General features: G+C 37.4%; 2 protein-coding genes and 2 long non-coding RNA genes across 34 annotated transcripts; 3 read left to right on the top strand and 1 right to left on the bottom strand.

The window, feature by feature from the left end:
• Positions 1-20,158: 20,158 nt before the first annotated feature.
• LOC113287501 lies at positions 20,159-22,810 on the bottom strand. 8 transcript variants are annotated; one of them, XR_003330119.1, is made up of 9 exons: positions 22,691-22,810; positions 22,538-22,581; positions 22,311-22,430; positions 22,130-22,202; positions 21,756-21,839; positions 21,582-21,656; positions 21,354-21,422; positions 20,851-21,217; positions 20,159-20,400 (listed from the first exon to the last, which is right to left on the bottom strand). It is a non-coding gene; the product is annotated as an uncharacterized LOC113287501 (long non-coding RNA). The 8 variants fall into 8 exon arrangements; XR_003330118.1 differs by having other exon boundaries at positions 20,851-20,976; positions 21,087-21,217; positions 21,756-22,430; XR_003330114.1 differs by having other exon boundaries at positions 21,928-22,430.
• Positions 22,811-31,874: 9,064 nt separating this feature from the next.
• Positions 31,875-36,203, top strand: LOC113287500. 20 transcript variants are annotated; one of them, XR_003330109.1, is made up of 9 exons: positions 31,875-32,234; positions 32,316-32,402; positions 32,494-32,591; positions 32,867-33,138; positions 33,232-33,442; positions 33,546-33,615; positions 34,208-34,301; positions 35,161-35,226; positions 35,688-36,203. It is a non-coding gene; the product is annotated as an uncharacterized LOC113287500 (long non-coding RNA). The 20 variants fall into 20 exon arrangements; XR_003330098.1 differs by having other exon boundaries at positions 32,696-33,138; XR_003330095.1 differs by having other exon boundaries at positions 32,494-33,138.
• Positions 36,204-36,939: 736 nt separating this feature from the next.
• LOC113287497 (transcription factor GTE4-like) lies at positions 36,940-42,499 on the top strand. The gene is made up of 5 exons (XM_026536273.1): positions 36,940-39,451; positions 39,558-39,615; positions 39,707-39,814; positions 39,952-40,022; positions 42,021-42,499. Exons 1-4 carry the CDS (start codon positions 37,361-37,363, stop codon positions 40,005-40,007), a joined length of 2,313 nt encoding a protein of 770 aa, XP_026392058.1. The 5' UTR covers positions 36,940-37,360; the 3' UTR covers positions 40,008-40,022; positions 42,021-42,499.
• Positions 42,500-42,650: 151 nt separating this feature from the next.
• On the top strand, positions 42,651-47,195 carry LOC113287498 (uncharacterized protein HI_0077-like). Of its 5 annotated transcripts, none has more exons than XR_003330091.1 (9): positions 42,651-43,086; positions 43,256-43,497; positions 43,611-43,707; positions 43,865-44,048; positions 44,146-44,227; positions 44,333-44,381; positions 44,478-44,588; positions 46,329-46,472; positions 46,856-47,195. XR_003330091.1 is itself a non-coding variant. In XM_026536275.1 (8 exons), the coding sequence occupies exons 1-7, from the start codon at positions 42,679-42,681 to the stop codon at positions 44,538-44,540; spliced, it is 1,125 nt and encodes a 374-aa protein (XP_026392060.1). In that variant the 5' UTR covers positions 42,651-42,678; the 3' UTR covers positions 44,541-44,588; positions 46,329-46,723. The 5 variants fall into 5 exon arrangements, 3 of the variants coding, with proteins under 3 accessions (XP_026392060.1, XP_026392059.1, XP_026392061.1); XR_003330090.1 differs by having other exon boundaries at positions 46,237-46,472; XM_026536275.1 differs by lacking the exon at positions 46,856-47,195 and having other exon boundaries at positions 46,329-46,723.
• Positions 47,196-72,089: the final 24,894 nt, after the last annotated feature.

Below are 72,089 nucleotides of genomic sequence, written 5' to 3'. Positions count from 1 at the left end.
TCGTTGCTGACATTATAATAACAAAGAATTTTACTCCCCCTAAAGATAAGATAGGTAGATTTTATCAATCCGCACGTCTTTATTATTCCTTTGTAATGATATGTTACTCCCCCTTAGTTTATGATTTCACTCTTTCGTTTGATAAATGTTTAAGCACAATTGTCCTTTCCCTTAGTGATACCAATCAATATAAAATCAATGCCAGTATCACTTGTTTACTCCATATATTTCTCCTCTTTTTTGTCACAAAATGACAACGAAACGAAAAAATAAAGGACAAACCGAAAATAATCTTACAAATCTCAAAATAGACTTGCAACTTATAGAGTTAAACATGAGGATTCCACACACCATTTTTGATAACCAATATCAAAACCTTTGATATGTTATCAAGTAAACAATTGCCCGAAGAAATTTTCCCTAATAGTTTAGCAAACCAAAAATCAACTAAGTACCTTAGTTCCTTTGCTAAACCTATTGTACAAACACAATTGCTTGTTCGATAACACCAAAATAAAGATAACTCTATTTTTCTCATCAGGTTCTAATTATCCATATAACTTAGACCTTTAAATTTTAAACAAGATAAGTACTAGGTTAGTTAACTATCATTTCTTGTTAAGGCGTTCGATTAGACTTGAATAACCGAAACCTCCACTTTGATAAGTCTAACTAAGATCAAAATTAACTTAGTTTCTCTTATCCGGAATCGAATTGGACTAAACAATTCATCTCGTAAACCTTTTCTTTCGTTAAGCCATAAACAATTCATACAAACCAAAATAAATCAACTTGCATACTTATTCACCTCAACCGGAAGCAATTGAAACAACATAGATATTAAAGCACCGCAATTCCACCGAAATTTTGTAAGCCTAAACAATTGATACCACACAATAAAGCAAGATAACAATAGTTTTTATTAACCGGAAACAATTGAATCACACACACATCCATACACACATAATGGAATAAAACATCAATTGTACCGAAATTTTGTTAAGCAAAAGAAATAAATATATGAAATAACATCAGGCTTTTCTTAAACAGGAAAACAATTAACTATCAAGATTGTTACCTCAAATTTCGCATCCTCTTCTCCAATATGTTTGCATCTTCTTCCAGGGAGAATTGATATCGAAATATCATTATGTTGTCATCCTTATGCAACACAAAAGAATAACAACAACCAACCTTTACCAGAGAAAGGTTGAAAACCGGTTTTTAACTATTGCAAGAAAAGGTTGAAAACCCCCGAAACACATATGCTTTTATGCTAAACCAAAACCGATTCAACATATTGTGACTTTTTCACATATTGTTTCTATCAGAACCCCTCATGATCCTTTGATAAAGCCTACCAACTTGGGCTAGAACTTAATCCTACTAAATCAAAAAGTCACCCAAACCATAAGGGTTCACAACATTATGAGATCGAATATCAAGGTAATAAAACCGAAATCAAACATCCCATAAACATACATAGCAATAAGATAAAGCATTCAAGCACAGGCTATGTAAATCAAAAACTATCACAAGAAAAATTATAAATCAAATAATTTTATTCATAATAGACCTAATACAATCAATGAAAGAAATCAAAAATTGATGTCTATTTTCCTTTTGCAACTCAGTCCTTCATATCAGCGCCAAATGAAGGCGGATTACTACTTTCAGTCTTCAGCTTGTGAATTTATTCAAGTAGAAAACCTTGTTGCTTGACCAGAACTTCTTGCAGATGAGAAATTTTTGTGAAGGATTCTGCAAGAGCATGTAATTCTGTCTTTGATTGAACGCAAAAGTGTGTCAATGCTTCAATACACTGGTTTTTCCTCAGCGTATCCTCTCTTTCCTTCTTGCTAAGCCAATCCCTCTTTTTTATTTTACTCTTATTATTAAGAGAAGATCCAGACTTAATCTTAAGTTGATCTTTCTGATCTAGCATCTTGCCATAAGAAGATGTTGGATCCAGACTCATGGTTCGAACAAGGAATGGCCAAAGAAGGAGAATGATCTTTTTATAATTTTCATACTTCCGAAAATATAATATTCCTATAAATACGAATATATCAAATATTTTCAAATACTATATTTTATTCCCATAATCTACACATAATTGCCTTGATTTTCCTTCTTCCTCACTCAATTCGGCACACAAGGTGAGGAAAGAATTCTAATACCGACCAAGTGGTATTAGTATGAGATTTTCTCTCATTATGGGATTTCGAACAACCAGAGTGTCCTTGATCTAGTATTGTATGAGAAATTATCTTCTTGTTACCTCGAACTAGCGAAGTATCTTGAGATTGACTTGGGTTGCCTATGCAACTTTTAGCAATTCTGTTTTTGAGACAATTTTTGCATCTTGTCTTATTTTTCCCTTTACCATTAGATGATTTAATAACATCGGAAGACATGTCCATCTTTAAAATGGGTAAATCATTAATGGAGGAGGAATAAATAAGATTGACAACTAATGCAATGTTAGATGTTTCCTCTTCTTCAGAATCGTATGAATCAGAGGTCTCATCCAGTGTTACAGCCAAAGCCTTGCTTCCAGTGTATTTCTTAAGATTGGGACAGTCTTTAGCAATATGACCAAACCTGTTTGCACCCAGAAATATTTCCGAGCACTAAACACGATGAGTTTGGTGATGATGAGGAAATCGGGGTTATATACATGAAACATGCATAAAGAAGAGAGACACGGGTTTTACGTGGTTCAGCATGATTTTCCTACATCCACTGGTGAATCCCCTTGGGGAGTGATATTTTTATTAATATCATAATTACAATCGTTTTTCCTCTCTTCATTCTTTCTTTTCTAAGCGTCACTATTTATAGAGCTGAATAATTAATTTTGAAATAAAATTAAATGGCATTAATCTCCCTGCATGCCTCCTGGAATCAATTCTGCATGAAACTGTTTGCATGCTTCCTTGAATAAATTCTGCATGATGGACTGAATGAATGACATGCATAATGGCTGGCAGTATGGATGGCTATTGGGTGGAAGCACATCTATCATCATGGGTAGAGACTGGCTGACAGCATGGCTAGAAACTGGATGGTCGTGCGGCAGAGTACTTGGCTGGGAATTGGTTAGCAGCACTGCTGGCAACAAAAGTGGAAACTGCATGGCAGCACCATTGGCAACATGGATGAAAACTGCATGGCAGCGCCATCGGTAACACGGCCTTGACATTGACTGATGGTTGACTTGGACCGTTGACCGGTTGTTGACTTTTACCATTAACCTTGACATTGACTTTGACCATTGACCGGTCATTGGATTTATGTAATACTGGGTAGGCTGGTGGGATGCTTCGGTTGACTGGTTAGCGGGCTTGGATGAGGGCCAAAAGATGATTCAAGTACCAATTTGGCCCATGATGTGGCATTTTTACTTATGGTACAAACATCGCCCCCTCTTAACCTCCAACTTGTTGGGGGTTAATAAAATTTCTTTTTCCTTAGTCAATGACAAAATTCGCCCCCAAGTGTGGATTATTGATGTTGAGGTGATTGGAAAACTTCCCTTGTTGTTTGCGGAAATCACAATCAATACGCCCCCAAGTGAGGCTATTGTAACTGGGAGATCGGTGGGCAACAGTTGAGCATGAGCCGCTGTTATATCCAAAAACTGGACTGAAGGCTGAACTATACTGCAACGAAAGCGTGATACTGGATCGAAGTGATGTTGAAAGTGAGCGGTAACTGTTGATGTAAAACTGGATCGTGGTAGTTGCGTAGAAATAGACTAGTAACTGTTGTTTGGAAAAGATGAGTTATATTTGACGTCACTCGGCTGGAATCTGTGTGAGCTGTTGGTATTAAGCTGCTGTCAATTACGGATTGAGTCGCGGTAGTTGCGAGCGAAAGGGTGTCACCCTTTAGTAGTTGAGATGGTAACAGACTTTGTGTGTTGTTGGACCTCCAATGGTCTTGGTTGTGATACCGGATGTGACATCGATCTTTATATGTCTTCAATAGTTATATGAATCAGGATAGCAGCAGCGATGTCGACTAGATCATAATAGTTGTTGCGGAACTGGATTGCAATGATTGCGGAAAACTGGACTGCTACGGCCACAAAAAACTGTCCTCTACAGTAATGAGCAAAACAGGGTAGTAACAACATTGAGCAGGGCTGGTCTGCAGCAGCTGTGATCAGCTTTCCTACAGGAGCTGCGAACAGAGATGGACTGCAGCAACTTCGATCAGCTGGACTATAGCAGTGACGAGCAAAGCTGCACTGCAGCAGCTGCGATCAGCTGAACTGCAGGCGCTGCGAACATAGCTGCACTGCAGCAGCTTCGATCAGTCGGACTGCAGCAGGAACGATAAAAGCTGCACTGCAGCAGCTGCGATCAGCTGGAATGCAGCAACGATGAGCAAAGTTACACTACAACAGCTTCGATCAGCTGGACTGCAGGAGCTGCGAACATATCTGGACTACAGCAGGTTCGATCAAATGGACTGCAGCAGCGACGAGCAAAACTGCACTGCAGCAGCTGCGATCAGCTGGACTGCAGGCGCTGCGAACTTAGTTGGACTACAGCTGCAACGAGCAAAGCTGCACTGCAGAAGCTGCGATCAGCTGGACTGCAGCAGCTTCGATCAGCTGAAATGCAGTTGCGAAGAGGAAAGTTACACTACAGCAGCTTCGATCAGCTGGACTACAGGAGCTGCGAACATAGATGGACTGCAGCAGCTTCGATCAGCTGGACTGCAGCGGCGACGAGCAAAGTTACACTACATCAGCTTCGATCAGCTGGACTGCATGATTTGCGAACATAGCTGGACTGCAGCAGCGACGAGCAAAACTGCACTGCAGCAGCTGCGATCAGCTGGACTGCAGGAGTGATCGTTGTCATATGCGTCAAAAACAATTTCACTTTCTCACTCAACTAAAATAAATGAAGTATGTGGTAAGAAAGAGTTTGTTCGCACAGAGAGGCTTTTGTTGTCATAAAATTTCAGTTTCTTAGTAACCAAGGGGGGATTTTTAGTTTTAGAAAAGCAATAAAATATGAAAGTAATCAATAAGAGGAAGATATTGGTCACGAGATAATATCATTCACAAACATGTATTTTCTTCAATGACTAGAATTGGTATTTTAATCTCTCATTTACTAAAAGTCCTAGGATATCTTGATCGCAAGTATATCCCGCTCATTCCTTGATTTCATCACAACCACATTAAAAGATGTATATGTGAATTCTTCCTAGAAAGCAACATAAGGTGTGAAAGCACAATTAAGTTTAACTCCCTAAAAGCACTAAGTTATATGGAATAAGACTAATCAAGGCAATCAAACGTGTAAAATCACTAATTCGATTTAACCAAGGCTACGATTCATTTGTGACTAATAGGATATATCACTACAAGCACTACCCACAATTATGTTACTTATAATCAGGAATTAACAACTTTTTCGTATTGAAAACCCTAATATAGCTCTAGAAATGAATGTAAATCGGATTGATTTCGGACTCAACCTAGCAAGTATTCAAATCATAAGACAATATAAACCATGAATCATAAACAATAAATTATTTAGACAAAACTAATGCAATGAATCGAATAACATGTTGAGAAATCAACTTTATCCCATAACCAATAATAGTTGTTTAGCTACTCATATTAATGGAGTTCATCATAATCAATAATAAAATGAAGAATATGAAAAACAAATTGAAAGAAAACCCTAATTTCCGCTCTCCAATACTCCAAGTAAAGAGATACGTCATATCCAAATGAAGTAAAAACTTTTCCTTTTTGTAGCTTTTCCTCTACTAGGTCAAGTCCACCAAAAGTCCGTCTCCAATTTGTCCACCAAGCCCAAATGTGAGAAACGGGTCAGGTAGAGTCAGGATTCTAATCAGCTAAGTCAGATCTGAGTCAGTGCTAACTCAGCTGACTTGGTCTAATTCTGTCCAAGGCCATTGCATAGACTATTGCAAGCCATAACCTCTGATGCGCCATTGTGGCCCTTCATTCTCGCATTTCAGTTCTGCTACCTGAACACTGCTGCAACCATTCTTCCTTCCCTGATGTAGCTTCAATCAAACAACAAACGAACTACATTACCAACCCATCTTGTAGCTTAACTCATCCCCTGCAAATATGACCAGCAGAACCACCTCTTCACTTCTTCTTGTTTGTCACAGTTCAGCTCAAAGCATCACAGATCTCATTTCATTCTCTGCAATACAACCCCTGGCAGCAACGTACTTAAGCCTCAACTCCACCTGCAATAGCATAACAGTAACACCAACAAACAAACTCACTACCAGTTCCATTAGCTCAGTACCCTGCTTCACAAGCCATAAGCTACAGCACCTCTTCCATTGCATCATCACATGTAGTTCCATTACCACCAGTACCTACTCCACCTGCAATCTTAGCTGCCAACAACCAAATATGTCTCCATAAGCTAATTCATTCCATACCAGAAATCCATTGCAGCACTTCCTCTCAGGCCAAAAACATAACTTGCAACAACAACACAATCCCATCTCTAACTGCAACTGCACCAGTACCAACTCCGCTTCATTCGACTACCATCACCAGCAAATTGTTTCAGCATCATTATATCTCTATCTTGCAGTTTCAATCATTCATTTTCCAATTCAATAACACCACCAATATGCATTAGCTCGCAGCCATTAGTACATTCTCCACTTGCAACTGCAAACACCCTCTTCTGCTCAGCGCCACTGCATTCCTGCGACTTCATCTGCAACACATCCTCAGACCAACACCTTGTTCTCAACTGCAGTACCATCATCTCAATTCTGTGTTCTTCATTTTCCAGTCCATTGCAGCATCACCATCCTACCTGTTGTAGTTTCAATCAAGTATCAAACCTGCAGCACTTTGGCTCTCCAGTCATCTCCTCTATGAGCTCAATAGCATCAACAGTAGATCCAACTTTACAATCTCGGCACTAAACCAATCCATTGTCGATTCAACTCACTGCACCTTCTTGCAACCTGCCATCACCTGCAACCACTACACTTTCTTCTTGTCTCAGTCAACCACCAACAACTCAAGCACAGTCTCAACTCACAGCCACTGCACTTGTACCTCATTTACCCTGCATCCATTATAATATCTTTGCTTGACTGTAGCTTGATTCAAACCCTAACATACATCTATCTCAGCTTCTAGCCTTCTCACCACCAACAAATTGTAGCCAATCCCATCTTAATCACCAGCAAGAACACCATCTGAGTCTTTTCAAACCATTTCTGTCATTCTCAGCTCAAGTCTCATACCACCATCAGTTTAGACACAATACCATAATCAACTGCCATTCTTCCCTGAACTCTCTTAGTATCATCTCCAACCAATCCAACACAGACCCATGAATCAGACAACATTAATTCTTCCATTTCAGCTCCACCACAAAATCACCTCAATCAATCTATGAAATTGAACCCAGCTTCAAACCCTAGTTCTCAATGGTATAAACAATGGCAGCTGTAATTCCTCTTCATCTTGTTCTTTACTGCAACAGATTTATCTCCTTCTTTTCTTCAAAAACCCCAAATAATACTTCAATCGACTAATTCTTCATCTGGTTGTTCAATTCAACCAACATCATTATTGTTTCTCCCAATTCCTTAAGTATCCATCTATCTGTTCTCTAAAACTCTCTTCATTCAATCACCAAACTCCACCTGAACAGTAACAGATCCTTGGTCTTCTCAGACAACATCATCTTCTCGTTCTTCCCTGTCCTTCTCAGATTCAGGAGTCAGCAAAACTCCATCGATATTCTTACAAGCTCCGCGTTCTTCTGATCTCTATTTCATCTCTAAATTTCTCGATTTCTCTGAGTTTTAGATGCCGCCATTGGTTTCAGGTAGAGAGGAATAAAAGCTAATGATAAGGGAATTAATTTCTAGGTTCTCTGATTTTTAGGTTTACTGTAGGAAAATGAAAGTGGATACATCCACCCAAGTAGAATAGATAAGGGCCAACCAAGGATGTCTTTTATTTGCTTCTCTAGACTAAGCTTCAATGGTTGGCTTGGATTGGCTCGGCTCCCAATAACAGTTGCACATGAAATGATGTTCGTGCCTTTTTCGCTCCAAATGAACACTTTCTCCTTCTTTTAATCCGAATGACTCCAAAGTACCTAAACACTCAAAAACAAACATAAGATACATATTTTACAGAAAAACTAGCAAAGAAAGCATAAACAATAGATATAAATCTAGGTGTTTTACAACACCTATCAAGGAGATGCGGGCTAAGATGCCCTGCAGTAGCTGCGGTCAGCTGGACGGCAGGGGATACGATCAGTTAAATTGAAGCAATTGTCGTGGTATTGTATTATAGCAGTTCGATCAACTGGACTATAAAAATTGCGAGTAAAACTGGACTGCATCAGTTGCGTCCTACTGAGTGCAGCAGTTGCGAGCAAAACTGGGCTGCATCAGTTGCGTCCAACTGAGTGCAGCAGTTGCTAGCGAAACTGGATTGCATCAGTTGCGTCCAACTAAGTGTAGCAGTTTCTTAGGAACTGGACTGAATGTAGCAGTCATTAACGCTTCTGTTTGCGATAATTTCATCAAGATATTAGGATGTATGCTCGCCCCCTCTTAATCCTGTAACTCGTTGTAGGATTAAGAAGTTCGGTTACCCTTTGTTTCGATTTCCAGCAGCTGAATTTCGCATAAAATTTATGTGCTACGTAACATATTTCGCGTCATGCTGCTCAATGCTCGCATAAGGGTGCACAGCCTTGCTGCATCTTGCTCGCGCATGGAATGAAGTTGAAGGTGTCTGCTATCTGGAATTCGCGTAGGGGGGCAATCCCACTATTCCAGATGCGCGCAGAATTGAAATGTGTGCATCTCCTTGTGAGAAAATGCTCGCCACATTGTAGGTGTCTCACTGAACAAAACTATGCATGATTATATGAAATGATGCAAAATATTTAATTGTAGTCGTACTTTTTGAGATGTGGTGTTGCAATTCTGTGTACATGTGATAGTTAGGATGTCCACAGGCTATGTTGTTGTTTCTCAGTGCTGATGATTGTCAAACAGTGTTTCCCAAAACGTTCCAGACAAAAACTCCTCCGAACTGTAAAATCAATTGAGTTGCTCGAGATGATCTTGCTGCTGACGAACTTTCGAGGGAAAAACAGTGTGTTATTCTTGTGAATGTGGGGCGACATGATGAAGAAGACGGTTTGGGTATCTCGGTTCTGTAACATCGGTCTTTTCTGGTGCAGTTGGCTCAGTGTCTCGACTTGGCTTGACTTAGCCACTAGATTTTTTGCCAAGCTAGATTGCACAAGTTGAATCAAGCTGGACTGCTGCAGTTATATTGGAACTGGATTGCAGTTGTTACTGTGGAACTGGACTACAACAGTTATGACAAAAACTGGAATGCAGCAGTTACGATCAACTAGACTGCAGCATTGCTTGGGATAACTGGACTACAGTCGTTCGATCAACTTGGTTGTAGCAGTTTTAACGAGCACCTAACATGTGCGTGTTGAGGATTACGAATCGAACCAGTACTCACGAACTTTGCAATTTGTGGATAGAAACTCGACGCAATAGCGTTCGCTAACATTGAATATGATATGTAGTTTTCACTTGGTGGTGACCGGTGACCGTGTGTGATGTCACCGCTCGAAACCTCCAAAAATAAATTTTTTCAAACTCATAAATTTTTACCTCCAGGTTGTAGGTAAGTGAAAGACGATTCCAACGAGCCAAAAACCACTCGATTCGGACTTAAAACGAAGAAGTTATTGTCGAAACAAGATTTTCAATTAGCGTGCGTGTAATGGCTGACGTGGCAGCCGTTGACTGACCAAATGCTGATGTGGCAGCCTTTGACTTGACCGAATGCTGACGTGGCAGTTGGTGACTGGACTAAACGCTGACGTGGCTATCGGTGATTGGACTCGTTTCTGACGTGGCTCATCATCGCTGACGTGGCAAGATGCATCGAAGTTTGATTACCGTAGAGCATCGAAGTTTGATGCACCACAGAGCATCGAAGGTTGATATACGCAGAGCATCGAAGTTTGATGGACCGTAAAGCATCAAAGTTTAATGTACCGCAGAGCATCGAAGTTTGATGTGCCGCAGAGCATCGAAGGTTGATATACGCAGAGCACCGAAGTTTGATGTACCACAGAGCATCGAAGGTTAATATACGCATAGCATCGAAGTTTGATGTAACTGGAAGCATCGAAATATCCAGAGTGCCGGACGGAATTGAGAACGGCCGCCGGCCATTTTTTTTTTTGTATGAGAACTTTTCGCAACGATTTTTTGAACTGTTGCCTTTGTTTTTGCAGTTTCTGCAACGGCTGGTGGTAGTGAAATCTTTGTTGTCTGCCTTTTGCAACAGTTTTGTATATTGTTGTCTTTTCTCATTGAACTTTTAGCAACAGTTCTCTGTTTTTCTTTTTTTTTCTTAGACTTTTAGCAACGGTTTTAGGGACTGTTGCTGTTTCTCATGGACTTTTCTGCAACGTTTTGCTACACTTTTGTAGCCCTTTCTAGAACTTTTTGAGATGCTTTTATGGAGGTCTTCTCTAGGGTTATCAAGCGCCTAGAGATGTAGGAAACTTGAGAACCCTGCGATCATGACAGTAGCGATTTTGACATACTACAAACTCGAACATGTGGACACTGCGTTATTTGGGAAGCAATTTTTTTTTTGAACTTTGGGCTCGAACAATTGGTGGATCGAACATCCTGGCAACAATCTTGGTGATTTTTTCTCCATCTTTTGTCACGGACAAAAAGTCATGTAACTTCAACAACCCTTGTAGTGGTACAGTTCGGGTGCTTTCCGAAGGTAATAGCTCCAGCAAATCTCGAACTACGAATCTGGACTACATCAGTTAAGATCAACTGGATTTCAATAACTGCGACTATCTGGTATGCAGCAGGTGCGATCATCTGGACTGCAGTAGTTGCGATCTACATCAGTTTTGATCAACTGGACTGCAGCATTGGTTTTTGACGACGTTCAAACTGCTTTCTCATGAACACGATCTTGAAGCTTTCTGTACTACTTTTCTCAATGGGAAAACACGATTCCTTTTCCCGTATTCCCCTTAGTCGGCGCCAATGTTTGCACCTAGAAATATTTCCGAGCACTAAACACGATGATTTTGGTGATGATGAGGAAATCGGGGTTATATACATGAAACAGGCATAAAGAAAAAAGACACAGGTTTTACGTGGTTCGGCATGATTTGCCTACATCCACCGGTGGATCCCCTAGGGGAGTGATATTTTTATCGATATCAGAATTACAATCGTTTTTCCTCTTTTCCTCCTTTCTTTTCTACCAGGGCGTCACTATTTATACAGCTGGATAATTAATTTCGAAATAAAATTAAATGGCATTAATCTCCCAGCATGCCTCTTGGAATCAATTCTGCATGAAACTGTTTGCATGCTCCCTTGAATAAATTCTGCATGAAACTGTTTGCATGCTCCCTTGAATAAATTCTGCATGAAACTGTTTGCATGCCTCCTGGAATCAATTCTGCATGAAACTGTTTGCATGCTTCCTTGGATAAATTCTGCATGATGGACTGACTGGCTGACATGCATAATGGCCGGAAGTATGGATGGCTGCTGGCTGGAAGCAAAGCTGTCAGCATGGGTAGACACTGGCTGGCAGCATGGCTAGAAGCTGGATGGCAGCATGGCTAGAAGTTGGATGGTAGTGCGGCAGAGTACTTGGCTGAGAATTGGTTAGCAGCACTGCTGGCAACAAGAGTGGAATCTGCATGGAAGCACCATTGGCAACATGGACGGCCTTGACATTGACTGATGGTTGACTGATGGATTTCAAATAGTGATTGTAGTAGTAGTAAAAAGGTTCTTTTCAGACTTGTGAAGAAAATAATTTTTTAGATTTAAATTAAAAATAAAAGATAAAACAAATTCAAAATTCAAAATTATGTAAATATTATGGAAAGACCAGGGTTTAGGATTTCACCATTCACCAAAATTCATGTGATTCAATAATAATTATTATCATGCAATTCTAGACATTATAATTCAAATCAAAAACAATTGTGATTCTAATCATTGCCTAAATCAGATTTTCAAAACATCCATTGTTAATCGCAAGCATGAAATATCAAAAACAATAAACCAAGCATATTTCATCAAGAGAAAACACAATTAATTAATAAAAAATCATTTATTCAATTTTCATTCGGTGCAATTAATCATAAAAGGATTGCATAAATAAATTTAAATGAATTTTACCACATAACTTTTGGAAGAATGGCTTCCTCCATCACCCCTGGGATTGGGTTTAGCTCCTCATCCCAAAAGCACACTCACAAGATAAATTCATGGCTAAAATAGGTGTTTTTATTGATGTATATAAGATGAAACAGGAATTAGCAACGCTGTAGAAGTGTTACAGCGTCACTGTTACAAAGGGGTAAGTGCTATTGAAGACTGTTGTAAACGATAAGCCTTTACTGCTGTAAAAGAACGACACTGGTATTGTTATTTAAGACTGCTAAAGAACGACTGACTATGTGAGTCTGTTCTTCGTGTTCTTGAAGCTCTTCAATGGCAGCAGCAGCAGCAGCACTGTCTTCTCTGTAATCGCTTCTCCTCGGCTCTCCTGGACTCTAAACTCTCTCCTAAGGTTTTCTCACCCTTCTATGATGAAAACACAGCTATTTATAGCTATCCAACTCCCTAGAAACTCGATCAAATCCGAGAATAATCTCATTATTCTTCTCGGGTAGTTTGGAGAAAAATCACTTTCCTGTTGATTCACGTGGTTCTGTTGGCTATTCTCTCGTATCCAAACTATTCTCTGACTTGGAATGAACTGAATTGGTATATATCCACGCAAGAATATCCCATAAATCTCTCTGACCAATCCCAAACCCTAAACAGAGAAGCTGTATCCTGTTGGGACTTTGATCAATTATTCCGACTTATCCAGCCCAATTGGATGGGTCTAGACGATTGCATTAGGCCTGTTATGTCTTCTAGAGTCCGTAGGTACCAAATACACCTGTTTAATCTCCTCAGAACTCGCTAAGAATTCAACTCCAAAACTGTTGTCGCTGCAGCCAATTCTTCCCGCCAATTTCTGTTTTGAATTTTGAAGATGACATCCCCCTATCCAGTTCCGGTGTCCCTTTAGTAATGCCCTGAAATGGGGTGCCCCTTATCCAAATTAGGGGTGCCTTTAGCAATTCTTATGGGATGTTTTCTGCACTTTTTCAGGGTTTCCTCCGGGGTATTTCCGGTACACTATCAACGACAATCCAAGGGCCACATTTTTAGCCAATTTTGTCGCAAAGCCTTATTTATCCAAAAACACCTACAAAAGCATAAAAGACCATAATAAGTACAAAATCGAGCACTAATAATATATACAAATGAGATATATTAGACACATAAATGTGTCTATCATTGACTTGGACCGTTGACCGGTTGTTGACTTTTACCATTGACCGGGCGTTGACTTTGACCATTGACCGGTCATTGAATTTATGTAATACTGGGCAGGTTGATGGGATGCTTCGGTTGACTGTTTAGAGGGCTTGGATGAGGGACAAAAGATGATTCAAGTACCAATTTGGCCCATTATATGGCATTTTTACCTATGGTGCAAACAAAACCCTTTACACTTAAAGCATTGCGGCTGATATTTATCTTCTTCTTCATGATCCTTTTTGACAGGAACTCGATCATGTGGACGAGAAGATCGATGGGTATCCTTTATGAATCTCTTATTTCCTTTCTTTAAGAGATCTCGAAATTGTCTGGTAATCAATGATAATGATTGTTCAATTTCATCATCAGAATTTTCTGCAATCTGTTCATCTGGATCATCCATTTGTCTATTCCTCTCCATTAGAGCTTTCAGAATTTTTGCAGCTTTAAAAGCAATTCCTTTGTTTTGAATAGATTGTGATTCATGATCAAAGATCTTTAACTTTCCAACAAGTGTGCTTCGTGAGAGAGTTGAGAGATCATTTGCTTCTATGATTGCATGCTTCTTAGAGTCGTATCTTGGTGGCAACGATCTGAGAATTTTGCACACTATATCTTTTTCAGAGATAGTCTTTTCAAGAGAGAAAGAGGCATTAATTATCTCAGAGAGTTTAAGATGAAACTCTTCAAAAGTGTCATTGTCATCCATCCGAAGGTTTTTCCAATCAGACGTAAGAGTTTGAAGTCTAGCTTCTTTCTCTGAAGTGTTTCCTTCGAATACGATCTGAAGATTATCCCAAGCTTCTTTCGAATTTTGACATGCTGATACATGATGTTATAGATCACGACTTACATCATGTATTATAGTATTCAAACCATCTGAATTCTGCTTTGCAAGCGCCTTTTCTTCGTTTGAAAAATATACTAAGCGTTTAAACTCAGTTTCTGAATTTTCTATCTTTGGACGAATATAACCATCAACGACTAATAGCCAAGTATCAAAGTCTCGTGATTGAAGAAAATATCTCATAGCAGATTTCCACCATAGATAGTTTGTTCCGTCAAATCTTGGCGGTACGTTAATTGAAGTTGATTTATGAGAACACGAGTTCATTCTTATAGGTTGGATCGCACCAAACACAAATTGTTAGATCTTTTCGTGTTTGCCTGCTCGTATACCAATTGAAAAGGTGACGGTACCCAAATATACCTCAAGTTAAAACTTTTCCTACCTATAAGTCCTTTCTCCGAAAGTTATTGTCTATGGACTGAGTCGAGACAATACAACTAATCGGTTCACACTTTGTGTGATCATTTATGGATACGAGATCGAGACAATACAACAACGAAGTATGTTTACTTGATAAGGGGTTCGGACTTAACCAAACACAATAGGATTACTATCAAGTAAAATAGGAATTAACGTTTGTGCAAGTTACTTTAAATTATAATAACAACAATTATAATTACGGAAAATAAAAGTAAATGACACAACAAGATTTTGTTAACGAGGAAACCGCAAATGCAGAAAAACCCCGAGACCTTGTCCAGAATTGAATACTCTCGGGATTAAGCCGTTATACAAAATCAAACCAACTTTGTATAGTTGAGACCAAGCAACTAAACCTATAGTTCACCTAGTTCCGTCTGTATTCCCACGCCTCCAACTTATGAATAACTCACGTACTTGGAACAATTCCTTTGGTTCGTATTCCAAAAAGTAAAGGAACAACAAATCTGTTTGGTAGCAACTATTTTCAACCAAGTGATGTGAGTTCGACAAAGGCTCTTCTGTTTTATCTCAATAAACTCCTTCGTCAGGTTCTTAGATCTATCTTATTCTTAACTACCAATGGTAATTGTTAAAATTTTGCAATTAATACTTTTAATCACAAAGAATTGTATTAATGTCGATCTACACAACTAATCAATCTAATCTACCACAAGGATAAATCGATTATAGTTGGATCCTCTATACCGAAAAAAGTATTGTGCACAGCAAAGATTATGAACCCCAAATCAGAAATCTTCAATATCTTCTTTGTCCTCAAATCTTCTTACATCTTCAATAAACGCCTGCACACAACTACTTGAATCTCTTGTTATCAATCACACACATAACAGAGTCTGTTAACAATGGATTATCACAAGACGTATGTAGATCTACAAACAGTCTAAAGATCCATGTCGAAACTTCGATATAGTTTGAGTGAATCTTATATCAGAAGAGAAGATTTTCAAGCATAAACAAACTAGGTGCAATCAAAGTTCAACCACCGTTAGTCAATCAACTCAATCGAAAGCACAAGATAAACTGCAATTATCTAGTTTCCCACCGACAGTACTAATAGAGCTTCTCAATCCCGAAGAAGACATAAATTGGGCGGCCGTAAGAGATTTCGCCTAATTAGGTTACTCTCCTCTTCGAATATGCGGCTTCACCAGTAACAACACAACCGAGGAAGTTTGCTGTCACGAAGGATTAGTTTGCTAAAAATGCAAACTTCAAGCATTATAGACAAGGAAGTTTGAACACCAAGGAATTTCCAAAACCGAAAATATTCTCAAGATATGCAATATATTCCAAATTCGGTTTCCGTAATTCTTGGAAATGCTCTGTCCAAAATAATGACCGAAAATTTCTTTGAAAAATCTTCAACTAGTAAATGCACATTACTAATTCTAATTTTCCTAAAATAAAATTAAAAACCTTAAATAAAAGATTTTTAACTTATTTATGTTTCTATCCTGAGATTTTCTTCCTTTAGCTATTAAGGAATAACTTTGAACAATTAAAGATAAGCGTTACTGCACATGTTCAAAGTATGTCGACATCCTTACTCTGTAAGTCCTCTTTCATACTTACAATCTTGAAACTGATTTGCCACACTTCTAAACAAATTTAGAATTGGTTCATCTGACTTTCAAGAACTATGTGATTGATCAAGAACACTCAATCACCGTTCATGGGTTTAACGGTTCTACCAAAACAAGTTTCGGTTCTACCTCCATGTGAGTATTATGCATAGTCACACTAGATTTCCAAAATTCGGTTGACTAGGTACTAGGATCGGTTCCCCATATATATATAATATCTAACTTGAATGTGTTGCACATGTCCATAGGATCGGTTCCCCTTTCTGCTAAAAACGTGTTGCACCTCATACAAGGATCGATTCCCCTTTGTGATATGTTGCACATCTTAGTAGGATCGGTTCCACTTTATCCAGAGTCGGTCTTACACAAAATCACAAACTCGATCATACCATCTCAGGTGATTACTTAAGATCGGTCTCACTAATAAAAGTCATACCAATACAAAAGTCAGGCCTTTGTGAATAGTTTTACCAAGAACACAAACAAGTCATGAGCGGTTATACTAATCACACATATTGGTTGTTCACAAGATATGCAATGAATAACAATACCAATAACGCCTGGCGATTTCCTTTTCGATTCACAAAACAAGTTCATGAATTTACTTCCTTAAAACACGTGTAAAACATTGTTTCCTAGGGTGAAATCTTCACTTCATACCCACACATACTCACAATAACATTTAAACGATTATGTCGATGTCTTATCTATAAAGTTTAATGGTTAAGCAATAAACCTCGTATTGAATTCCTTAATACTATGTCTATCTAGAGTGTTCATGCTTCGCAGTTTTGTTTTCAATATGCACGACTTGAAGGATACGTTAGGGAATGAAAAAGTTCAAGTCAAATATCATTAACCTCAAGTGGAAGGATGATGGTGTCGTTGTAGCTTCTTACTTCTTCACTTCTTCAAGTCTTCGCAATACTTGTAATGTCTCATATCCTAATACTTTCAAGCTAACCTATACGAAGTTGACTCTAGTACGTAATCAAGCGACTCTTTAAATGATTTTTGATTCACTAAAATGTGACAACCAAACTTGACATACCAACGCTTGGTGGGTTCAACCGAGCTATGCTCTAACAACTTCATTAAGACTTGGAGTAGAAATACATTTGGTAATGTAAGGAAGGAGGAGTTACTGAGAAGATAAGGATTTTGAATATTGCTGAGGAAAGGGCTGCTCTTACACCGGCTCAAGTTGAAGAAAGATATGACTTGCTCAAGACTTTGAATGAGGTGAAAGTTACAAGAGCTAGTATGGATTATCAAAGAGAAAAAGTAAAGGGCTTTAGAGATGGAGATAAAAACACTCAATACTTCCAAAAAATTGCTAATGCCAAAAGGAGAAGAAACTGCATTACCAAGTTGGAGGTTGACGATGTGGATATTTTCAACCAGGATGTGATAAAAAATAAGATTCACTATTATTATACAGACTTGTTCACTGCTAGGTCTCCCGTGTTTCCCTCTTATAACAGTATGGAGTTTAGGAGGATTGATTCGACGCAACAAGTGTGGCTATAAAGAGTTTTTGATGAAGATGAGGTAGTACAGGTAATCAGAAAGTGTGGTGCTAACAAAGCCCCAGGTCCAGATGGGTACAATTTGGAGTTTTACAGAGCCCGTTGGAGTATTCCGAAGAATGATGTAATGGCTGCTATTAATGAGTTTCACAGCAAAGGCAATTTGGATTGGAGATTGAATATGTCTTTCTTAAAACTCATACCAAAAAAAATAAGACTCAGCCACTGTCAAGGATTTTAGACCTTTGAGTTTGATTAGCAGTTTGTACAAAATTCTGTCAAAATTGTTAGCTTAAAGACTCAAAGTGGTGATGTCGGGTCTGATTTCCAATGCTCAGGGTGCTTTCGTTAAAGATAAACAGATTGTTGATGGCATCTTGATTTCCAACGAATGCATTGACAGCATATTGAGACAAAAGAAGTCGGGAATTATGTGCAAGATAGATATGCAATAAGCCTTTGACAATGTAAGTTGGTTATCTCTGTTTTCTATTTTGAACAAAAATGGCTTTGGTGATAGGTGGATGAGGTGGTGCGTGACAGATGGTCAGTTTGCAATCTTGATAAATGGTGGAGAAACAAGTATGATCAAACCCTCAAAAGGTATATGACAAGGTGACCCTTTGTCATATTTCTTATTCCTTCTAGTAGTAGAAGTTCTTTCGATTCTTATTAATGAGGCAGTGTCTCATAATAGAATTAGTGGTTTTCAAGTGGTGGAGGAAGGAACTGTGGTGTCACATTTACAGTTTGCTGACGACACGATTATTTTCTTAGAGGCTTCTAGAGTTGAGGTAAGAAGATTGCTTGTTATTCTTTTAATGTTTGAAGTTCTCACCGGCCTTAAACTAAATTTAAAAAAAGCTTCATGATAAGCATTGGCGCGAATGAGATGGTGGAAGATTTGGTGATAGAATTGAGATGCAAGATTGAATTTATTCCAGTAACTTATTTAGGTATGCCTATTGGTGCTGGTATGAGGAGTGTTGTTATTTGGGAAATAACCATTCAAATGATGAAAAAGAAGCTTGCTCCATGGAAAAGAAAATATTTGAATAAGGCTGGGAGAGTGGTTTTGATCAGAAGTTCTCTTGAAAGTTTGGCAGTTTATTTTATGTCTTTACACTACCTCCCTGTTTCAGTTGAAAAGAGGTTGAACAACGCTATAATGAGGAAATTTTTATGGGGTGAAGATGAGGATACAAGTAAGATGAGATGGGTTTCATGGAAAGGTGTTTGTAAACTTAAAAAGAAAGGTGGTTTGGGGCATAAGGAGCTTAAGACTAGTTAATAAGTCGTTACTAGCTAAATAGCATGTGAGATTCTGGAAAGAAAAATCTGCTTTATGGAGGCGCATTGTATGTGAAAAAACAAAAGCCGGGGAGGGTTTTTTACTGCCTTTGCAAGTTAATGAATCTGTTGGTAGAAGCTTGTGGTTTGCTATCTTGAAGTGTAATGATGTCTTTTTTGATGTTATGTCTATTCAGGTGAAGAACGAAAGATCTATTAGGTTCTGGCACAACTGGTGGAATGAGAAGAAATCTTTCAAAGAGAAGTATCCAAGGCTTTATCGAATCAGTATGGCTTCAGTGGCGATGGTTATTCAAGAAGGCTTTCAATTCTCAAGGGTACTAAATCCGACAGAAAGGATAGATTTACTTGAAATTAAGCATGATATACGTAACGTGAATCTGGTGCAGGGGGAAGAAGATGTTCTGGATGAAGAGGGTACAACGAGGGCAATTCATAATAAACTGGCAGATTGTGAGCCAGATTGGGATGGCTATCTTATCTTGTCAAGCAAGCATGTTCCTCCAAAAGTTATGTTCATATTTTGGGTGTCTCTTCACAGATCTCTACTAACAAGGAGCATGCTGGAGCATAGAGGGGTTGATATCCCATCTAATTTGTGCTTGTTCTGTAAAGTTGTTTTGGAGACAATCGAACATCTCTTTATACATTGCAGCTGGGCTTCTCAGTTACGGGATTTTTTTTGTTTCTTCTCTGCGTGTGGGGTGGGTGACGCCTTGTGACTTCAAAAGCTTCATGCAGAGTTGGAGGATTGTATGATGTTCTAAAAGGAGGAAAATGGTGTGGTATTTAATTCCTTTCGCTATCTGTTGGGAGTTGTGGAATGAAAAAAAAACAGTAGAGTGCATGGTGGAAGACCAAAGTCGAAGGATGAGTTGGAACATGCGATTAAGCTCAATATTGTTTTGTGGAGCTCTTCTACGGACGTTTTCAAGTATTGCTCTATGAATCAAATCATTAATCAGTGGGAGGAAATTATGAATGTATAGTTAGCTGTTTTGATTTCAGTTTGTTGGTCTTTTGACCATTGTATATAATCTGTACATACTCTTTTTCTTTTAATATAACCTTCCACTTTCAAAAAAAAAAAAGTCAAGTTCCTTACCCTTGATTTTTGTCATAGACCAGAGTATTTAATCTTTAATGCTCGTTCAACATGATCTGGACTAGCGGTATAGGGAGGGAGAATTGGCTCAGTGTTGAATGTCTACACATGAAGCAACCAGAGTATAGTTAGTTAAATGGAGTATTGAGTACCGAAATACAGATCAAACTATCAGTCACCAGGAGTTGGACAAGCCTGTGCGAGCAAAGAGTGACCAGTTAGCTGCTTAATCTCAAGAGGCCATATAACTTGTTCAACCCCAGGGAGTATAAGTTAAAGAACATTCACAAATTACTATCAACATAAGGACTGTCTATTATTCAAGCCTACAACTGCTCAACTATTTTCACACAGTACATAAGATTGTCCACCTTAATAAAGGTTGTTACTAGCTACAGACCTTTTGTCCCTAAGAAAAGTAGCAACTTGACACCACATTACCTTGCGAATAACATCAAGCTCATAGAGTATAACTTTAGGCAGAATAGTTTCTTAGCCATGGACACAACACTTAAATAAAGCAATATTTAAGCAGTATGAACATAAAGCTACCTGTTTCTTTGAAGGACTGCGTCCCCATGAAAGTTGGAAATTTTAACATCAGCAAAGCCTCCTCTGCACAAGTCCCGAAGCCAGCATATGCAATTGAAACAACGAAATTAGAAGGCAAAGCCTCCTCTGCACAAGTCCCGAAGCCAGCATATGCAATTGAAACAACGAAATTAGAAGGACCACGAAGCTTCCAGTCAGAGGTTGCAGATGAACTAGGTAAGACTAAATATGTTTACTTATTATCGAACTGAACAAACCCACGGCGTTTTACGACAAGTATCTTCACATGAGATAACTCTCCAAATTGGCTAAAAACTTGTCTCGAGTTTTCGTCAGTGACATTAGAGTCCAAATCACCAACAAATATCTGGCATTGTCAAAAAAAGGTCAGTCTTATGTTAACAAAATGAAGTTTTTTAAACAAAATTAATGCTCTCATGCTTAGCAAGTCAACAACAATAAAGAGAAAGTGAAAAGGGAAGTTTCGGAAAGAAAAATTGTACCTGGCTAGAACCAACGTCAATTACTGTATTAGCTCTAGCACTTCTTGCAATTGAATTCAAGAAGGTCCCCTATATCACCATTTTTTACTTGTAAGAGAAGAAACATGGGGACAATAGCCAACTCAGAACACTTGGCACTACTGGCGTGGAATCGGTGATGACCTAAATCCTAGCATAATATTAAAAACTGAATGTGCAATTTGTTGAATGATTAAAAGAAAGACCTACTTCATGTTTTTTCTTCAAATTCATGCCTTGGCCAAGAATATTATTAACTGCAATAACATCCAAGTCATGTAACACCTGCAAGAACTTAACCAAGTAAATTTATAGCATACACAATGATCAACACACTCAAATTAGATTATATAAGCCAATTGCAATACAAGAATTTGGACATACCCTTTGTAAATCTGTTGGTTCTCTAGGAAAAACAAGAGATCTGAATGTCTAGACAAATTCCTTTAACGAACAAGGCCAATAGTCCTAGTAATGATACAACATATCAATAAATCATGCCACTACAGATAGAAACGTAAGGAACTAAATTTAACCATTATGAGAAAAACCCAACTAGAAAGGAACAATTTCCCTAAGCTGACCGACTCCAGATGGGATTTGAAGAAGATTAGCAATGGGTTCATGACGAAGACAATCAACCCATTGTTGAACAAAAGATTCCCATTGTTGAACCACAATTAGTATATCTTTAATTTAACACAGCCCATATGATTCACATTCGACGAATAAACTGTAGATGACATTAGCTAAATTACATTGAAACCAACAGAATGTTGACAGAAGATTAATGCTTCTCCACCATTTTCAATCAATGTAATCTTCAATCACCTACTTACTCCTCCAATCAAAACAAAAAACAAAACCCATATTCAGTTACAAGGTATGATTCAAAACTCTACTTTCAGATTCAAATATATCACAAAACTAAATCAGAACCTTGAGTTACATCTAATGCTGATTTCATTTCTCACAGGATGATAGGAGTAACCCTAACTTCAACACCAGAGTAACCATCTTTAGCAAGCTCTCTAGCAAAGAATACTCCTCAGCAACAAACTGTAAATCAAAATCGAAACAATTGATTTCAGCCTCAAAAAATCACCAAAAAATAAAAAAATAACAGAAATTAATGATACAAAAAGAGGGATTGAAGGAGAATTTACCTTCCATTTCTCCTGAAAAAACCAAATACATCATTCAACAACACCTACAAATCGCAACCAAATCAAGAACAAAACCCTAATTTAAATGAAACCCTAAAATCTGATTTAACAAATGATGAAACCCTAAAATCGAAAAAACTGATAATGACTTACACAGATCGAAACCTTAAACTCGATGAGCAGATGATTGAAAATCAGTTCTCCAAAGATCAGATGATTAGTCTGCATTTGAGAGGGAAGAAAAGAGGCGCAGGAGGAGAAAAGAAAGATAAATGAAAGTGAAAATGAAAAGTCGAGAGAAGAGGGAGAAAAGATTATCTAGGTTAGGGAAGGGGAGGAAATATCCTCTAGTTCAAGGATTCTTGGGTGGAAAAACAATAGCAAGCATGTGAATGGCACACCTAAAAACTTCATTTGTTACGACCTAAGTGTGACCAAGTGTGTGATTCACATGCTATAAAAATTTCGTAACGGTTGATCTATGTTATGAATTATTGAAACATTTGTAATGGCTCATAAGACGTTACGAATTTTAGTTACTAATCCCAGAATTTGGTGTAATGGATGCTCATAATTACCAAGTTAGTCCGATCCATTGTGCAAAGGTGCACAAGTTTGTGTCAAAATCCGGGTTCTAACTAGCATGGCAAATATGCAACAACAGCATGCGCCAAATAAAATTTGGGCATGGCCAGGATGCATGATGCGCCTAAAGATGCAAGTTAGGCTGAATTGTGGATGCAAGGAAAAGGGAAGGACAAAGTAGAGATGATGCATAAGAGTGGTATGAGGTCATTCTTGAAGAAATCTTCATGAAAGCTAAGCAACATGAAGCCTCAATTTGAAGGAGTATTCGACTAAGTGTCAATTATATTATGCTTCCTTATGGGAGTTGCGTAAGAATGTTGATAGTTAGAAAAATGCATGTGGCAAAGTGAATTGAAACATTGGAGACAGTAGGTTTTGTCTCATTCCTTGTTTGTTGCTTAAATTCAAAGGTGAAGTCACTATTGCAAGGCTTGTTGGGTCTTAGAAGTGTGCAATCAGTTGGTGCAGGTATTTTCTAAGTTGAAATATACTTTCGGTTTAAGGCGTGAGGACCTTGGTGTTAAAATAAAGTCTCTTTATGCAAGGTTGTAGTGAATGAGGGTGTTTGAGATGAAAGTTCTTGTCTCTTTCGTTCAAAATAAATCTAATTCACGTTGTAAGATACCACATAGCATATTAAGTCGAAATATGCAATAGGAAACGCTGAAATTGAAAGAAGCAAATAGACGAGTTTGCTGCTGACAGTTACGTTGTAATGCGACAACATATTGGCGGCGGTGACATGGAGTAACGCAACAAGAATGAAGAAGTATGCCCATCAAGTAAAACAAGTTAAAATTGAATCATAACTTGGAAGAACTTGATGTTTTTCCGTTACATTAAAGCGTAGCAGTTTGAAAGAACAGTGAGACCCATTGGTTCAAAGGCGCGTGAAGAGGATACCTGATGTGATTTCAAGTTGTTGTAGTAATAGGTTCGTTGAGACTTGTGAAAGCAATATATTTTAGACTTATAAAACTTAAAAAATAAAGAAAACTTATTGCAAAATTGATTTCAAGATATTAAAAATAACCAAGACATTGATTCCACTATTACACATGAATGAATGTGGTAAATAACCACAAACTCTAATTATCTTTTAAGTCCCTTATTTCTTAACTCACAAATAATCAGGCAAATTCTCAAATATTAATTGTATTCCCTAAGCATAGACTATCAATTGACTAAACAAAGTATAACCTATCAGATTGAATCACAACTAATTAAGAAAATTACGCAAACAATTTAAAACTCTGCATAAGCAGTGATTGAGTGAATTATAAATTATAAATTAGAGAAAATAAAATAGTTACCAATTATTTATGCGTAAATAGCTTATGGGAGAATTAACTCATCATCATGTTGGAAACACGCTCAAAAATCATTTTTATTGCTCAAAGGGTTTACGAATGATGAAAATGGGTGAAAATAATTAAAACCGGGTTTGTAACAATTATATTTGTTACAAACCGAACTGTTACAGGGAACGATAAAACCTAACTGTCGTTGTTACTGTAGCAAAACGACTGTCTTTGTGGGTATTTTGTTCTTCGTGTTCTTGGACAGCAACAGAAATGGTGACTCTCTGCAACTCCAATTTCTCGCCTTTGTGGTGTTCAAAACTCTCCCAAACTCTTCATACCTCCTCTCTGGTGCCCGAGCACCTATTTTATACTCAACAGGGTCATCCAATCTCTACATTAACTCCGGAAATCTCTTCATAACTCGCCAGTGAAAAAAATATTCTCGGGAATATTTTCTTCCCTATTTTACCTCCTCACGCGTTGATTCTCTGCCAGCACACTCTGAACAGGTCAATACACGTTCCAGAATGTTGATTGAGTCATCAGAACATGTTCAAACTCTCCAAAACCCGTGAGATATTCTTCCCGAGAAAGTGTTGCTCTATTTACTTCTACGCGAGAATCCAGCCAATTTTAATCGATCAAATCACTCATGATAGTTTTGTTGGGACATATCACAACTACCCAACAAATTTCAGCCCTTTAGTCTACCCAGAACTCCTTCAAACTTCGATCGAAAATCACACAGTTTTGTTCTTCATTTTCCCGCCAAAATGAAATTCAAAAGAATAAGATGGGTGTCAAGGATGAATTTGGGATATACATAGCCGTGGGTGTTGATGATGAATTTGGGCTACGCATAACCTTGGGTGCGCCTTAGCCAAATTTGGGTTCTGTATAGCAAATGTCCTTCAGGGTGCCTTTAGCAGTTTTTCAAGCCGAATTTTCCAAAAATGTTTATTTCCCAAAAATACCTACAAATACACAAAACACCATACAAAATCGAGTACCAACATAGAGAAAATTGAGGACAACTTAGACAAAAAAAATGTGTCTATCAATACCATGTCCAAGTGACGGTGGGATGTCCCGGGTAATCCTAAGTCATAACTATTCCAAACTCATGCATTTTAATTGTGGTGTTGCATTGGTTCTTTGGCATACAAATGAAGTAAGTATAAGAGGGCAAAGTTTGAAATTTGATTTGGAGGTCAAATCTAGTTTAAGTCTTGTTGTGTTGCTGAGTGCAACAAAAGATATAGGTTGTGGCGTATACCAGAGTGGTATGAAATCATAGTTTGCATACCTTAAGGCATGACATGTTTTGGCACGGGCACAACATGATTGAAGAATAAGGCCAAGTTTTGCATAAATCCTGCTATGTTGCATGGTGCAACTAAAGCCGAAAGGTGAAGACAAAAGACTACGACAATAATCTGTGTGATCAGTTGAGATGAATTATTTTTTGTGTACACTTAGGCACAAGTGATTCACGCGAAGTGCAAGTCTAGTTCAGGGAATTGGTTAGAGGAATTTCGGTGTGCATTTGGGTGTTGATATACAATTGGATTTGGAGTTGGAGCGTAGGATAACGCGGTAACAAAAACACAAGTCAGTAGGATCATGACAAGGCGCATAAGCTCAGTGCTCGGTAGCATACAATGCCAAAGAAAAAGTATATCGAGTATACTTGGTTACGTTCAATGCGGACGTTAAACAGAATGGGTGGGGAGGCTTGTTAGCGTCCTAGTCAGTGAAGCGCAACGATGGCGCTTCACTGCGGTCAGTGGCCTAACCGATGAAGATACAATATCCGACGATGTAGTGCCATGACGGCTGAGACAAGAAAATCTACTTGACATGTGTAACATTATGCGATAGTGTTGTATATCTTTTATTTAGAGTTATCCCATCTCAATGAATGGATTAATGATGCAATATAAGTCATGGGATGACTTATGTATTGGCCCAAGGCTTGGCCAATGCAAGTGCAACAGTTACTTGAAAAGGAAGAAGCCGTGGAATGTCTGTTAAAGAAGGGCTATCCTCGCATGCCAAAGGCGTTATTATAGTGAGTTGCTCGGTAATGTGATGCAAGTAAAGCTTATGTCTTGTAAGCCAAAGTCATCTAAACTATTGGAAGGAACTTTTGCATGTATTCATGATAGTTGGTAGCATCCAAGAGTGTATGAAGCATGGCCTATTCAAAAACAACGCAATGATGGGGCATAATGACGCAATGGCCTATTGGAGCGGTTATAAGTTGGTTATGAGCATCACAAGCATGCGAGATTAAGGAGTTGGCTTGAGATGGTTATAAAGTGGCTTTATAACCGAGTTTGGCAAATCCTAACCACCAAGCTCAAATATGACATAAATTTGCTTGATAACACAAAAGGCGATAGTTGAAAAGCATGTTGGCGGTTAGGGAAACTACCTATGGACATGTGGATGTTCATAGGTTGTGCGGACAGTTGCAGACAATTTTGGCCTGATCCTAGGATGTATAAATTGTTTATAGAGTTAGTCCATGCGATGGACTGTTTGATGTAATCTTCATTCGTGCAATAAAATGGGATATGTTGCGTTACGTCATTGCGTTCACTGTAATGCTAATCTTGTTGAGTTTTTTTAATTTCATTAATGCATGACAAACCTCTTATGGTCATGGGAGAATAAAGAAATAGAGAGAAAAGAAAATAGACTTCCATTCCGTAAGGCCTTCATAATGAAAACATATGCATGCTTTGGTGTAAGCATGCAAGACTGAATACTTATACGTGAAGCTGATTCATTGAACACAGAGTATTACGGGGCATTATCCCAAAAATAAAAATCTAACTCCTTTAAAATCCTAAGTCATATGAGGCCCCACGTCACGCGGTGACGGAAACTCTCCTCTACATTAAAAGTGAGCACCACCCACCTCACAAAATTGCTCTAAAAAATCTCTCTCCTCACCAGCATTCGGAGAAATTTTCTGTTTTAGCTTCAAACTAGGGTATCACCCAGGCCTTCGACCTGGGATCAACCTCTCGTGCGCCTTCGGCGCGGCGAACGTTAAGATTTGGCCGCGCTTTTGGCTTGATAAGTTCATAGCGACATATACTGATGTAGAGTTTTGGCATGGGCTCAACCTCTTATTGCATGCATACTCATGCATAAAACCATTTGAGAAATGAAATGTAATGTACGGTTGTATTGAAGGTATTGGATTGGCAACAGAAAATTATAAATACTCATGTGGCATGCGATAGTGCCAAAGGACACATAATAAGTCACGCTGGGTACTTTACAAAACCAAGAAAGTGTAAACGTTTGGTAACAATAAAGGTCAATTCCTTCGATACTTGTATGCTTAGTGCTTCACTTATTCTCAATTCAACCATTTCAGGAAGTTCCTAAGCTTCGGTATATGGGATGCCTGGTAAAAGTTTTTTTCCAGTGTGATAGTCAGCACTTAAACACCCAAAATATATTAATGCTTTATTTTGTTTGGAATACTGTCAATAGCATTCATCGCATCTTTTGTGCCACTTAGACTCTAGCATGATCAATACGAATTTCATGATAAGTGTTAACTTTTCGAGTTCGGCCTGCATATTTGTTTCAGTTTATTTATTTTTTCTTTTTTCTACACACTGAAAGCATTGTTTTAGCTTGCTGCTTTGAAGTTTATTAACAGTCTATGGGATACATATATGGACATAATTTAAAAAGTGCGCAATAAACCAAATAAGTCAATCACCAACGGATTCAAATACTATGGCATTACTTAATTTGTTCAACAATCTAATTTCCAAGTAGTAGTAACATTTTGGATGGTTGTTGCCAAAATAAAAATTAAAGGCAATGAAAAAGATTTAGCAACCATCACTATGGAACGGAGAAGGCTTTCGTGAATCACAAAAAGATCAATTAAAACTTTTAAGCAATGTTAATGCTTCTTTGAAAGTATTATCTATCATCAACCAAGTTACTAATTCATAGTACAACATACAGAACCTCCAATTTCGTCGAAAAAAAGATATTTAATGTAGTGCCCACTCATTTTGTATATCCATTGCAAAGCTGCAGAGCTGAAAAGGGGTAAAAAACAAAATAGAAAACTAACAACAAACACACAAAGGTGGATGTTGCATTATGTGAGAGTAAGAAGTACGAATGCGGGTTTCCCTTGTTCAAATTCTGATGTACAACTTGAGGATACCACAAAATGAATGTTTAATTTAAAACATAACTTGTTGCGAGTTTATAACGAAGAAATGAAAATCTAAATCAACGATAGAATTTTCTTCAATTCATACTCTCAGTCCTCTAACCTTGGTTCTAAAGATGCAGCGACAAATCAAACATTTTGGCACTTAGTAAATCGACTTGCTACAATTCAGATGATAGAAACAGATATTCAGATGATAGAAACATATATATATATGTATACGATAATGTCATCATTAAACTGAAAAACTTAAACTAAAGAAAAAAAAAGCTTCATTTGGAGACAGAAAAAATAAAAACTTGCCTCGAAGGCTTGCTACAGGTGTTCTAACGTTGTGAACATGCAATCCCCACTTTCACGGTTTCACGCTTCTCATTCTAACGAAATTATCCAGACGGAAAATGATACCAAATATTTACAACATTTTTCTCACCACATACAACTAAGTCTACTCTCTAGTTAACTGATTTAAACAAATGAACTTTCTTCAAGAATAACATAGTTGTTAGCAGTATATTACTATACATATATTTAGGATCCGAAACTGACATCAACTGCTTAGGATTATCTTCAGGAGTACAACTTCATTCCAAATTCTGTGAGCCTGCATAAGTTCCTTCGACAACACGATAGTAAACTAAAACTCTATGCCTGTTAGGATCATGGGTAATTCAGAATGCGTTCTGTACACCGTGGTTATGCAAGAGTACCCCCACAATCTTCGATTCAGTAGGTATTCAATAACCAAAATCCTGGAAAATCACGAAAAAACCAATTATAACAACTAACCATATAAACCAAAATCCTGGGAGATAAACGATGTCAAACTGGGGAACAAAGAAAAAGTCAGATTGATACATTACCCTTCTTTCTAAAAACACATTACAACCCAGATGTCTGACAGGGCTTGGGAAACCTCCCAACCTAATCCGCACCTGATATCGGCATTAGAGATCCGAAGTTTGTATCATTGCCGCTTCTATCATCATCGCTAGTGTCTGTAGATTTTTCAAAAAGTGAACAATATGAAAAGAGAAACAACTTGTTACGTGTTCTCACTTATAAATCAGCCAATTATAAAGGGTGTAGTCGCCAACCATTGTTTTTGTTTTCCTAGTCTTCCTAATTTGTTTATTTGTCTTACGGCAAGCAAGTAAAGCATTGAGTCTGAGAAAGAAATGAAGTAAAGAATGAGAGTTACTTTACGGAGTATTAAACACTTCATCCAACTCGAGTAGCCATGTCCTTACGTAGTTACTTGTTGATTCTTCTCTGCTAAATCACCACAAAATAGAATAAGATTGAACGGAAAGGGAAATAAAAAGGGGGAGTTATGGTAGGGTTTTTATACGTATAATTTTTTCCTAGAAAAACCCATAAATCCATCGACATATCTGGAAGACCACAACCGGAACTCTTTTTTCTTTCATTTTACTGAATCCAAATCCTAAACTATCTACAATAACACAGTATAACCGTAAGGAGAGACGAAGAAACATTACCTTAAAAAAACATATCGTTATTGTAGGGGAAGAGCCATCAAAGAGATCTGGAGATTTCTGAAAGAGTTTGTTTGAAGACCGTGATACTCATCTACTTTGTCGAGGGAATATATAGGTCAGTTTGGGTAGTTTTAAACTCAACTTGTATGAAAGACACCTAGGGAAAATAGGGAGAAAAAAGCGGAATTAGTGACACATATGAGAAATTTCAATCGCTCGTAGTTTCCAACTTTTTGGAATTTGTACTCGACCAAACGGAACGATCAAGATTTTTTTCAAAGATACAAACAACGGTAGATGTACTCAAAATCCGTCCTGACCACTAATTGTCTTCCCCAAAACTCATCTCGACCACTCTTTCTCTCCACAAAAAAGGCAATTGTGTCATAGTTAATTGATTTCTGGTCAATGACCAACAATCAAAAAGATTACTGAGGATGTTGCAGAAGAATTAACCAAACTTAAAGTCGAACCTCTGCAATGGGAATGGTCCAAATTCACGGGTGTATGGGCAATAAACATAAATGTTGTTAACGAAACTTAAAGTCGAAGTTTTTAAGCAAATTAAAATTTTCCATTTTTGGTAGCATTATATGTCGAACATTAGAAAATGACAGTCAGTGGTTTCAACAAATTAGACACCGAACTGATATAAGAAGAAACATATAACAAATTTGACAGTCAATGGTTTCAACAGATTAGACACCGTAATTGATATAAAAAAAATAGATAACAAATTTGACACCGGATATAGATTAAAAAAAAAAGATAATCGTTTCCATTAGGAACAGAAAACCATAGAGCAACTGAGGCTTCCAAGTAAATCACGTTATTTCCACTGTAGTCTACTTTGTGTCATGGCCTTTGTAGATGTAACTGTGTATCTACTTGACTGTCGTACATCATTTGCGCTGGCTGGCAGGCACATTCTTTAACACCATATGTGTTCGTTGCCGTCTTTGGTAGATTTAGTTATGAACATATTTTACAGCACCTAAATCCATATTCTCGTCTGCAAACACCAAAAAAAATTAAAAATGGTTAATCAAAATCTAAATTCAAGTTCAAGCAACAACAAATGATAGTTTTGTTACACACAGTAAAACCTAAAAATATAGAAGTTCAAATATACGAAAAACCATCGAATCAACAACAATTGTTAAAAAAAAAAAAAATCAGATCAACAACGACGTGAGAGAAAGATACTAAAAGAGTAACCAATCAAACCTTGTTCTTCACAGGTCTCTGATTTCTCTCGGATCACTGGTGGTGAAAGTTAATTATTGTTCACAAAGAGAAGAAGAACCAAAGTTTGAAGAAAAATTAAACAAACTTCAAACATAAGTAAAACTACTTACTGATGAAAACAAAAGAAAGTGATGTTCCAGAAACAGGGATGAAAAAGTGGGTGAAATCCTAATGAAGAAATGAAATTTGTTGTGAAGGAAAGCGATTTCCAAATTTTAAGGAAGTTAAAAATACAACATGGGGGATTAGTAAGACATATTAGTAAAACACGCACACAGGTTTTATTCAGGATTAGACACGTTTAAGAAAATCAGTTAAAAGGTAAAAATTTCAATGTTTCGGTGTTTTGAACTCCCTAGTTTAAAAATTGGACGGCCAGATCTGTGTCAAGAACAATTGACGTAGGATGGCCAAAAAGACCACTCCGCTATAGATCAGTGATTTTTCCCAAATATTCCGTGGACAAAGAAAAAAAAACTTTCCACAATTTTCGAATTTCTATCGAATATTCCGTGAACAACAAAAAGGGAAAAAAATCTTATTTCTGCGGAAACCTAATTCTCTTTCTCTCTTTAGCCTCGCTCGAGTGATTTCGAGCAGAAGAAAACCGATTTCTGCAATTTTTGTTTAGATTTTTGAATCTTCATAGTTTATTATGGTTCGATCGTTATGATGCAACGCTTCGATGAGTTCTAAATCTTCCTTCTCAGAAGATAATCTACAGAACCAAACACAAACCAGGTGTATGATATGATTTTTGTTTGAAGATAAAGAGACGTGAAGAACAAAGATGAGAGATGTGAAGGGGTGTATGATTTAGTTGAATTTTCAATTAGGTAAAGTAATTTTTTTGTTTTTTGTTTTTTGTTTTGGTCAATCAGCTGATTCTAGGGTTTTGACTGTAAATTGAATTTTAGGGGTTTTGATTGAAAGGGTTTTAGTTGAAATAACGAATTCAGCTTTCCCTTTTAGTTTGCATTCGTTCATCGGGTTCTGTAATCATGGTAAGTCGATATCAACCCGATTTTATGTTTTTGTTTCAATTTTTATATTACCGTCTGAGTTACATTAACAACCCACAAGTCTTACTGCCAGAAAAGCAAACCAGGTGTATGATATGATTTTTGTTTGAAGATAAAGAGACGTGAAGAACAAAGATGAGAGATGTGTGATTTAGTTGAATTTTCAATTAGGTAAAGTAATTTTTTTGTTTTTTGTTTTGATCAATCAGCTGGGGAAAACATGAAAAGTGGGTATTGTAAATTCAATAATTTTGATCTTGGGTTTTGTTATTCAGCACATCCGGTCTGCAAGTAGAGCAGTTTGGTCATCTGCATTATGCTAATAGAGAACCGATTGAACTGCCAGCACATATTTCTTTATACAGTCAGATTCAATGAAGTATGAACAGATTAATTTTGAGGTTTGAATAACAAATTAATACTTGGTTTCTTATATCGATATCCAGTTTGGGAATTTTGTAGCTGAATGGTAGATGTGGATGTTTTTGAAAGACTTGGAAGATGGAGATAACATGGCATGATGGGTACAAAGTGGTTCACCGAAATAGCTCGATGGTTTGCTGATTTTAGTCAAGTCTTGGTAGTGAATGGCAGTAACATGTTTCGTGTGATCGTTTTCAACACAATTGTCGTTTGTTTAGGTGCTGAGATAAGGAGAGGGTTTTGCTAACCGTTTCTTCTTCATTACGGGTGATAATCAGTCATATCCAGATACAGGGTAACTTTCTCCTGTCTATGCATTAATTTTAATCACAATGTTAAATATCAAGTTCATTATTGATTGCTTTCTTTTTTGGTTATTTGAATATAGACATGTGCATTGTTGGTATCAATAATCGTGTTAGTCGTGGTGTCTTGGAATGTGTTGGGCTGCTGGGATTGGTTATAGGAGACAATGAAACCACTGCAAAGCCAATTGCAAGGGAATGTAGGGTTTTGTCAGATGGGGGTATCGCAATTGAAGATCCAATATTGGGGAGAAGTTTTTGGAAGAATTAGAAAAACTAAATCAAGAAATTCCGGTATTACTCTCTATCTCCTCTTGATATTGGTGTTACATATAGACAATATGCAGAATGGCAGATAATTATGGAAGCTTGATGCAAAGTTTTTCTGGAGTCACAGGCGTTCTATGGAGAACACAATCTTTGACCAGCAAACTTGATACTGGAATGTTTCTATGGAGAACAACTGCGTAAGTCTCCCTCTGTTCTCTCTACTTAAGCAGTAACAAATTATTTGCTTATGGATTCTTGCTTATGTGTTTATATTTTTGAAATTTAAGTATCCTTGCTTTATGTTTGCAAGAAATGTAGGAGGAAAAGCTGAGCATCTTAGGAGTACTGCATTAGCTGATACATTATCCAGATGAATGGTCTATAATTATAAATTTACGATGGACAATGGAGCGAGTAGACACAGCTCATCAGTGTCTTCATTCCAGAATGAGCATTATATTTGCATAAGCATTAGGTGAACATCTTAGGATCTCTTTTAAGAAATGGATTAATGCAATTATCTTAGGATCTCCTTTCAGAAATGGGTTAATGCAACTATCTTAGGATCTCCTTTAATAAATGGGTTAATGCAGTTATAATTGATACTTCTATATGTTCTTAGCCAGCTGCTGATATGTATACCTTAGGTTACCCATGTATAAGTTTTGTTGTACATCTCAAGCATTTCTAAATAGCTATAATGTTCAACTGGAGCTGCATCTCCAAAGTTTTTATTTGGGGGTTTTCAGGAAATTAACTTGAATCAACTTCAAATTTTTGTGTTTGCAGTAATACGGTTCTTCACAAAATCTTGGAGGTCTTTTGACATGATTTGGTCCTTTGAATTCCTTTGCAATTAGTTATGGACCATGGTTAGATCAAGGTAAACGACGAATTGACGATTCTGAGTTTTGTATATAATTGGAGTATGTTAAGTTAGATATAAATATCGCCGATGCAGGAGAGATGGGAATTTTAGTATATGAAATGGATAATGATTTATACGAGTGTGATAGGCTTCTGATTTTTAAATACCTTATCTGCCATTTTGCATTCTCCCATATCTAAGTGATTCTCACTCTAATTTGGCTGTTTTTTTATATCAAATCTGCATGGCCAGTTTTCGTTTTTTGAGAAATCATCTTATATTGCTAAAAGTAAAAGATATTGAAACATATCGTCGGTCTGAATGCTAATATATTACGACTGTATGCTAACTGTATTTACCACCTGACAGATTAGGGTTTGATTGTATTGGTGCTTCGACTTATTGTTCATATTAATTTTTGATTTCTGTTTATAGGTAACACTAATGATAGAAAATTATATTACTGCATTCCAATAGAGTACTGATTATAATGCGTAGCATGTTGCATTCCTTGAAGCTCATTAAATTTTTGATAGTTATAATCGATCATCCGGTTGATGCTTCCCGTTCATAAAGCTATAATAAGTAAATTTACAAGGTTGATCCGCCGTATCAGGGGAATAATTATATGGGCATCCATCCAGCTAACCATTTTTCCCACGTTAGAAAGATTGCAGGCTAACATGAGAAAATAGAGAATGTGCCGACTGCCAAAGCAAGTTAGTTCACGGACCACATTGATTTTGACCTTGATACTATTGGTGGACACGGTTATATATTGAATTTTTCCCAAATTTACAATTTAGAATGTGAGTTGTAGAGTGAGTGAGAGAGAACTTTGACATGTTGTTGGTCATGTTTTGCTTGCTTGCAGATGATCATCAAAGGGCTTACAGTTGATGACTGAGGGAACATTAACGTAGATGATATCACCAACATGGTAAGAAGGAAAGTTAGTGATACAATTCAATACTTGGGTTATTATGATTTTATCCTGCAATAATAACCTTCAGTCATGCTTCATTAGAAACCTAGGTTCAATTCAAAATATAGAAGTGAGTGGGAATCGACTGTTTGCTTTTGATTCATTCTGATGATGTGATACATTAAAAATAATTGTTTCGTATTTTGGTACTTTGCCAATGGAATTAAAGTACCAAACAGTACTTATGTATGGAATGTGAAGTCAGTAAGAGCTTAATATCCTTCCATGCATTGGTTCTCACTCCAAAGATAACTATTGATTTAATCAGTCCAGAGGGCATTTACTCTTAGCAAACCTGTTGATAAGCATGAGCTTTCTATTCTTAGCTTACCACTTTGTGCATTTCGTTTATGTGAATAAGCAGAAGATTCTCCAGTATTGTCATCAAATGACATTTAACTTTGTCATCACGACAGGGCGAGCGAAGCCGTGCAACACCAAATCAAAAATGTATCGGAACAGGGCGAGGCGAAGCCGAGCCACACCTAATAAAAAATGTATAATGACGGGGCAGGATATAGCCGTGGAACACCAAATCAAAAATGCATTTGGACGGGGCGAGGTGAGGCGAAGCCGAAGCCGAGCCACACCTAATCTAAAATGTATCGTGGCGGGGAGAAGGCACATCACACCGAATCAAAAGTATAGTTAAAATTAAAAAAGAAAATGATAATGGATGGTTTTCAGGTGGACACGGTTGATTTTCACGGACCACATTGATTTTGACCTTGATACCATTGGTGGACACGGTTGTATATTGAATTTTTCCCAAATTTACAATTTAGAATGTGAGTTGTAGAGTGACCAAATCAAAAATTCACGACATGCCAAAATTTTGTTCGGAGCCACGTATACCGTGGATGTAATATTTGTATTTTTTTTTTGTACAGCAAAACATAACTTCTAATGACGCAAAACATAAGTTCATGACATGCCAATTTTGTTAAAAGAAAAAAATGGTTTAATGTATCGGTATCAAATCGGATGGGGCCAGGCGAAGCGGAGTTTTACCAAATTAAATGGAGACTGGGCGAAGCCGAGCTTTACCAAATTAAATGGAGACTGGGCGAAGCGAAGCCGAGCTTTACCAAATCAAATCGGGACTGGGTGAGACGAAGCCGAACTTTACCAAATAAAAATATATGATTCAGAAAAAAGAGGCAGCTTTACCAAATAAAAATATATGATTCAGAAAAAAGAGGCAGTAATGTATTGTATTTGTAGTTTTATTGTATTTGTAGTTTTAGATTGAATTGGTGATCCAAGGTTGCTCATAAAATCTAGTAAAATAATGAAAGTCGTGAAACGGTGGGCATGTAACTTCTAACGAGAAGCACTCAACCAACTAGGCTGTCATCCCCCTTCATGCTCAAGAGTTTACGGTGGATACACGTGGAGCACAAAGGCTTTCATTTGCAAACTTGGCTAATATAATAATGGATGTATCAAATCTGGGCTCCTGGCGCACACTCGTGACCATAACGGTTTATTAAAATCAGACGGCTAGATTTCGTCTCCGTAGATTTGCAAACTAAAAAGTAGGCCGGTCAAACTTACTGTGGTGACGTAATACTCTCTACCGAAAACCTGGTGTAGCGTAGAATTTGTAGACTAGTAAGTCGGCGTAGGTTAGTTTCCTTCGGATCAAAACTCTCAACTTTCCTTTGCAAACTTATGGCGTAGGATAGAAACACGAGATAAGAAGACGAAGTGACGAAACAAAGCAGTCAGTAGAGAGAAAACAAAAGAGTTTCTGATATTTATTTTTGTTTGAAGAAGAAGAGAGATAAAACAAAGGTAAGAAAATCAAACACCAACTTTTCTTAAACGTATCCGATAATAATCCCGTGTCGCCGTTTTTAGGGTTTTCTGTTCTTCGACGTGTCTAGGTTTTTCAAGATTGAATCTTTCTCATTCTAGATCGCCAAATTTTTTTAATTTTGTTTTATAGATTTGGGGGGTTTTAAATCTAGGGTTTTTGGACTGAAACCTTTGTTTGAAATTAGTGGTAAAAAGTTAGGATCTTTTCTATGTTCTTGTGTTTGATTTTATAGATCTGATATAGAATTAGGGTTTTTCACTTTTATGTATGGCTTCCGGGCCTTTGGTCGGAGGAGGCGAAGATGGATCTACTAGAGAGAAACATAGATGGGCTGCAGAAAGTAAAGTTTACACCAGAAAATTTCATCATAAAGGGGTTAAAACTACTGTTCCTCCTCCTCCTCCTCATCAAACCCTAGTAGTTACACAAGAGGGGAACTCTTCTCAACAGCAACAACAACAACAGCTGCAGGAACCATCACCACAACAACCAGAACAACAACCACAACAACAGCAAGATCAGAAAGAACAACAAATTCAGCAGGAGCAAGAGAATCAACAAGAAGAGCAAAATCAGCTAGAGCAAGAAAACAAATTGCAAGAGAATCAACAAGAAGAGCAAAATCAGCTAGAGCAAGAAAACAAATTGCAAGAGCAGCCAGAGGAGCAAATACAGCAACACCAGAAAGAGCAGCGCGCACATGAAGAACAGCTAGAGCAGCCTGAACAGATTGTCACTCGTTTAGATGCGGCTTCAGATGATTCATCGAGTCTTAATCACAAGCAAACTGAAGTTATTTCAGACCAACGTGAACCCATCTTAGGAAACGGATGCGTCCCCACTACAGGAACTGGATGTGAATTACCAATTGTGAGTAATGGTATTGTTAGGTCATCTCCTGCGGCAAGTGTTGATAATGATCGAGTCACCATTAATCTATCTTCAAGTTCGAAACTTGAGATTAGAGACCTGCGGAGGAAACTCAATGGGGAACTTGAACAAGTTAGGAGTTTGAAGAAGAGACTTGAAGCTAAGGGGGCACAGGTTGGTGTTGGTGGTTATAGTAACCCGCATATTGATATTGGTGATTATAGTAACCCACAAATTGGTGTTGGTGGTTATAGTAACTCGCAGATGTCTGCTAATGTTGCCCTAGATAATGGTGGTGGTGCAAAGAGAACAATTTCTGGTGTTGGTGGTTATAGTAACTCACATATGTCTGCTAATATTGCCCTAGATAATGGTGGTGGTGTGAAGAGAACTATATCGGAGGCTGGTTCAGTGGGAGTTCACCAGGGGTTTAGGCCATTGCTCAGTGTATCAGTTTTTGAGAATACTCATACCGGGGTTGCTGATATTGTGGAGAAGAGGACGCCTAAAGCTAATCAGTACTACCGAAATTCAGAATTTCTTCTTGCAAAGGATAAATTTCCTCCTTCTGAGAGCAGAAAGTCAAAATCTGGTGGTGGAAAGAAACATCATGGAAGTGGGGATGGAGGATCTCATGGGTTTGGGATTGACAAATATTCCAGTCAGGCTTTCAGAAGCTGTTCGAGTTTGCTTTCGAGATTGATGAAACACAAGCATGGTTGGGTGTTCAACCATCCTGTGGATGTTAAGAAGCTCGGGCTTCATGATTATTACCTTATAATCAAGCACCCAATGGACTTGGGCACTGTGAAATCTAAGCTGCACGCGAACCGGTACAAGTCTCCCAGGGAATTTGCAGAGGATGTGAGATTGACGTTTAGTAATGCCATGATCTATAACCCTAAAGGGCAGGATGTGCACTTTATGGCGGAGCAGCTGTTGCAGATATTTGAAGAAAGGTGGGCAGTGTTAGAGACTGAATTTAATCCTGAAGCAAGGTATCAAATTGATTACGAAATGGGTCTTCCTACCCCAACGTCAAAGAGAACCCCTTATCCTCCATTCTCTACTGAATTGGGAAGAACTCTCGATAGGTCAGAGTCAATTACACATCCTTTTGCTGATTCTAAGTTGAAGCCTTCAAATAGTGCTCCTATGGGTAGAACTCCTGTTCTGAAGAAGCCTAAGGCAAAAGATCCCAATAAGCGAAACATGACGTTTGAAGAGAAACAAAAGCTCAGCACACATCTTCAGAATTTACCCTCGGCGAAGCTCGATAACATAGTTCAGATCATCAAAAAGAGAAATTCATCACTGAACCAACATGATGATGAGATTGAAGTGGACATTGATAGTGTTGATGCAGAAACTCTGTGGGAACTAGATAGGTTCGTTACAAATTATAAGAAGAGTTTGAGCAAAAATAAGAGAAAAGCTGAACTTGCTATTCAAGCTAGAGAAGAAGCTCAGCGTAGGGCAACAAAAATGGTAAGATGCTGATTCATATATGTTAAATGAACATCTGTCTACTATCTTCTTATAACATGGGTTTGGGATATGTTGCATGGTTAATGACTCGTTTTGACTGTTACAGGACATATCTCCTGCTCCAGCACCCGCTTCAGTGGAGGCACCCAAGGAAGCTAGAACAGGTTACGATACTATAATGATCAGTTGCATTCTTCGTGCTCAACAACTTGACTAAATTATAATGGTTGTCCGATTTCTGTTTTTTTTATGCAGAGGAAAGAAATATGGCTTCACAGATGCAGGGTGAAAAACAGGGTGATGATGGCAACAGGTCAAGTAGTTCTAGTAGCTCTAGCAGCGACTCTGGATCATCTTCAAGTGGTATAATCATGACTTCTGACCAACTATTAGGATGATTTGATCTTCTTATTGTATATTGTACATTCTGATGCAATTAACTGTTGTTTTTTGGTTGGTTACAAGTTTCTGATTGAAATTACTTTGTGGTGTGCAAACAGACTCTGATAGTGAAAGTTCATCTGCATCAGAAGGTGGACATTCTCCTAAAACTTGAACGGTTTTAACACAGGTAGGGAATTTTGTTTTTTCTTCTTGAATATGGAATACTCAAGCTGGTTTTTTCTTCCAAATTTGATTAGTATGCATTGGTGTGTTGCTTCAGCCAACTTTTGTGAACTGTTTGTTATGTTCTTTTCCCCATGATAATATCAATGCGAAGCCTCTAAGAAGGTTCCAGTGATTCTCTTCTTTCTTAATGACCCGTGGTTTTGCAAGTGTGGTTCACAGCTTGAGTTGCCTTTGCCCACGATGAATTGCTTGCTCAGCATTAATATGTATTTCTGTACTTGTATATCCGTTTTCGTCGGATTTGATAATGTATGCATGTGATTCGTTTAGGTTTGCATCAAGTTAGACTTTTTTTGTGCACATCCCAGCTAGATGCTCCCAGTGACTGATATGCTAATCGAAAACTGTTCATATCTTATTATTTGAGCTATTTTGTACTTAGCTGATTGATACTGGCCTAGCAGGTATAGTGAATTAAAGCCCTAATTGTATGGATGTCATGTAGTTAAGATATGAAGATTGAATTCAAAGAGTTCTTTTTGGTCTTGTACCAGTTAGATTTTTTAGTTTTATGCATGATATCTGTTTTGTTCAAGAGATGAAGCTTTTTAATGTGCACATCACATCTTATCTTGTTTGTATTAAGTAAATCCAGTTTTTTAGGACTATAGTGTAGGTGGTCAAGTAAATGTAATTAGTCATGTCTACTGGTGAAGGTGATGGTGGGAATTTCGTGTAGCATGGATGGGTTGAAGTGGTTGTGGTTTTGTTTTGAACTGTGAGGTATGCACATGGAGGGGCTGAGTTGGGGATTTCGATACACAAACTCACTAGATTATTCATGCGCGTGGTTGAAACTCCCTGACGCGTAGTTGGGATGAGACACCGGGGGAAAATGGTGGGGTTATGTGGTATTTTGTGTTATTTAATTGTTCATGCAAGGTGAAGTTGGACCCTGTGAGGTATGTTAAAGATGACAGTACAGTTACAGGAAGGCTGTAAGTTGTTTCGTGAGATTTAGTGACTTCTGCTCTTCGTTCTAAGCTTATTATTGGCTTGGCACATGTTGATGTCCTGTAAATAAGGTTGTAGGTTTACAAATGCGGAAATTAGAATATTTTTCTCATGATAAGGTTGTAGGTTTCCAAGAATTTTCAAATTTGTGAAAAGGCACTTAGTGTGTTTTCCTCCCTGAGTAAAACAATTCTGAAAGAAGAACAGGACAGGATTTTTGGGAGGATGACAGAATAAGATTTTTAAAATGACCAGTAGATTGAATAGTCAGAAAGCTGCTTACCAGTGCTATATCTAACAAGTGAACTTGTAGTTCCCAGATGTTTTTCAGGAAATTCTAGTTCCCGGATTATCTTCGGAGTTATTCCTCACCTGAAGATTAGATTGTTATCACTGCAGGAGGAGGAAACACATCGTTCTCTGTGGTACTGCAGATAAGATATGACCTGGAAACTAGTTACTGGTTTGTGAGAGTTGTTGTAAATATTTCTGTTTAGTATGTGAACAAATGTAATCACAGCACTAAGTTTAACAGTATCTTGGCAGGTAACAAAAAATTAGGACTTCGGGTATTAACTTGACAAATAGGCTGTCATTAGCATGTTGTGCAAACACAGCTGTAGTGGTGCGTGATGCTGTCTTCAGTTATTTTTTTGGCAACCCATTTCGGCTATTTGTGAGAACTACTTTAAAGTATTGTAATGTTTTCCTATTATTGCATTCTTGACCTGAGAACGTAGACTGCAAACAGTAGGGTATATTATGTTTTTGTTGGGAAGGGATGTTTGAGAATGATTTGGTTGATTTCTGGCACATAAGCCATGTAGCTGTTTTCAGCTTTGTCTGGCAACCCATTTTGGCAGTTATTAACTACTTCTAGTTATCGTGTTGTTTTCCTACGATTGTAGAACTAGTTTTGTAACAATGATCTTATGCACAAGGGTATTATATATGTTGTCTGATCAAAATGTTTCGGGGTTTGCAGGGTCTTTCATAATGGGAAATATAAATATGGAAGTGGTTGAATTTTTTTGGGACGCTTGATGGTCCAGATATGCCCTTGGTTTTGCAAGAGCCAAGGTGGGTAGGAGCTATCATTATCCTGCTGCTGAAAGTCTTGTTATCGGGAAGACTTATTTATGGCTGTCCCTAAAATTCACATGGGCGTGTGATCTTTGTGGTGGTGTGGGGTATATCATTTGGATTAGGAGGAGATCGATGTGTTTTTGGTGTAGTAGCAACTCTGTACATTGTTAACCTAACTACTGCTCTACTCAAAACTCTCCCCTTTTCTCTCTTAGCCATCTATTCTATTGTCTGAAAAAAATCACTTATAAGATGGCAAGATCTTAATTTGTTAAGAGCCATTTGTAGATTAGAGAGATTCAGAACCTAAAAGGCCACGTGTGGGAGTGTCTTGTTTATACAACTTTATATGGTTAGATTTCGTCCCTTCAATGTGTACCTTTCTCAACCGCATGATCTATATATGGAAGGGATATCCAACTAAACTAAACTTTGTTCTGAATGGTTCTTTCTATTTCAAACAAACCATCACATCAAATTTGCTGCCTATGAGCAATTAGTATTACGAAAGTAAAAAAAACTTGGAACCTCACTGTTTCAGAGGTAATCCTGAAAAAATGAGTCTCAAACAAATGTTCTCGCCTCCTGTGAGATGCGCTTTGTGCTTTAATTATCCGTTACTGCGTTCCGTCAAAGCAAATGCCTTTTGTTCGTCATCCTCTTCTTCAATCGAGTATCAGCCATGGACAGGACTTCAAAGATGGAGAGAAAGTTCTCTTAACAACAACCGGACATGGGGTTCCAATGGTCCAGAACAATCACCGCTAAGTCAATCTGTTGACGATGATGTCATTGCTTCTGCTTCTTCCCTTTCTGAATTTGGAACCCTAGTTCTTTCTACAAGTGACCCTCTCACTAAATGTAAGCTGTCGCACCTCGCTTACACGAGATGGCGCCGTGAGAATCTCCCACTAGGCATTTCTACTCCTCCTGATCGTCCTGCTCGGCCCCCAAAACCTAATCTGGTTCTCGTCTCTCTCCTTAACATCCATGGGTATCTCAGTTTTTGATTTATTGGTGCTAATCTTCTTAATTATCCAAGTTTAGTTTGTTATAAAACGATTTTTTAGTTATTTTGAGGCGGGGTTGGTGTTGAATAAGCTTGTTGCTAAATTTAATTTTAAATGAGTGCAGGTTTCTCCAAAAGAGGTTCCAGCTCCCAAGAAGTCAGGTTTGCCACTTAATGCTTATATGCTGCATAACCTTGCTCATGTGGAGCTCAATGCTGTTGATCTGGCATGGGATACAGTTGTTCGGTTCTCTCAGTATAGCGATGTTCTTGGAGATGGGTTCTTTGCTGATTTTGCAAATGTTGCTGATGACGAGAGTCGGCATTTTAGTTGGTGTTCACAGAGATTAGCTGAACTTGGTGTTAGGTGAGAAGGAGAGTATAGATTGTGTTAATTTTCATTTGATTGAGTGATGTATTCAAGGTGATATAAGTTGCTGTTGAATAAGAAGGGTTTTATTTTCAACTGTACGCTGATAGCTACGGAGATATGCCTGCTCATAATTTGCTTTGGAGGGAGTGCGAGAAATCATCTGGAGATGTTGCAGCACGTCTTGCAGTAATTCCTCTAGTTCAAGTAAATCTTCTTGTTCTAGCCATTTTGTTAATTTATCAAGAATAAGTTGGATCAGCTATTCCCTGCAACTTCTTTCGCTTTCAGTAACAATCATATTTCTTTCTTCTTGACAAGGGTGCTTACTAGAGTTGCTTCATTTGTTTGTATTACTTATCAGGAGGCTAGAGGGCTTGATGCTGGGCCGCGGCTTGTGCAAAAGTTAATTGGCTTTGGAGATTGTAGGACATCAGACATTGTGTCTAGGATTGCCGACGAGGAAGTTGCACATGTAGCTGTTGGTGTTTTCTGGTTTATTTCGGTATGCCAAAGATTAGGTCGTGTACCTTGTGTAACCTTTAAAGGTGAAGAACCTTCTACTGAAGATGCTAGTTGTCAAATAAATAAATTTCAGTTGATGTATATGTTACAATAGTGACTATATCCAGTTTTGTCTCCTAGACTTACTAAAAGAGTACAATGTGGAGGTGAAGGGCCCCTTCAATTATTCAGCTCGAGAAGAAGCTGGACTCCCACGTCATTGGTGAGAATTTACTGAATTCCTCCGAAAGAATTTTGTTCTGCCAAACTTTAGAATATCTTTTATTTGAGTGACTGAATTTTCTGGGTTCCACTTCTGCGTGCCTAGGTACGATGATTCTAAAGAGTTGCTGCATAAGAGCAAGCAACTTTCAGAGGTATGCCTACTTTGGATGCTTGTTTACTACAAATCCTTAAAAGGCTCTCTTCTTGAATTTCATTTCACAGTGGGCCTTGTAAAACTATTCTTACAGGTTCATGATAGGCTTGCGCTCATCATATCTATGGAGAAAGAGAATTCAAGTTTGAATAGTTAACCGTGTTGAGTACAGCCCTGGTGTCAAATCCCTTGAGCCCCCACTAAGGTAATCTGAAAGATCTTTCTCATTGCATCGTTCATATTTTTTCCTAGCACTAGGAACTAAAGTCTAGAGTTTGAGTTAGAGTTCACATCTCCGCTATACGAGCTCAGATTGATATCTTAGAATCTTAGCTGCTCAATGTTGTTCACCTATAACTTGAACAAACTCTATGCTCATCATAGTTATTAGGGATTCATGGACTTGGATTGGTTTGCCATGTTTGTGCCAGTTGCAGATTGAATCCTTATTTTATAAATTAGTGATTTGGCGCTGTTTCTAACTAATGAAACAGAAGATTTTGTAAGCTGCCTAGTCAATAAGAAAAGGTTAGAGCAAAGAAAAAGTGCGGCAGCACTTTCAAGTGTTCTTAACTGACCCATTTCCGATTGTGGGCAACTCCAAATAGAGGAGATTGATTTATCAAGTCAAAAGCCGCGTAAAATTGACTCTGAATGTTCTATGTACTAGTTCTGATAATTATGATGATAATTGTGCAGCTTAATCGTTGTTGTAGTTACCAGGATCAACCCATTCGAGTCTAACAGTTTGTAACCAGACAGCAACAGTGACCTGTGACCGCATCCGTTTTGAATACCCTCGGGAATTCTTGGGTTTCACACCCAAATCTGCATGTGGTAGTTTATTGCTTTTTTAAGTATAGAAAACCCAAGGAATATTGGGAATTCTTTGGGGATGCTTTAAGAGATCCATTTGAGGTTAAGAAATTAGATTTAATTTATGTTACTACTTGTCAAGTTGCTATATTGGTAAATTTAAAGAATTTTTAGTACACAAAAAGATGACATTGCCCCATATATTGTTCTTTGTCTGTAGAACTTGAGGAGAACTTGAGAACCTTAACTCGAGTCTATGCATACGAGTCAATATGAAACATACAATTGGTTTAGTGAAGTTAGAGCTAGTAGGAATTAGGAACACTTCTTGTTTATGCTCACAGTTCGTTTGTTGCATTTGTTTGACTTCCAAGGGTTATTAGATTTTGAATTAGATAGATTTTCTTAAATGTGTTTTTTATGTGTAATTATTTAAGCGTATATTCCACCGCATCCAAAGATTTTGTGGATCGATGAATCACCTGAATCCCCAAACCTCTACCGGTGCTTAATAGGTGATGACGACCGAAGCTTTTGAGAAATTAGAAACATGTGTTCAGACTGTAGTGTCTACACGCCACAACAACATAACAACTAATATTTTTTATTTATAACATTTTATGTAGGTCGATTCAGGCAGACCATAACTCCATTTCAAAGCAGTCGCATACAAAACCATACCTTATAATAGGAAAAGAAAAACAACACTGGCTACATAATCAGATAATCTGGATAGACATCGTTGCAGGAGCATCGGCTTCTTGTCTCCCTTTATTTTCCAGCAAAGCATCACTTTAGTTGATTCTGCAAATGAACAGGGTATTTAGCATAATGTCATGTATAATAAAATCTTGTATTGAACACAAAAAATGATGATAAATATTTGGACTGTATCGAACTAGTGCATCTGACATTATCAAAAGTATGGAGACATTCCTCCTGATTTTTTTGTGTAAAATTTGGAAGTAGTTAGGGTATTTTAACTAGCTGATTAGGTCTTTTGACTTACGTGCTGCAATCAATGTTTTTGGAGATAGGGTATGAGAGTGGAACACCGCACTTGGTAGGGAGTCCACTAGCTGCATCTTCCTTTATGTTCTGGTACTTATTAGCCGCATCTTTAACACAGCTGCAAGCTTGGCGCTTTTCATCGGTGGTAGTTGCCATCCCTTTGATTTGCTTGACTCCATCACAACATGCTGTAACTGGCTGGGCGGCACTGCCAACTAAGTATGGCATGCATTGCACAAGGGACTTATCAACGTCGGCGCAGGTAAAGGCTTGGCTTGGTTGAACAATCAATTGAACCATGGCTAGAACGACAACAACACATACAAATACCTTCATCATTTTCTTTATTGTAACTTGCTTAAGTAGTATAGATATGTTTCTGCTTGTATGTTTACTACTTGATGTTGTTGTGTGCTTAATGAAGGAGAGCTCGGGGGTATATATAGTAATCAAAATGATGAACATGTACAAATAACGGATAGCAATTTAAGTTAGCTTTGGTTTGATCAGTTACAGGGTTTTGGCTTCTATTGTAGCTTAAATTGTCATTTAGTTTCTTGAAACTGCAAATATGATAGAGTTTGTTATTTTCTTACATCTCTTTGTATGAAGATATTTAGGCATTTCCACTTGGTTTATTTGCAGATATCTCAGCATCCTGCATTGCCTCTACAAGTGAATTAAAGGTTTTCAGCTTCAGTGATTCAATGTTATGTTGCTAATTCCTGTCATATATATATATACTACCTGCGTTTCTGGAGAAGTGTTATTTTCATTTTTCCAATTTTGACCTATTTTTAGGCTAAAATGAAAAAAAATGAAAGTAACACTTATCCAGAAACGGAGGGAGTATTATTTTTTGTTTGGTATGTTGGATGCATAAACACGAAAAAGTGAAAGTAACACTTTTTTAGAAACGGAGGGAGTATTATTTTTTGTTTGGCATGTTGGATGCCTAAACACAATTAAGCAAACGTTATACGGGTGCCGAATCCTTTTTAGTAAGCTATACACATGATGCAGGTATAGTTGTGTCCCACGCCATATATAGGACCATTAGAGGTTCACTATTCTAAGAACGCCGTTGTGCACCACTGACAGCTTATTCGCGCAGCAGGCGTTTGTTTATTTGCACAATTGCACTAAAATCAGACTACCACCGCCATCCAAGGTAAGGGGCAGTTTAACAATTTTAGGCTCTGGATTCTTAATTTACCATCTTTCAAAAAAAAGAACTCTATTATTAAGGGCTTTAAACGGCTGGGTTTTTCGGGATCGTGAAGTAGTAATTCATAGAACCCCTTATCCTGATATTTTATATAATACCTAATCTAACCTCAATTTAATTAGTGCTAATTAAATTAATTATAAAGTGAGAATGTTATAAATACCAAAAAAAAATTTGTTGACCTTGCACAAATATCCCTGAGGGGTAAAAAATAATTTTTTTGGAGTCAACTTGAGAAAGTTGTTTCCATTTCTGAAAATAACCTGTGTTAGTTGCGTCCATTTCTGAAAGCAACTTGTGCTAGTTGCTTCCATTTTTCAGAAGGTAGGGTATTTTTAAAAATTGAATAATGGTATATTTTAAGAGGCGGATTTTGAGGGGTATTTAAATAATGTTCTCTAAATTAAGCTAATTAATCAGTGTTAGTGAATGGATTAGACTAATCAAATGATTAATTTTTCGGAAATCAAAACTTGATTTTCATTAGATCTTGATTTTGATTTTGAAGAAGGAAAAATGGTGGTTTTGGTGAATTTTTTTTGAAAAAATTTGAAGAAAAATGATGAAACCCTTCGTCACAAAACTCGGGATAACTTTATAATCAACTCCCAACAACAATTTTATCAATTCAAATCCGTTAAAAATCAGAGCAAAATCTGAATATTTTACCTACTACGGCTGGGAAAATGTGTCAAACCAGCCGTAAATACGTAATTACGGTTGGAAACTGAGGAAATCCCAGCTGTGAACACAAAAAAAGGATGGGAAGTGAAGAACTTCTGGCCGTTATTTTCTCCAGAATCACCTAAGTCTGTATTACAGCTGGGTTAACATGTTTAGAAGGCAATATTCCCGTCCGTAAATGAATATGTAAGTTGAGAAATTTTGAGTTTCAACACGAATACATGCTACGATTGAAAATCACCTGAGTCTGTATTACAGTTGGGTTAACATGTTTAAAAGGCAATATCCCCGTCCGTAAATGAATATGTAAGTTGAGAAATTTTGAGTTTCAACATGATTACATGCTACGATTGAAAATTAGTAATACTTTCATTAATTAGAACACGATAAACCCATCACATACTTAATTGATCACCATTACAAGTTGGTAAACATCCCTTTTGATGTATCAAGAAGTCTTTGATGATGGCAAATTGAGCTTCGAAGTTGAAATTATAACCTCTCTATTTTCTCCATTCCTTCTTAGCTTGAGCTACGACTTCTTCATCAGTCTCACCTCTAAGTCGAAGTTGCTTGCACATACGAAGTAAAGCAATATATTCTTCCATTTTACTCCAATACGATTGACATGGTAAACCACATTTCCTTCGTTCTTCTCCCCTCTTTGGTTAGCATAGTACAAATTTTTTACAAAGAGTTAAGCCTTCTTCCAAAGTAAAGTTGAGTTTATCCTTTGAGTACATTGCATTGAGTTTGTAGGGATTTTGGTGGAGATTATTGATGTAGAAGGTGTGATTTTGATTTGGAATTGGTGGTTATATGGAGGTGGAGTTATTTCAAGTTTAAATAAGTGGTTGAACAACTAGAACCTTCTATGGATCAGTCTTCAAACAGATCTATTTTTCAAAATTCAAAAAACTAGCCGATATGATGTGTACAAAAGGAAATTATAGGTGTTTGCGGCTAGGAAATCGATTGGTCGTCCAAGACGTAATTAAGTATAAACTTGCAGGGTTTGTGGTGTGTCAGATTTACGGCTAATAATTCTGGCCGCAAATCAGAGTTGTTACTTTCTATCAGGATTACGGCTTGGATATATAGTCGTAACCAAGAACCATTTTCTTTTTGGGTTATCAGAGTAATATATATCTAGATATTTCCCAACCGTAATACGGATGCTGTTCCTAACCTTTCTGGTTTTACGTCCAGGAACTAGAAAGGTCGACCAAGTCGTAAACCAGAGTTGTTACTTTATGTCAGAATTACAGTTTGGAGTCCTAATCGTAACAAAGATACACGGCCTGGATATGTATCCGTAACCAGAAATCATTTTCTTTTTGGGTGACCAGAGTAATATACGGCTAGGTGTTTCCCAATCGTAAACATATTATGGATTCTTTTCCTAACTGTTTTCTTGGTAACGATCAGGAGTTTCTAACCGAAAACCTGTACAAGTTTATTTGACAACAATTATATGCATTTACGGCTAGGTTATGTGAAGCATCGACCTAGCCGAAAGTGCCCAAAAATTTCAATACTGTTGATTTTTTCCTCATTGTTCTTAGATTAGACAAATGAAAAGACTAGCATTCATCCATACATGCAAAATTATAAAAATTGATCCGTCCAAATTCATAAACAAACATCGAAAATAGTAAATAGACAAAGTCTTAGATAATAAAAAATTCATGAAATAAAATACTAAAAAGCCAGTAAATAGTCATTTACTTAATTCCTCCTCCGAATCCGAGCACAAAAATGCATCCAAATCGTCGTCCTCTTTCTCTTGTTCCACAACCTGTTCTACAACTCTAGATTTTTTACCTCTTCCACTGCCACCTTGAATTGGAGTCTTTTTACCTCCACCGCGTCCACCTCGTCCACCTCGAGCACTTGTTCCATCACAACCACCTTTTTCACCTTGATCACGTTCACCTTTTTCACATTTTTTTTACCTCCATCTCGACCGACTCGACCACCTTTTCCTTGCTTTGATTGAACTTTCTCACCGGAGGGAGTATCTGAGTCGTCGCTAGATGAAGGAAACCTATCCATCTTACCTCTCCTTGGTCAGTCCTCTTCTTAAGCATATAGACCTCCTTTTTCATGGATTATTATGCCTTTAACTCGATTCCGGAGTAATATTTGTTCAGGGACCGTTAACTTCTCACCCGAATTAATCATACGGGTCATGTCCTTGACCACCCAATTAACTCTTTCAACCTATTTTTTCATATCAAATACACATACTATAATTATTCATAGATAATTAAAAAAAACATATACAAACATAATTAGTAGTATACGTACCATCATCTCCTCCTAATCACTTTCTTCATTCTTTGATGTCATTGATTTTGAACTCTCTGCCTTCTTGAAGTGTCTCTTTGCTTCCGGATCCAAATTTTCCACAAAAGGATGAGACCACTCTTGATATCATTCCATGTGATTCGCATCCGCTTCGGAAGTGCCATGAGAAGCTTCAAGCGCTCTTCTACTCATTTGGTTTACATCTTCAGAACAAGCATTCCAATGATCGATCGACGGTGATGGTTCATAGGTCAATCTGACATCTTTGTCCTTAAATTGGGAGTTGTCTACGCTCAGTTTAAAACAAGAGTCGTCGGGTACTATTTTCTGGACAATACCATTTGGTGGAGCGTTCTACGAGGATCTACAATGACGAACCCAGTTGAATAAAATAAAGGTTCCACATAGGTCGCTACATCAGAAAATACTCTATCATCAACTTCATCTTCTCCATCCTCATCAAGTTTCAAATATGGATCAAAAACCACATCATCGATTGTCAAAGCATCTAGCCTTTTCCTCATTTCGACCATTTCCGTCCTTTAGCCTTGTGTTGGGTCCCTCGAAAGGGGTATCTTCCTCCTGTAGGTTTCTCTAGAGCCCAATTATTATCCCTAGAAGGCCTCAAGAATTTAAAATGGTTGTAAGCCCATGACTACGGAAAAACAAAAAAAGAATTATAAATAAGATATTATACACAAACCAATATATAAAAGTAAAAAAAATAAACATTTGTTATATTAAAACAAAAAGATACCTGGATAAGAGCAACACATCCCGTAGTTTGTGTTTCGTTCCACCTAGAAGCTTTGTAAAGATTGTCCATCACACTACCAAGGAAGGCGGTACCCCACGAGTATCTAGGTACCTTGTTTGTTTCCGAATCGAGACTGAGAGTCTTCAACCATTGCAAATAACAAGCATTTACCTTATTTCCTGAGAAATCGGGAAAAAAGACTGTCCCAATAACATGCAACAAGTAAGCTATAACTATATATCTAGCTATTTCTGCGTCCACCACTACCTCTCCACCAGCAGTCTTGCGGTCTAAATCCTCAAACTTCTCCCTCAGACGAACCATGTTAATCTTCCTTTCCATATTAACGGTTTCACGACGTTCACCTGGTAGACAAAATTCCCTTTTAGCTCTTGTTACGTCTCCGCCACCTATCTCAAACTCTTCGTTCGCTTTATCTTTGCCCCACCCAAGACAGTATTTTGCCAAGACACAAAGTTGATCAAAAGGAGTAGAATTTTTGAAGCCCTCAAACACAGCCTTTTCTTGCAAAACAAGACCGGTAATTTTCTTTGGATATCATCCGGAGTCATAGTCATCTCGCCGAACGGGAGTAGAAAAGTCATTGTTTCGGGCCAGAATCTTTCTCTAAAACCACAAATTGTCACAACATAGGTCTTCTGCAAAGCCTCGATTCCATACCATAACCCCGAAGCTTTTACCGAAGCTACTACGCCTGGATGCTCTCTGTCCAACAGCCAAAACTTTCCTTGTTGGTGCTTTAGTTTAGAGACCCCTTTATCGAGAAACTACAAAGAATATAAAATTTTGGTTGTTGCAATTAAGTATCCATAATAAAATTAAAATAACATATATTAAGTTTGATATATTACCTTTGCGGCTCAGACCCTAGCATTCCATGATGACTGATATCCAAACAAGACGGATCTATTTTTTGGCTTATCCGAAGGTCTCCTATTCTTCTTAGGAGGTAAAAACACCATAACATCAATGATTTGTCTTTTTTTTTTTGTTTTGGTGCATACTTCTTCTTTTCCTTCTTGTCCTCCACCACTACAGATTTACCCTTATTAATAGCAGCACCACTTGTTTTGGCCAAGTTTTCTTCTTCTTCTTCATTTGTGTCTTCTTCATTTCTTCTAGAACAGCAAGTCCACCTTCCCACTTCCTCCAGTAACAACAAGTCCACCTTCACTTCCTCCACCCGTGGCAACTACAACTTCAGTTCCTCCAGTAAAAACAATCCACCTTAACTTCCTCTACCTGTGGAAACTCCACCTTCACTTCCTACAACAGTTCCAGCTCTAACTCCATTTACTCCACCTTCACTGCCTCCACCAGTCACAACTCCACTTGCATTCCTTGCGTTTGCACCCGATGGTTTTGTGTGACGAGGTTGTGGAGTCGGGTCATTACAAGGTGTTACTTCTTGTGATCTTTTCTTCCTCTTTTCATTTGCTCTATACAAAGACAAATAAGACCAAAAAACAAAAGCAAATAAGTAAAAACGGTTGGGAAATCTAGACATAACCAAGTCATGACAACAAACACGGTCAGGAAAAATTGACAGTCCCATACGCAAAAACAATTATAGATGGGATATTTAGTAATCGACGTAGACGTAAAACATATGACGTCTAGGAAACATAATTTGCGGCTTGGTTACTCAAATTACGGATAGAATCGAAAACCTATACGTGAAAGATACATCTGGTTTAATTTTCAGCACAGTAATAGATACGGATAGGAAAAACCTAGTCGTTACATAAAAAACGGCTAGGAAACATAATTACGGATAGAAAAAACCTAGACGTAAACACTACCGCTGCAAAAAAATTCGAACACAAAAGAATATACGGCTAGGAATAACCTAGCCGTAAACAACTTGTTGCGGCTAAGATTTCTGAACTCTCGTATGCATCGCCTATTTTACGGCTAAGAGTTCTTAGAGATCAAAACTATAAGACATATTTACGGCAGGGAGTTCTTAGAGAGCTCAACCGTAAGACCTATTTACGGCTGGGAAAACAAGAACTCCCAGCCGTAAGCAGTTTCAGAAACTGTTTTTTCAGACCTAAGTTTTTCGAAACCAACTGAATAATCAATAAAACGCTTAAAAAAAAAATTCAATTCATACTTTATTGCAGTCATATCAGGAGTCTCGGCGGCTGGTTAATCTCCTTCATTCACTTCTTCTTGATCTTCAGTTTCATCTTCAGTCGATGAAGTTGATTTCTCTGCTTCAGGAGGAGGTGGATTTGACGACATTTGACCTACCTTTTCCTTTGGCTTCATGGTTTTATGCAATGAATTTAATCGACGACGAGTTTTTTTTTTTTGAATCGACGATTAATCATCTCAAACGAAGAATAAGAAGAAAAGAAAGAGAGTAGAAGAGGAGGAAAAGAAAAGGAAGAAATGAAGCCGACGTTTTTTTTTCTTTTTTTTTTTAGTTTTTTTTATTAAATTAATTAGTTAATGGAAGGGTGAAAGGGTAATAAGTTAAAATAACTGAGGGTATTTTTGATCTTTTACATAAATTACCCATCCCCCCATATCCACGTTTTGGTTTTGATTATCATTTTAAGCCCCAAAAACTCAGCCCCTTACAACCCCAATAATAGAGTTCAAAAAACAATAACCCTATGGATTCTTAATTTAGGATTGTATTCATCTTCAATGGAAATAATAATTAAATTTTCTATGAACTTCAGATAAGAAAAGAAACGAATACGGAAAAATGTCCTAGACTGGACAGATTGAATGTAAGAACCCTTTCGTACTTTGAAAATACAACCTATTTTGATTTCTCATTCATTTCCCAATAGATTACATCGTTTCCCTTTAAATACTAACACAACCCTAAACCCTAATCCTGACGACTCAGATACCTCTTAATCATTACAATCATAAAAACATCATTTACGTTAACTAACTATTAATTATCCTAACTACTAATTAAAAGACCTGATACTTAATTTATTCAGGTGCCTAAATCCTAGTTGCCCTTAGTTGGTACGTGACATTACCCTCTCCTTCACAACATCCTTGTCCCTAAGGATGAAATCTGCAAATGAGCCTCCAAATTCTTCTTATCCTCCCAAGTAGCGTCAGTAGGGGCTGAGTTGGTCCACTGCACTAAGAGTTGTTGTACCGCCGCTTCATGTATGATAATGACCCTCTGATCCAGCAGTGCTAGTGGCTTGACTTGAATCTGTCCTTGATGATCAACAAGAGGCAGGGTAGGCATGATTGCAGTCGCGGCTCCAATCTTCTTCTTTAGCTAGGAGACATGGAACACTGGGTGGATTCTGGCACTCTAAGGAAGTCTAAGCCTATATGAAACTGCCCTAATCTTTTAAATCACCTTAAATGGTCCATAGTACTTGGATGAAATCTTGAAGTTCTTCCTCAGTACCACAGAGAACTGCCTATATGGATGCAACTTCAGATAGACCCAATCTCCTACAACAAATATTCTATATGTTCTCTTCTTGTCGGCATATAACTTCATTCTCTCTTGGGACTTGAGTAAGGAGTCCTTCAGCAACTCTAGCATGTAATTCTTTTGAAATAGATATTCTTCTACATTAGCAACATAGGTAATAAATTCCACAGGAAATGCCATGTGTGGGGGAGTATAACCATAAAAATCCTTGAAGGGTGTCATATGTAAGTTTGTAGGGTGATTAGTGTTGTACCACCACTCAGCTAAATCCAACCATTTGTGCCATTCCCTGGGCTTATGGTCTGTCATGCACCTTAGGTAGTTTTCCAAGCATTCATTTACTCTTTCTGTTTGTCCATCTGTTCGTGTATGGTATGCAATAGGTTGAGAGCAGTTTCAAACGCTTGAAAAGATCTTTTCAGAAGTTGCTGGTGAAGACTCTACCTCTGTCAGAAGTGATTGTAAAGGGCAACTAATGTCTCTTGAATACATTATCAAGAAAAGACTGAGCTACAATGGCTGCTGAATAAGGGTGGCTTAGGTCTATAAAATGGCTATACTTAGTCATCCTATCCACCACAACAATGACCACCTCCTTCATGTCTGACTTTGTCAGTCCCTTTATGAAGTCTGTGGTAACATGCTGCCAAGCATGCTCTGGTATGGGAAGAGGTTGGAGTAGCCCAGCTGGATAGGTGTTCTCCCCCTTGTTTCTTTGGCATACATCACAGGATACCACAAACAACATCAAGTATTTCTTTATACCTGGCCAATAAAAATAAGCTTTTGCTCTAGAGTAGCTACCTTGTATACCAGAATGTGCACCAATAGATAAGGAGTGAATGGAGACCATAATTTTGTTCCTCATACCAGCTCCAGAACCCACATACAATATGTTTTTGTACTTCAGCACTCCCTACTTGAATGAATACACCTCACTGGCATCTTTAAACAACATCAACTTTGGAATGAGTGACTCAGCCATTGTGTCTCCCTTGTAGCTAGATATCAAGTCTTCAGTCCAAGCTGGTAGAGAGATAGTGATAGCTTGACAAGTAGGCAGTCTAGAAAGTGCATCAGCTGCCTTGTTCTCTATCCCCTTCTTATTCTTGATGTTGTAGTCATACCCAAACAACTTCATCAACCATTTCTGTTGCAAGATTGTTGTGATTCTTTGCTCCATAAAATATTTGATACTTTGTTAGTCAGAGTGGATAGTGAACTTACGCCCCAACAAGTAGCCTCTCCACCTAGTAACAGCTGAGACAATTGCAAATAACTCATTTTCATAAGTTGAGATCCCCATGGATTTATTACCTAGATATTTTCTGAAGAAGGAAATAGGTCTTCCCTCCTGCATGAGAATTGCACCAATTCCCTTTGCAAAGGCATCATATTCCACTATAAACTCTTTGTTGAAGTTAGGAAGGGCTAGAACTGGTGTATTACACATGGATTCTTTGAGGGTATTGAAAGCTTGCAACGCTGTAGGAGACCACTGAAATGCATTTTTCTTAAGCAACTCTGTAAGTGGATTGTTGATTATCCCATATCCCTTCACAGACTTCCTATAATAGCCTGTTAGCCCAGAAAGCCTCTCAACTCCTTAACATTATTTGGAACTGACCATTCCTTCATACTAAAAATCTTGGAGGGATCTGCAACTACTCTTTTCCCCTGTGAATAGGTGCCCCAAATACTCGAACTCCTCTTGATCAAAACAACATTTTGATTTCCTTGCAAAGAGCTGATGTTGTCTCAATAGTGATAATACAATGTTTAATGCTTCTCATGCTCTTCATGACTTGATCTATAAATCAAAATATCATCAAAGAACACCAACACAAACTTCCTCAGGTATGGTTTAAATACATCATTCATTAGTTCTTGAAAGGTGGATGGTCATTGGTCGGCCCAAAGGGCATCACTTTGAACTCATAATGGCATTTATGTGTTCTGAATACAGTTTTTGGAATGTCTAGCCCAATGTTGATGGAGAAAAACGATTTGCTGTTTTTTTAGGGAATGGAGAGACGACCGTGTGGATGGAGGCTCCTCAACTGAGCAAACTTCATATCCTTAAACAGATGCACTTTCACGGGAGTGCTTTGAGTTCGAGAGATCAATATCTAGGACTCCATCCTAAACCAATAAAATGGCCATTCCAGAGTCAATTCGGTCACAAAGAGGGAAGAGGGGGTTGATATGGAGGAGGAAGCTGAGAAGTGTGCGATATCAATGATGATCAATGAATGTGTTTAAGGTGTCTGTAAGTTTTCTGTGAACTATTGAGTTCGAATAAGTTTTGGTCGATTGATTCAATTCTTGAGAGTGATTGCTCGGATCAGAATTCTTCTTTTTTGTTCGATCGTGGATTCAGAGACTTATTTATATTGTCAGAATAATAGACACATTGATCTCCAGTAAGCGTGACGGTTGCTCGAGTGAAAGAGTGGGAAAGTGGGAAATCATGGTTTAACCAGTTCCAGGTCATGCGGAGACTTGGTTGATTTTCCACCCACTACTTTGCTAACTCCCTCAACTGCTTGCATGACTTACTCACATTTCTCATCGTGGACGAACACACGTGTTGTAGGCGGCCAGAACAAAACCCTAATTAATATCCCCCATGTGATGTGATTGATGTCTCACGAACGTGGAGTCTGCAAAGCAGACGTGTATTTGATTAGTCAGTCGTTGACTCGATTAGACGATGAGTCTAAATATTGTTCGGTAAAGCATGATTGTTGAATGCTTAAGTGGTGTTCAAACAACTATATTCATAAGTTTAAGTTTTTTTTTTTTTTTTGAAGCAATATGTTTAGGTATATAATACAAACGAAAAATTTAAGTTCGGTATGACAGAGTACAACAATAGGTACATCGTCTTTGATATAGAAAAATAATGTTGCCAACGAGCACCGTATATGTGCATTGCTCGCTTTTTAAATTATACTTCCTCCTTCCTTAAATAGAGGATCTAGTTAAAATTTACACAATTCTTAAGGAAAAAAGGAAATAAGAGTATTTTGAAGTATTTATAATGGTGCTCTTATAGATAATAACTAGTAAAATTTCGAAATAGTTCTCTCTCAAACTATTCCGCGGATTTTTGTAAATTTTATATCATCGTAAAATATTTTAAAACAACTACGTAATCTTACTAATATAAATAAAATAGGTAATTGTTTGGTATGACCCTCTTTTTCTTGTGTTTAACATGACGTGAATACCCTTCCGTGTTTTTCCTATTTTGGCTGAGGGACTTTGTGAATTAGATGAAAGTGAAGGTCAAATGCGGTTCTTCGTTTTTTCTCCCTAAAAATTTATCGAACCAACACAGACAAATCGATTCTTCTCTTCTCCGTTAACATCAGAGATTCAAAATCACTATTTATCGAACAGAGAGTAAGTTCCTAGATTGATCTAGAGAAACAACAGACAGGGAATTGAATTCATTATTTGTTCAGCTCCACAAAACCCCTAAATTATTTGTTCAGCTCATTAATCCAATTCAATGTTGATTTTGATTCACAAAGAAGAAAATCACATCAACCGACACAGAATCACCCCAACGGCTGTGAAGAAGTTGAGAAAGGTAGGTTTTTCTTTTACTTATCATGCTGAAAATGTGGGTTTCATATGGAATTTGTATTTTAGATTTTTTCCTTTTTTTCATCTGCTTTAAATTAGATTAGTTAAGGGGAATGGAAAATTAGTATCGCAAGTTGGAAAATAGAAGTTAGGATCAGTAGTTCTTAGTTGGATTAAAAGAAAATTTTGATTTGAATTTGGAATTTGTAATTTGTAATTTGGATTTTAGGCTTTTTTCCTTTTTTTTCATCTGCTTTGATTTAGGTGAGTTAAGGGAAATGTCAAATCGAGTATTCCAATTCTTCATCTCCAAAAGGATTTTGATGTACAAGTTTACTGTGCAGGAAGCATCTTCCCCAATAATGCTCCCATGTTTTTTCCAACATCTCTTCACTATTGAAACCAGTGGTTGCTGCTTTAACTCTCTTTCATAAGTTTTCAAAGTTAACAAAAAATAGGTAGTTGTCATGTTCTTCTTAATACCTACTACATAGGGTTACATAATGAGGCTACATACTAAATATTGGTGGATGTTAGGGGTGAGCAACGGACGGACGGTTGCGGATTAGGGGTCACCCGCAACCAAACCGTCAAAGTTGCGGATTTGAGAATTCAAACCGTGACCGGCCCAATCACTCGCGGATTTTCCCTCTGCGGATCAGCGGATTTTGCGGGCCGGTTGCGGATTAACCGCGGATTTGATCACAAGACATCAAAAAAAAAAACTAAGTACAGAAAGAGTACTAATTCAGTAATTTAAAAGCAAAAGAGTACTAATTCAGTAATTCAAAAGCAACAAAGGACATAAGATAGTTAATAGTTAACACAAAAGAGTACTAATTCAAATGCAACAAGTCTGGTGCAAAGCCATATGAATCTCTGATGCCAAAAACTGAAAAAGAGACCTTGGATTCGAGTACTAGTTTATTCAATCCGTGATAGATATGTCTGGAATTTCCTGCAAGATTTCTGCCGCATCTGTAAAATGAGGAGTTATAGATAATCAGTAAACACTATAAGGCAGATATAAGGCAGCAATAAACAAGAATAAACAAAAACCAATCAGCATTGGTTAGTAAAGACCATTTAAAAGGGATGATCACAACTAGACCGCAGACCCAATCGACATTGAGGAACAACAAGCCAAAGTTTTAAGATTGATTATGACTAATCAAATTCCAAGGAGACTAATAGAAAGTTATGCCCGCAGACCCTATAATGGACTGATCAAGTCACATTTGCACACAAAAAGTTATGCCCCATAGGCCCCAAAGTTGTAGCATCACATCAAAATATAGCAAGGATTGAGAAATCAACTTAATTAGTGCAAGGCTGATCACAAAGAGAAAGATGCAAAAACAAAGGAAGCAAGGTTTGAGATTTACCTAAGTCAATTTTTTCAACCGCTTCTATCAGCTCCTCGAGACTGATTGGTTTATCTAGAAGCCAATTTTGAGCACAGATCAGTGCTTGGACTGTTTTTGGTCAAGCAGTAAGCTCATGAAATAGTAGCTCAAGCTAAATAGACAGTGCTCTCAGATTCTCCTGTTCATACCCATTGACAGTAGATATTGAAAAATAAGATTGACAGAATCAATGATGCAATGATCTATAAACTAAAAGAGTTAAAATCAACTCAAAGATGGAGTAACTGAGAACCAAAAACTGCAATATATGAGGACAAAAAGAGATGCAAGATGAACAGATAAACTGAAAGGAATTTAACTATTATGCGAGAATGCTTAACATGTATATTACATGGAAACAATGAGTATGAAACACAAGGTGCAGCTAAATAATGCAGCTAAATGAATATAACAAATGAAACACATGCAACAGATAAACTGAGATGTACAGAGATAAGCTACAATTAAAGATTACAAAATGATTAGATGCAACCAGATGAATGGCTACAAAATGCAAATAAGAAGATACGTTACAGAATGCAGAGATAGCAACATCATACCCAAACAATTGTAGCACTGATAATACAAGCTTCACCACCTACCCAAGGATTTTAAATATTGTTCTCCTGAAGATTCTTCTCTCCAATCCGTGGATCTGCCTTGTTTCACGGATTGGAGAGAAGAATGCACCCACAACTGGTTTAATAATCAAACATACTGGTTTAATTTTCAGCACTGATAATACAAACTTCAACCAGAGATGATGGTCTTTACCGACCAAATCACCCAAAATCTCTAAACTGGAAGAAAAAAACTAATTTAAGAAAACCCTAAATCAAACATACTCAAAATTATTTTGACATCTAAGAAAATTCCAAACCAATTAAAACTAAATCAACATCACTAGAACATATAATAATCATTGAAAGTCAAAAGAAATGAAAATGAGAGAACTACTTACAGTTACTGATGCTGATGCTGCTCAGAGAAGAAGAATGATAGAACAACTAATTTGGTAGCAAGAGAGACTTTAGATCAGAAGGATATTTACTGTGATGAGAAGAAGATGAATGAGAGAACAACTAATTTACTCAGAGAAGAAGAAGAATCGAAGGTCTCTTCCTCTGAGACTATTAGGTCTCTTCCTCTCGAAAAAAAAACTGATACTATTAGGTTTCACCGAAAGATAAAGATGTTTATGTATAAAACTCCAACTTCCCATATTATCCTTAATACATTTACTAAATTCCCTATATGTCCTACGGTGTGGGTAATCCGCGGTTATCAAATCCCAACCGCAACCGTAACCGCACCGCGTGCGGATTTGAGAATGCACCCGTGTCCGGTCCATAACTCTTGCGGATTGGTTTTCACCCGCAATTTTGCGGACGGATACAGATGAAATCCGCGGTTACGGTTTTTCTGCTCAGCCCTAGTGGATGTGTATATGTCTGAGATGAGAGAATGAAAAAGATGTTGGTTGAGTTGGTTGTAAGTTACAGTTGGGGAAATTTAGCCCATTAAGGCGATTCTGAAATTGGTAAATAAGTTAGGAATCAATAGAGATTTGATTTGTTAAGTTTCAAATGAATTCAGGCTTTAGATGAATGCATAGGGTAGTTTGCAGGTGAACAAATTTGCGGTGATACTGTTTGGATTTGATGTTGCAGGTATTGGTTTTGATGCCTACCTGCAATCAATTTATTCATTCTTTTAACGTTGATTCTGTTATAAAATTATTGACTCTCTCAATGGTTCCAGTTCATGTTAAGTCTCTGGTAACTCTCTGATGATCCAACTCTTAGAAAACTCTCAATTTGGCGTTGTCACATCAGCTGTTTCTGAAAATGCGAAAATATTCCCTTTTTAGTTTTGGTTTGTGAATTCATTTTTTATTGGACCCTCCGGTTGATTTTAGTTCACTCTTTGTTTTGATTTGTAGATGGATTCATTGCAAGATAAAGCTTCAGGTTCTCATCCACGTCGAAGTCCAATAATTTTCGAGCTAGCTCTACTTCGAGTGCTAGAGAAATAAAAAGAAACGCAATCTCAACAACGAGATGCTCATTTACAGCAGCGCCGTCTTCTTTACATATTAAAACAAGATTCAATGATTGAAGTCGGAGAGAAGCGGTTTTAGAAAAACATCATAGTGCTTATCTCAGTAAAAAAAAAATAGAATTCAATGCGGACGCACAATAGAAACAAGGACACAACTCCCTACTGCCACTCAATTTCGAGGGCAAGACCCTGAAATTACGGAATGAACGAAACGGCAGGCGCATCGCGCGTGAGTGTTATACTAGTAAATATTAATATAGCTATCAAATTATACACATTTCTTATACTAATAATAATCAATTAAAATAATAATTTTAGATATATCCCCTTACCTAGTGATATCGGAAGTTAATCAAGATCATGAGGTTCTTCAAGACCATCAAGATCAGAGCCTAACTTCAGCTAAATTGGTCGACATCACTAGCTCTCAACAAGCTAGAAGTGTAGCTGTCGTTCAAGACAATGTTGACGCTACTAGACTTGCTGGAATGGTCCCTTTCAGTCTGACGGAGCCTGCTGGAATGGTCCCTTTCAGTCTGATGGAGCCTGCTGTGGTTGTTGGAAAACAGCCTTGTTTGTCTCAATCAGAGGGAACAACTTCCAACGGCTCTATGCTTGAAAAGTCCCCAGCAAAAGGTGCCACTTCCTACGGCCCTAGGACTGAACCTGCAGCTGACGCTGACACCTCGAAGTCTGGAATGATTCCCCACGAGGAACCCAAGAATATCAACTCTAATCTTGTCGTGTCACCTGCAAAAGAGACCACTTTCAACGGCTCCAAGCCTGACGAGTCATTCTCAGGGGGGACAACGCTAACTCATTTGGATGAGGAGTATCAAGACTTGTATGAGGGAAATCAGGATTTCCTAATCGATTACAACAATCAGATTAAGATAAAAAAGACTTATCTAGAATTTCTGACCTGGTCAAGCCAAACTTGAGCAGGCTAAGGCTGAGCTCCAAATTATGCGAGATCGCATCAAAGAGAAGAACATACAAGCTGAAGGTTCTGGCATCAAAGAGAAGAACATACAAGCTGAAGGTTCTGGGACCGCCGATGGGACAAAGGCTACAATCGAAGAGGCTACTCATACCGTGCAATGCAGGAACAACATTGTAGTGGAGGAAGCTAATAAACTCGAATGGGGGGCTGCCAAAGATGAGGAAGATCGCCTGAAAAAGGAACAAGCAGCGAAGAAGAAGGCCGAGCTTCTGGCAGGCAAGAAGGCCCCGAAGAAAACATCAAAAAAGAAGAAACAACAAGCTAAGGCTGTCCAAGAAGATGACAAGGGTCCAGCAAGCCCTTCTGATAATTTGATTACTTAATGTCTGTAATTTGGTCATGCAGGCCTGTCTGCTGTCTTTTGTCCTCTTCGTTTTTTTTTGAAGTAAGGCCGTCTCTTTGTAGGGTTGGCATCTTGTTTTTTCGCTTCATGTAGGCTCTTTTGCGTTTGGCTTTTGGCTAAAGGCTAAAGAGACCTATCCCTTTGTGTTTGTGCTTTCTATTCAATCCATTCTTTGACCGAGTAAAAAAAAAAGTCCATCGGTGTGACAGAGGTATAGCTCAGGGAAAAGTACGAATTTCAAACCGTAAAAATCGACCCTCAGATTCGACCCAGCAAGGTCAGGTCGTAGTAATCGAATAAACAGGTCACCTAGTCGAACGCCAATTCAACCTACTATTTTGTCCTACTTCATTTTTATTTTTGTTTAATCATAACAGTGCCAAATATGACACCTAATCCCTCTCACATTCATGTGGTAGGTATAGCCAACTTAACACAATTATTGAAGTTTGTAAATTATCCTTGATGATTGTCCCGTTAAGATGGCTTTCATGAAGTTTTATTACATTACAAGCTTGATCAATGTTAAAAAAGTACTAGAAGGTCTCAAAGTTAATTTCAAATTCATCAGTATTATTTTCATTCACTTTGTCCCACATACACAAATATGGCCCAGAAGAGTATGTTCGGGTATCAAATTTTTTATAAAAATCATTACTTAGACGTGAAAACTAGTGACAATTATACTAACTCAAATGGAAGATATGCAATTTCCTCTTTTCTTTATCTGAAAAATGTTTAGTTATCAACATCTGCGTGTTATTTTCTTATTATTCTACTGATAAAACGATTCTCTCTCATTTAGGCCAATACCTATTGGGTGTGGAAATTTTCCCTATTAGCCATGTTAGGTGGCATGGAAAACTTACGGAGTCACCATGGAAAATGAACTGACTGGTAGAGTATCTATCGAGCAATATATATTCCACCGCCAGCTATCAAGACTCAGTTGTTGGCGGTAGAGATTACATCGCTTGGTGGAGGCTCTATCTTTAACGGCTTTTTTCTACCACGTATAAGTATGCGTATTTCAAACTTTATTTTGACACAAAATCTTTAATCTTTCCACTACTTTTTTTCTTCAAATGGCTGGAGTTGCAACCCAATTTGACTTGACAACCCAACTTGATTTTTCGGAGTAATACTTGAAGGTGCTATTAACAATATATGCAATGGTTATAAAGATAAAGAAATAGGTAAAAAAATAAAGAAGTCTTGAAACTTTGGATGTTAACCAAGTCAAATCTGAACCTAGAGGGAGAGAAGAGGTCAATGCAAAGAAAATTAGAAAGTTAACGATATTGGTAGTCACAAAAACCAAGAAAAATCTTTTCAAGAGTGCATTGATTGGAAGTTACGTCAAATGAAGGAAAACAAGAAATAAAGTCTTTGTTAAAGTTTTGAAGTCTAATTTTTCTTTAAAGATTTTCTAAATTTTTAAAGTCTAAAGTCTTAAGTCTAAATCATGGATACTAAAGATTGTCTAAATTTGTTCTTTAAAGTCTTTGTTAAAGTTTTATTATCCAAGTTTATTCTTGTATCATGGCTAAAAAATCATACTTAAAACAAGAAATAAAGTTGAAAATTAAACTTTGATTTTTAATTTATTAATTAAATATAATTAAAACTTACATTTAGTTCGGTAAAGTTGAAAGTTAGGAAATTACACATATAATTAAAGGTTATTATTAAAACTCAAACATCTTAAATATCGCATTTCTTGCGCTGCATCTGGTGAAGGAGCAATGATTAAAACATCACAAGGATGCTAAACCAACTAAAGAAACGAAAATGATTTTTCTGTGAAGTTTTTGTCATTTCCCAAGCGATCTGTTTATCATACTCTCATTGGTTTCACCAATTATTCTTATTCGATTGAATAACATGGTTAAAGCCATAAATTCCAGCACATCTTTGTTAATCACACAAAAATGAGCTAATCTTTGTGCATCATGATTTCTCAGGTTCATTGTTTATTCAGTAAATTTCTGAAATATGTTTGACCAAAAGGGGTTTTCTTATCGGTGTGCCCCATTGATAGCATCCAGTGTAAAAATAACATAATTCATGCAAATGCATTCACCTTTGACTATGATAAATTTTGCACCCAGAACTCTATTACCTCGACAAATTTAGGTTTCGATTCAGAAGTCACATTACAATATATTTTAAAATGGTATATTACAGAGAACGTGTAAGTGAAAATGGTGGATTTTGATTCAAATTAGAAGAAATATGTGTGAAAATTGAGAAGTGTAGAGAAGGTGGGAGTAGAATTGAGTGTTGAAATTGATTATTTATTTATAGGTAATGGATTTTGGACCGTTGAATGATAAAAACACTAAGCGACGTAAATATCATCGAGAAACCAAGACTATATCGCCGACGACATAGTGTTGGCCGCTCGATGTGGCCACTACTAAGCAGTAGAGACTCTATCCCGATAAGCTAAGTGGACAATTTGATATAAACGAAGATGAAAATGTTTTCCATTTTTTCATACCCATAATTGGTGCAAAAATGGAAAATTCAAGCATTTGCCTATACATAAGAACCAGGAGTAAATGGGGAAAAGAAATCTCTCTTCAGACTACTTTTGTAAGGTAAAACAAGAGTAAAGATACTAAACCCAACACCATTTTGGGGCTAAACATTAATTTTCATAATCTTAATTTTCACAGATTACGTTTCAAGCTTTTACCCTTAAATGACCAAACTAAACTACATAATAACTGATAAAATTGAATTGAACAGAACCGATTGAAAAATAACAAATTAACCAATTTTTTTAACTGGTATAATCTATTTCAAACTTTATGTTCTTGTTGTGCAAATTTATAACTTTTGCAAGTCAAATATAAAATCTTGGAGACGAAGATTTATTACTTGCCATACAAGTATCAATTATGTGGTTATCAAATCTTGGCTATTTGGTTCTAAGTCTTGATCACTTTGGATTGTGTACTCAAAACAGATTATAACAAATTTCCACCTTGACTTGAAAACCAGCAAAGACACTCATGCCAACATCATAATCCTCCATTACCATCATCACTCATCCATGTCCGTGAGATAATGCAGCTCCAATTAGTGAGAAAACAACATGCACCAGAGTTATTTGAAAAGAATGATGGTTTTTTACGAAACAACATAAGCTATCAGAACTATATACATAATCTTAAAATAGAGGTTCGGATAGAATTTGAACAATTAGGTTCGTAAAATTTGCTGTCAAAATATCTCAATCCGGACAACAAAACTAAAGAAAACGGAAAATAATAAAATAGGAAAAAATAATTCGAAAGTTTTGAACTATAATCATAATTTTTATCTAAGTTAAAAGACATAGGAAAAAAAATGAATTTCATGCAAAATGGATAGCCATAAGTAATTGAACAAATTAATATCTAGAAATTTATAAATTATTTTTCACAAATTCTTCGAACCATGACAAATGGAAAGTTCTTATCTACATGATACCTCGAAATAATGTCTTGTTCGTACTATATCTTAACCTAAAAAAATAATCAAAACCATGTTTTCAGATCATCGAGGAAAATAACAAATGACATTCATATTTATTCTTCACCTAACACTAGTCTAGACATAAATATTTATTTTTATCTTTAATCATTAAAAACGTACTTTAAGGAGTTTTGTATATTCCTTACAAGAGAATTTACTTTTCCTTATAAGAAATGAGAAATTATATATTTTTTTTCTTAAAGTTTTTTATCACGTACCAACCAAGGGGAACTAGGATTTAGGCACCTGAATCAAGTCGTGTCTTTTAACAATTAATTAGTAATTAGGATAATTAATAGTTAGTTAACGTTGATGATGCTTTTATAATTGTAATGATTAAAAGATATTTGGACCGTTGGATCATGGTCAGGATTAGGGTTTAGGGTTGCGTTAGTATTTAAAGGGAAACGATGTAATCTATTGGGCAATGAATGAGAAATTAAAATAGGTTGTATTTTTAAAGTATAGAAGGGTTCTTGCATTCAATATGTCCAGTCTAGGACAATTGGTATCAGAATCAGGTTAGGATGACTGGAGTAACTATCATGGATGTTGACAACACCATGAAAGATGTAAGGCGGAAACTCACGGATTTGAGTAGTCATCTTGGACGTGAAGCACATGACACGAGAGTGGTTGAACAAGAAAAATCATAAAAATTATAACAAAGCTCAGATCTGTTACATGAACTCGTGAACCTCACCAAACAAAACACTGAGGATCTCCATGGTTATAAAGAAGAACTTAAACAAAATTCTGCAGCCTTACAGCAATTTGGTAAATCATTTTACTATGGGAGAGAGTTCTGGATCTAGAAATGTCAGTCCTACACCAAGAGAGCTAGAAGAAGACTTTACTACAATTAATCTTTTTGATAGAGGCATATCTCGCTCTTTCAAAAACCCAAGGCTTGATTTTTCCAGATTTGAAGGTGACAACCCCAGATCTTGGATCAGAAAGTGTGAAAGATTTTTTTACCTCCATGAATTAGATGATATACAGAAGGTGAACAGAGTTCCTAGACTACCAATCTGGTAGGGATCTTATCCTCTGGCCTGAATTAATTGAAAATATCTGTTTCAGATTTGAAGATCTAGCAAATGAAAACTATGTTGGTTGTTTTAATAAGTTGTTTCAAGTAACAAGTTTAGTAGAGTATTATTCTCAGTTTGAAACCTTAAAAGCTCTGATGTTGAACAAAAATAAACACCTCACCGAAGATTATTTTGTTCTGAGCTTCATAAGTGGATTAAAAGAAGAGATTAAAAGTGTTGTACAGATGTTTAATCCAACCCCCATATCACAAGCCTTTAACTTATCTAAGATCCAAGAGATTACGGTGGGAATACAACCAAAAACATCAAAACGCCAACTCAAAAAAACCCTAAGTACTTCTTCATACTACGAATTTAATACCAGCAGCTCAAACTTTACATCACCTAGAGCTCCAACTTCGAATCCCAATACCTAGAGGTTAACTATCACTGGCAAGTCTAACTCATCTACAGCTCAACTCAGGAAAAAGTCATTTTCCCCGATTATAAATAGACTTACCCAAGACCAAATGAGTGCTAGGAGAGCACAAGGGATATGCTACAATTGTGATGATCAATATAAGCCTGGTCACTTGTGTAGAAAACAACAATTATTTATGCTGGTAGCTAATGGAGAAGGAGATGTGGAGGAAATAGGAGAAGAGACACCCACAGAAGGAGATTCACCTGCACCAATAGAGACATGTATGGAGATTTCTTTAAATGCACTAACTGGTGGAAGTAATGGGAAGACCATCAGAATCCCTGGTACTGTTAAGTAACATGAAATTTCCATTTTTATTGATACAGGGAGTACTTACAGCTTCATGGATAGTGATCTAGCTCATCTAATTGGTTGTACAATCCACCCCACTACTCATATGTTGGTGATAGTAGCAAATGAAGAAAGAATCATTAGCTCTGGTATGTGCACAAGTTTGAAATGGGAGATGCAAGGACACTTCTTCACATAAGATATTAGGTTATTGCCTCTTGGGGGATGTGATATGGTTCTTGGGGATGACTAGCTAAGGGGTTTATGGGAGGTGATCTTCAATCTTTCAAAGCTCAGCATTGCATTCAAACATCAAGAAAGTAATATAACTCTCACTGGATCCACAAACAACACTTCCCTGATGGCCATGAGCTCCACTGCTGTTAATAAGTTCTTTAAGAAAAACACTCATGGGATCATGAGCCAGATTTTTCTCTAACTGCGACTCAAACTACCACCACCACTTCCACCCCCACCGGAGATCAACACCCTACTCTCTAACTACAATGATGTATTTTCTGAGCCCACTCAACTACCCCCCACTAGGTGTCTTGATCACAATATTCCTCTCAAACCCAACTCAGAACCTGTTAGCCAAAGACCTTACAAATGTCCCTTTGTTCAAAAGGCAAAGTTAGAGAGAATTGTTCAAGAGATGCTGCACAATGGAGTCATTCAACCCAACCACAGTCCCTTTGCATCCCCAATCCTATTAGTAAAAAAAGAAAGATGGATCATGGATGTCCTGTGTTGATTATAGAAAACTCAATGAGATTACAGTAAAAAACAAGTATCCTATACCAGTTATTGATGAGCTTCTAGATGAATTGCATGGAGCAAGGGTGTTTACCAAGATTGACTTGAGATCAGGTTATCACCAAATTAGAGTCTTTGGGTGTTGATGGTGGATTTCCGGCAAGGGATAAAATCATGATATAGTAAAACTTCAATAAATTAATAATGTTGGGACTACCAAATTCTATCAATTTAGCGAAGTATTAATTTATCGATAAATTAATAAGTTATTAAATTATCAAAAAATTCTAAGTTAAAGTTCCAAAAATAAAATAAAATATTTGTGTTGAACTTAAAGGATTTAATGACAAATATATTGAGATATTATTTTCAGTTCAAACTAATGTATAATAAATTTTTGGCATAAATAATATAGTATATTGCATATTATGTGCATAAATTTATATACTTTTGATGTTAAGAGGAATGATTTCCTCCTACAACTTGAAAAACACACTCCTGAACTCCTCAAGGAATTATAAAAAAAGAAAGAGATAAAGTCTACTGTTGCATAAATGCAAACAAAAAACAAGCAACTTTGGGATTTTATTTTAGTAAGGAACCCGCAATGTAATTTATATTTCATTATTTAATTTTACTATCCACAATTATAATGATTATTAATTTATATTTCAGCTGGGCCCTATTGGACACTTAAAATTTTTATTATCTTATAAATTTAGCGAGGTTATTAATTTAATACACTTGCCCGAAACGGGATTGGCAAAAAATATTATTTTAGCGAAGTTATTAATTTATCGCGGATTAATTTATCGAAGTTATACTGTACTGCATGTTTCTGATTCGATTTCAGGAATGTATGTGAAGATTCATATTTTATGATCCGTGAACCGTTTCACGATCTCTGGATAAGCGAACATTCCTCTCAGAGCTATGATGAATATGTTTCTCGAAAGTCCTCCCAGCTGAGCGTTCGATGATTCACATATTTCATCATCACCTCTACACATAATCAAAATGATTGGGAGGCTCCTAGACATAATGTTTGTTAGAGAGCTTAACGCCTTTAGGACGTCATGCTGCTTGTTGTTCCCTGACTACGTAGAGAGACCATGTATAGAATCTATTAATGATTTGGAGGTTCCCTAGACATAATATTTGTTAGAGAGCTTAACGCCTTCAGTACGTCATGCCGCTCGTTGCGCATATCCAGCCGTTGTAGATGCTCGAAGAAGAATTTCTTGAAAGCACTGATCTGACTAATAATTTTCATTCGAGTTCCCTAACTATACACCCCTCATAACGAATATGATGTTTCAATTATCTCATATCTCGATTCTGCAAATAGATTTAATTCTAGCATGTCATTCATCAACTGAATTCCTAGAAAATAATATATTATATCTCATTACTCCGTTCCATGGATGATCCTCAGCTGGATTCCATGGATTAGTAATAGATATCTCATTACTTCGTTCCATGAATCCCCAGCTGGATTCCATGGATTAGTAATACATACTCAACTCATTTTATTACTCCGTTTCATGAATCATTCTCAGCTGAATTTCATGGATTAGTAATAAATATTCAACAAATGGGCATCTGGGCCATCACCGAGTAAGCCCCGAGAAAATGGTGCAAGTGTACTTGAAAATAGTACACGAATGAGCACTCGAACGCACGAACGAGCATTCAAAAATATGGACGAACGAGGAACTTATGAAGGAAAATAATAAAACAAACAAGAGGCGTGGGACCGGGCCCACCAGCCGGCCGGTCATGCCGCCGTGGCCGATCCCCTCTTCCATTATTTTATTTTAATTTGTTTCCCTCATCTCATGGAAACTCCTTCATTTGAGCAAACTCCCTCGTTTGAGCGAAACTCTTAGTTTCTCCATACTTTTCATCAAATGATGAAAAATAGTAAAAAATCGGGAAAGGTGTCACGGGACCGGGCTACCTATCCGGACGTCCATTCCCTAGCCATGGCCGCTCCCACACCTTACAATCCCTTATTTTCTCATATTATTATTTCGTTCATCTTATTTCGTTCATCTCATGGAACTCCATCGTTTGAGCGAAAACCCTAGTTTTTCAATATTTTTTCAAATATTGCTCAAACCATGAAAAAGCCAAAAAGTCAAATGGTCACATGACCAACTAGGCTTCTCACGTCAAAAATTAAAATATTATTATTTTTATATTCTCAAAATATCGGTCATGTGAGCAAAGTTCTACTTGCTCATTCGAGCAAAATTGAGAGTTTCAGTCAAGATCAAACTCTTCTGAAAATCCAAAATGTTGCTCAAACGCGTACCATAAAATACCAAAACTCGCAGGATTGAGACACGGGCATGCCACATTGACCGACCAAGGTCGGCCCTTAGGCTTGCAAGGAGCCGGCACCACACTTTTTCATAATTTTTGACCTAATTATCTCTCAACTGTTCATATTGGGGCCAAACTCTCTCTAACCAACTTGGGACTCGCTCAATCGACCGTCAGCTGGTCCCACGAACACCAACGGTCGGTCCCTCATCTCTCCGTAACTAGGTTTTACTACCTAACGCTCACGCGAGCACTATTTTAATAAATGATTAAGCCAGCGTTTGATCATCCTTTCACCAACTGGTCAACAAAAGACTTTGTTGCGTGCTCACTCAAGCACTCAGGAGCTACATGGTTGACCATCATCCCATGGAGTCGGTCACTCATTCACTCAGTGACCTATTTTCAGTAAATCATCAATTGATCAGCAATTTATCAAAATTAAGGCTTCGAGCAAATGCTCTGCAAATCATAATTCTGAGCAAGTTCAAACACTAATAATTTTATATTGATCCGGCAATGAACATCTGAGTTAATTATATAATATTCGGTCCAGCTACCAATACTTTAATTAATATTTTATTTGGTCAAGTTACCAATAATTTATCAAATGAGAAATACTTGCTC

The sequence above is a fragment of the Papaver somniferum genome, chromosome 6 (assembly GCF_003573695.1).
Source record: "Papaver somniferum cultivar HN1 chromosome 6, ASM357369v1, whole genome shotgun sequence".
In the NCBI taxonomy this organism is placed as follows: domain Eukaryota; kingdom Viridiplantae; phylum Streptophyta; class Magnoliopsida; order Ranunculales; family Papaveraceae; genus Papaver; species Papaver somniferum.
This window is presented reverse-complemented; position numbering and strand designations above follow the sequence as displayed.

Coding starts and splice junctions, on each gene's coding strand:
- LOC113287497 (XM_026536273.1), top strand. CDS start 37,361: ATGGCTTCCGGGCCTTTGGTCGGAGGAGGCGAAGATGGATCTACTAGA. Junction 39,616..39,706: donor ACCCAAGGAAGCTAGAACAG/GTTACGATACTA, acceptor TTTTTTATGCAG/AGGAAAGAAATATGGCTTCA. Junction 39,815..39,951: donor CTCTGGATCATCTTCAAGTG/GTATAATCATGA, acceptor GTGTGCAAACAG/ACTCTGATAGTGAAAGTTCA.
- LOC113287498 (XM_026536275.1), top strand. CDS start 42,679: ATGAGTCTCAAACAAATGTTCTCGCCTCCTGTGAGATGCGCTTTGTGC. Junction 43,087..43,255: donor GGCCCCCAAAACCTAATCTG/GTTCTCGTCTCT, acceptor AAATGAGTGCAG/GTTTCTCCAAAAGAGGTTCC. Junction 43,708..43,864: donor CAGTAATTCCTCTAGTTCAA/GTAAATCTTCTT, acceptor ATTACTTATCAG/GAGGCTAGAGGGCTTGATGC.